General features: G+C 38.5%; 1 non-coding gene and 1 pseudogene across 1 annotated transcript; both read right to left on the minus strand.

The window, feature by feature from the left end:
• Positions 1-4,779: 4,779 nt before the first annotated feature.
• Positions 4,780-46,453, minus strand: LOC133242620 (progesterone receptor-like; annotated as a pseudogene).
• An 18,112-nt stretch (positions 46,454-64,565) lies between these two features.
• On the minus strand, positions 64,566-64,637 carry TRNAC-GCA (transfer RNA cysteine (anticodon GCA)). The gene has a single exon. It is a non-coding gene; the product is annotated as a tRNA-Cys (tRNA).
• Between the last annotated feature and the right edge of the window lie 7,452 nt (positions 64,638-72,089).

The raw sequence follows: 72,089 nt of genomic DNA on the forward strand, positions 1-72,089 counted from the left end.
TGAAACCACAGAAATCAAGCAATATTATCTTCATCAAAATCATTACATGGCTTAGTCTAGTGTGGATAAGCAATTTAGGACTTGGCAAACCTGTGAGACTTTCTAGCTATGTATTTCCTGCAAAATTTAAGAGCTGCAAAAATTCCCCATATCCAACTGGTAGTTACCCTTTCTTGGGTTGTCTGCTTATCCATTAACTTTATCAATGGAGACATGGTTGGTGAATTCTCAAGTATAAAAATAAAATAGCTTTAAAATTGAAAAAATATGTTCTTTTGAGTACTTATACACCATGGTCTGGAGATTATATGAATATTTAAAAGAATTGATATTCTGTTCCGAAATCTGGTATGTAAAGAGTACATGTACATGAGAGAAATTGCTCAGGTATTCACAGTAAAAACTCTAGAAATTTAATAGCTTTCTTACCAAAACAATGCAAGATCAAAGCAGACATGAAGATCTCTTCTGAGAATTTTATAACATAGCCTTAAGGACAGGAATGATTTTTAGGGAGCTGATGACTTCATTATGATTTCCAGATCCTTTATTCTTTTATGCAGAATTATTACCACAGTAAAAATAATCTGAGTATGAACTATATAGCATAGATTTTTGGAATGGCTGTGTTTTAGTCAACCTCTCTATATTTTAAAGAAGTACTTTTTTAAAAAGGTCAATATCAGTACCTTTATTCTTTGTATTATAATGAATGGAACCGGCTCTTTAGATTTTTGATAAAGCAGGCCATAAACTCAAAAGACTATATTTTTTTCAGAGGAAGAAATTAACTGAATACTTTGAACTCTAATTGCAAATCAAATATTTTAAATACTCATATGCACACAGAGGTAGCAATAAAGCAACTTCATTTTCTAGATTCCTTGGTTTCACTATAGAATATACCAGATTAATCTGATAAAATCATAACTAGAACTATGGCTTAAAGAAAACATAAAAATAGCAGTTTTTTTTACTGCTTGTCATTTCTTGTGTCATGTCACTTGTGTATTTCTTTTCATTTTCATTTCTATTAATCACAAAACAATTGGCACAGGCAATTTTAATCAGACTTGCTCAGCCAGGTATTAAACAGAAGAGAAAGGGAGAGCGGGTCTAGATCAGCTCTCTACACAGTACTCGCTATCCACTGTAGCTGTTTAGAATTTACAGGCTGACAGGGTATGGCTATTGGAGAAAACATACTACCTACCATATTTGCATATTATCTGCCCAGCAACTAATTATTTTAATGTGAAATATGAAAAATGATAGTACTGCCTAATTTAAAAGTGCCATTTTAAAAATAAAAATGCAATTGTTATATAACAACTGACACTGGAGGTATAATTGCTTCAGACCCAAAGGGCTTCTCAAACCTTTTTCAGGGAAATATTTTTATTAACTCAATAATCTATTTCAGTGTCCTTCAAGTACTGTCTGATATATAACCTTCTTCGTGTGATTTAATTTCACTTTAGAGCCTCCAGAAAGCACATGGCCTATAAAATTAAGATAAAAGTTATGTGACTACATCGGAACAGAGACATTAATAAGCAAAAATTTGTAGAGGAAAAGATTTAGAGGCTACATATCTTCCATTTGGTTATGTCATGTTCTTTTTCAAAAGCTTTAACTTTTTTAAACCTTAGCTTGAAATATTAAATCCTAGGATTTAGACACCTTCATTTTCTTGTGCTATAACAGGCACTCAATAAATATTTATTGAATGAAATCAGAGATGAGAAAATTTTGTATACTGAGGTTTTTAATACAAACCTCAATTGTATTTAGAATACAATTTAGAGCTACTTATATTTTCTTAAGAAACAATTATATTTGTGGAATTTTTCTTAGGGAGGGAAATAGTACTCCATTCTGTTTTAAAATTTAGAACAGGGAGCATAAAGTGTGTTCTTACTAAATGAAAAATGTACTTATATTTTCTATGTTATAGTCAGTACAAGGAGAAAACTCACAAAGCAGGAAAAGAAAAGGTGGAATATTTAAAGAGATGATGTTAGGGGCCATGGGAAGAGAAAGTGATCAAGTCATGCACACGGAAACACATCCTGATGCAACAAACCCACATGGGATTCATTGTAATACCAAACCCAGAGAGCATGTCATTCAACTCCCCGACAAGGAACATGACTGTCCTATATCAAAGTGGCTCTCAGACTAGTAGTAGAGTAAGAATATAGAATAATGCATTATTGTAATCCAGATCTGCACAAAATCTGTGGAACCTTAGGAGAAAAAAAAAGTCACTCTCTGGAAGATGCAGGGAAGATACGACAGAAGTGATGTTTTGCTGAGCCTTGAGCTGAGACAGGACTGGTATCAAAAGGGAGAAATAAAGGCAGAAGACTGACCCTAAAGATTTATGTGGTTGGAATAAAAGGTGAATGTATGACAGGGGAGGATAAAGAGAGTCAAGTTACAGGAACCGATGTTTGAACATCATTTCAGAGTGACTCCTATGTCACTGCATTGATAAGAAGAGTGAACCAATTAAAATACAATTTTTGAAGATGGAGCCCAGGAAAGGATATTTGTAACAAGCTCTCCTAGAGATTGTAGTGAGCTTCCTTGGTAGATCAGACAGTAAAGAATCTGCCTGCATTGTGGGAGACCTGGGTTTGATCCCTGGGGTGGAAAGATCCCCTGGAGAAGGGAATGGCTACCCACTTTGGTATTCGTGCCTGGAGAATTCCATGGACAGAGGAGCCTGGTGGGCTACAGTCCAGGGGTCACAAAGAGTCAGACAGTTGAGCGATTAACTCTTTCAGACTGTAATGTGCAGCTATATATATATTTGAGAAACACTGCAGTGGGTGACTGGAAGTCAATGAATATTTTCCAGTGAGGAAATGGCAAAATTAGGTCCATTTTAGGAAAATAACTTTGGCCTGGAGAATGGAGAGAGAATGAGTCTGTGTGTTTAAGACTTTGAAAGACTAGATAGCAGTCAGCATTGTATTGGAACACATTTGTATTCACTGAAAAAGACATGTAGACAGACACACTAAGGAAGAGACCTTTTTTTTAACTAAGGTTAAGACTATTTGAAATTCTTTATTTAAACTCTTATTGAACGTTATAACCAAGCATTATGAAATTTGTTTATTACCTGTTTGGGACACGGACCTAAAGAATTCAAGCCATGGGTCCCGGTTAGAAATTGTTTTAATCCCTATTTCAAATGCCTTATGAAGATTCACTGTTTACAGTTGCTCTATATCTAATTCATTCTGAAAATGGAAGAAGTTATTGGCAAGAAACAGTTATGGTAACATTATGATCTGCCAGGTTTTTTTGGTCAGATGAAATCACTTTATCTTGTTTTGGGGGTTGTATTATTATTCATTAATTGATGATTCTATGTTATTGCCCCTTGGTAAACTTTAAGTATCTATCGGTTTAAGGGAATGGGTAATTTAAAAATGCATTAAGAAATCAGATGCTTTAGTAAATGTTTCCTATATTGTTTTCAAAGTTTTTTTTTTCTCATTAATAACTATTAATCTGCATAAAGTAATATGCTGTATTTATAAAGGAATGTCCAATTTTAAAGAAATTTCAAAAAAGAATTAGGTCTACTAGTTTCTCTGAACTGTTAAAAATTATATATACGCCTAAAATTGGTACAAATTATTTTATTTAGAAAAAAAAATGATTGGTTTTTGTTTTTACCAGTGTTTCTTCCTGTTTTATATGTGTGTGTGTATTTTTTTTTAAATAGGTCTATTTAAAAAAACGGTGACACCTATTTTTTTTTTTTTTTTTTTACATAGACCTGTTTAAAATAGTGACATCTAGGTGTCCAGTGATACCTCAGAAAAAAACTTGTGTGTCTCCAAAGGGATATTTTCAGCTCATATAACAATGTGAATTGTGTGTTTTCTAGTTATGGTTATATTATTTTAAGTCAGTATTTAATGTTTCCTAAAATATCTCTTAGACTGGATCAGAGACACTGAAAACATTTTAACTGTGATTTGTCCACTATACCCACTCAGTAGAGAGAGTAATACTTATCTCTTTTTTCCCCCCTCCCTTCTTTATTTTCCCCCCCACCTACCCTCCATCCCTTTCTTCTTTGATGTGAAAAGTGAGTAACAAGCTCTGACCAAAAGGAACATTCTACAGGAAAGTTATTATTACAGGAAAGTTATTATTAAAGATGAGGAAACATAATAGAGACTTGGTAAGGATAAGTGACTGTCCACATGCCCTAGATGTAGCAGGTAGAGTTAGACCACAGACTTTCTGGCTTCCTATTTCAATTCAGAATGCCTTGTTAAAGGACAATTCCCCTCGCAAAAGGCTAGGAGAAAACTGCAAAACTCGTGATATACTTGTCATAACACTATGGCTCTCCTTCCTTAATAACCTCCTTAGAGATCTGTGTTTCAGATCTGGGAAACAGTCTTAACATATAAGCTGGTTTTATTAGTTTGAGGAGCATCAATCTATTTCAAGAATTTTAAACTATTTTTCTATATATTTTTTGCATTAAAAACCCTTTGGAAAATATGGTTAAGGTTATAAATTACCTTCTCACAAAAAAGTATATACACTCATATAGCTACAATTTTGCATACCAATTTGTTTCATTTTTGTAAATATAATCAGGGAGACAAAAGGAGCTATATAGAAAGAACATAGAACAGCTTTTTGTTTTTACCTGTAAGATTCTTCTTTTCTCTAAAGTAGCTTTGTTATATGTGAAAGATAAAAATGTCACCTGAATGATATGAAATGATACAGATAAGATTAACATTAACAATCACTTTAGTACTGTTTCAACCTTGCAAACTCTTAAGGAAAATATGGGTTCACAAAAACACTAAAAATCTGAATTATGCTTTATAAAGGAAAACAATTAAACCTCACAACTTTTCTTTGAAATTTACACAGTATGACACGTTATAAATGTAAGGCTTTGAGAAAAACAGTAAAAACTCGTGATCTCATAATCATCACCCCCCAAAAAAACAGACATAGTACAAAATTTAATTTTTTAAAGATAAAAATGGCATTCACTTTTTATGAAAGAGAAGAGATTTCACCATCCCTGCCAAGATCTTGGGTAATTGTGCAGCAATAACCTCAGACATCATTTCTGGAAATTCAACACTCAGTGCCCAGGACTGGATAAATGTATTCAAGCAATACAGATGAAGTTGTTTGACAAGCTGTTGTTTTAACAAATGGATAAGAAACATGTAAGGAAAATAATAAATTTCTAAACTATGTAAACATCAAAGCTTATTTTTCTAATAATAGAAATGCTTCAGATGTTGTTTTTTACCAAAATGAAAAAACTCTCTCCATTTCCAGAATAATATATAAAATATTACATACATATGATGAAACATACTAATATATAGAAAGATTTAAAGAAATGAAAGTATTCTGTAATCCTATTGGATAAGCAGTGTGAACATTTGGTATATTTCAAGTTTTTCTGTTTACACATACTCAAGTATATGCATAATATATATATGCATAATAATAATAATATATATGCATATGTATTTCCATAAATGAAATTACTTTATAGTCTATTTCTTAATCCAGCTTTTCCCACATAACAATAGGCAAACTCTTCTATGTCAATACAAACAACCCAACCTGATTCATTTTAATCTAACTTTTTTTTGGCCACACCATACTGCATGTGGGATCTTAGGTTCCCCGACCAGGGATCAATCCCACACTCCCTGCACTGGCAGCACAGAGTCTTAACCACTGCGCTGCCAGGAAAGCATCATTTTAATTTAATTTTAATTCTGTCAAAATAATATTTTGCACATGTTTTTGAAAGTCAGATAGTACTGCAAGACCTACAGGAGCAAAAACACAGATGCAACCACTTTGAATTACTTTAGTTTGGGTCATTTGATATTTACCTCTGTATTTCTAATAAATTATATTTCCCAAAGTTTACATTATTAAGATCCTATTAAATAAGGATTTAGCTTTCTTGTATTATACACCCATCTCCTCAACTACACATACTTTCTCTTCTTCCTATTCTCTATATAGATATATCTCAGTGTTGGACTAAATCAATATCTAGCATTTATATTATAAAAATTTTTATTGTTTCTTGCTGGATTACATTTCCTTTCCTATATGAGTTACTTTAATTTTGCTAGTGCTAATCACCTCATGTTTCTCTGCTTTTTTTATTTGTTTTTTTCTATATTTATCACAAAGCCATAGTCAAATTCTCTGACAGAATTGTAAAAACTTACTTCAGTATGTTCATACAATTAGTAATATCTCAAATCTAACTTTTTTTTTCTTGGTGCTAGTACCCTGAAACCCTGTGCATTAGTTACTGTGCTGGGACACCCCTTTGCATCTCTCCTGGGTTGAATCTCATACTCCTTTGGCTTACGCCAGGGTTCTGTTGTAAGAAATCCTGCAGATGCCCTTGAGAAAGGCTCTATTTGACGTAAGGTCTAGGAGACCTTGAAAGTCTGAAAATACTTTCATGATGCCATCATATTTGTTTGATGATTTGGCTGGTACAAAATTCTTTGAAGATTTTTCTTTCCTTCAAAATTCTCCATTATTTTCTGGGTTCCAGTATTTTTGTTGAGAAGTTCTACAACATTCCGAATTCTGATGATTTGATGTGACTTGCTTCTTTTTTCACTGGTATATTTTAGGATACCCTCTTTATTCTGGGTATGCTGAAATTTTACAATAATGTGCCTTGGTTCAATTGGGTTGAGTCTGTATACTGGGCCCTTATGCTCAGAAAATTCATATCCTTCAGTTCTAGCAACGTTTCTTTTAAGATTACTTATGCAATTTCCTCTCCTTGATTTTCTCCACCCTTTCTTTTGGAGATAACTACGAACTGGAAAATGAAGCCCTGTGGATTCATCCCCTAAATTTGCTATCTCTCTAAATTTTCATATCTTTTTCTTTTTTGTTACTTTTATCTGAGTTTTCCTGAGATTTATATTTTCTGAGTTTTATATTTATACTGAATTTTTAATTTATGCCCTCCTTTAATTATCCAAAGGTATTTTCTCACTAAATGTTCTTTTTAAAATGTTTGCTAGTCTCTTTTCATGGATGCACCATCATTCTTATTTCTGTGAGTATTTTAATTTTTGATGCTTTCTTCTCTTATCTGCACTGGAGCTTTTTCCTTCAAGTTACATTTTTTTTTCTGTTTATTTTGTTCTCTGCCTTACATTTGAGAGACTTTATCTAAATGGCTAATAATTCTTGGCTGTTCACATTCAGCAGTGAGGCCTCATATTTGATCTAATGAGCAGAGAGATTTTTATGCCTTTATTATTTTAGTGTTTCTGAACACAGTAATGATAAAAGTTTGTATGCAATACATCTTGACTAAGATGTATTGCTGGATTAATTTCCAGAATTGTATTGTAATTGTAATTTCCAGAACCCTATATATTTATCCAGTTTGGTGTTAGGCATTTCTAAGGTGTTTTGTTTTTTTTTTTTTTCCTTCATGTATAAGCAGTGAGGCATACATATCTTAAATACTTGCCTAATTATTTAAGATAAACCCTAAAAAGTGGGAATATGAAAAGAATGCAACCTTTAACTATTGCCACACACTGGTAGAGTGTCCATTAGCATTGTTGCTGACTTATAACTCCACCCAAAATGGTATGAGAGTCTTATTCTCCACATCCATATCTTTGCTTTTCCAGTTTACATAAAATATTTTCTAACTTAAGACAAAAACATTTTGGAGCATTCTCAAGAATATGTATCACAATTCCTATCAACCATTACATTACTCTCAAATTTCACAAATACTAGTAAAAGGATATTTCAGTGATTTATACTGAAAATGAAAAAAGCACAATATAAATTGTGAACAGTATGATGCAAGTACTGTTTTAAAGTGTAAGTACAAACATAAATTTGACGAACACACATGAAGTAAAACTTGTACTTCACACTAAAGTAATATATAGAATTCAGAAAATAATCACTGATATTCTAAAAACCAAAATACTTATATCATGCAAGTTATCAAGAAGTTTTGTAAGCTGATAGAAACGCTGTGAGCTAGGGACAACTCCTTTTTGCCTCAAACCAATTGCCTTGATGAGCTCTCTAATGTAACTTGATCTCATCTCTTCAAACTGGTTTTGACTTCTTAGTCCTTCTAAAGGACCTGTAAGAAGATAATTATAAATGGCAGTTATGTTTAAAAAGATGACACTAGCACTTTATAATATAAATTTCTGAACTGTACAGTGATTTCTTTTGATACGCAACTCTAGAAACAAATATCTAAATAGAAAAGAGTGCTACTAACAGTTTTAGGACATGTAAAACTTCTAGTTCTTTTGAAGAATATGGTAACAACAACTAGGTAAGTTAAAGAACATCTCAGCTTATTTTAGAGCCATATTAATGGATTATGCATTTGACTTAGCATCTGCTCAAAAGAGCATCTGACATTATTGTACATTCTTGCCTCAAATATTTAGTTTGTTTACAACTACACATATGCTGCATCTTTTTTGTTTGTTTTTTTTTTTTTTGTCTCCTGACTATTGATACAAGAGAAAGTCATTGATGTTTGAATTTTCTCTTATATTCAGCCACTTGGCTATACTCTATTTTATTTATGTATTCATTTATTAATATTGTTAAATCTAACAGTTTGTGTTGGATTATCTTTTTTTTTTTTTTGTATACGACAATACCATACTCAGATAATATCCTTATTTTTTTCCTTTCCAACAGTTGTAGCTGTCATTTCTCCTTCATGGTTCAATACATTGGTTAAGTCTTCCAGAACAATATTAAATAATAACAGTAATGGTAAATACTTAAATTTTGTTGCTGATTTTATTGATAAGTGTCTCTCATTTCCATTATGATGTTAACTGGTAATTCACACTTCTACCTCAGAAACCTTTAATTCGTACATCCAAATCTTAGGCACAACGTCTTACTATAGCCCATTCTCTTGTTTCCACTATGTAGTCAATAAACCTATAGCCTTTCTCCTAAGTCTTTCTGGTTCTTCTGTTGTGACCTGTCTGAGATGTCCTGGTTGGTTTCTTTAGCAACTGTATTACCAGAACTCCCAGCTCCTTTATTCCCTCTTACTTTAGTCACAACTGTCCCACAAACAAATCTTCAACCATAAGTGAAGTTTCTGCAACTATATCCAGATTACTGAAAGAAAAATCACATAATCTATGGATTTATGCATCTAGATATTTATGATCTTCACCTTTAGCAATATTTCTAGAGAGAAGTGTACTTCATTTGAGCAAAGTCAACTCTGTCTCCAGCAAAGGTAGATAAATAAAGCTTTTAAAAAACCTCTTTCTTTATTCCCTGTATCCCAACAGACCTTGACTTCTACTTCCCTTGGAAAAAGAAGGCCAGAGATGATAAGCCAATAGAAACTAAGAGTTAACTCTGGTTTAGAGTCTTCAAGAGCTCAGATCCTCAGTATAAAAGGGACTTAAGTAATTTGGGCAATAGGACACTTTTGCGCCAACTGAAATCTTAACTGTATGTATATCATGTTGAAGCCTGTCTTGACATCAATGACTTTCTCTTGTGTCAATAGTCAGGAGACAAAAAACAAAAAAGATGCAGCATATGTATAGTTGTAAACTTAAACTAAATATTTGAGACAGGAATGTACAATAATGTCAGATGCTCTTTTGAGCAGATGCTAAGTCAAATGCATAATCCATTAATATGGCTCTAAAATAAGCTGAGATGTTCTTTAATTTACCTAGTAAACTTAACTGTATGTGTATCATAACATATAGTGTTATAACATATAGCATCATAACCTATTCCCTTTACTTCATATAGCAACTATTTTAAACATCCATAACTCTTTTTAACAATCCCAACCAATTTTCACATCTCCCTCACTCTTCACCATGACTATAAAATTATTTTTTCTTCTGATTACTGAAGTATTGTTTTCTCATTGGGCTTTAAAGAGCTGGAAAACTAGTAACCCAAAGCCTTCGACACTATCCATCTACCTGTTGAGGACCAGACTTGAAGCAATTATCCTTACTTCAGGAAAATCAGGCCTAATCTCATCCTGCCTCATGCTATTAGTATCAACCACTAACAACATGCTCCCAGGATATAATCTAATCACTAGGCTCTCATCCTATGCTCCTGGGATATCTCTGAAAATTATTCTCCTTTCTACTCTCTTCCTTAGATTTCAGATCTATGATGAACCAGCTGTAAAAAAGTTATTTCTATTTTATTTGAGCTCTTTATATTAATTCATTGTTTTCTTAATTATTACTCAGCATTACATGACTGGAGAATTTTCTCTGAGATTCTTATTGATTCCATATGTGGGTTTTCAGCATTTCTTGTAAATATATTGGTGGCAAGTGGGAGAGAGTGAGTCAAGGGCAGTTAGCAATATGCTTGCTATTTTAGATGAGAATACTTTAAAAAATACTTATTTTTGATTTAGTTATTTAAAAATAGTGTGTATCAATTAGAAAATTTTTGAAAAATACTGAAAATACAAAGAAAATTATAAGTCACCTGAGATCCTACAATCCAATAGTTTGGGATATTTAATAATATTATATTGAGAATATTTACATAATTAAATCATTCAAAGTTGTTCATATATGAATATTTTAATTCTCATGTAAAATTCAATATCACAGAAATGTGTAGTAAATGCAAGTTATTTAATTATTTTATCATTCAACACTTGCATCATGCAACATCATGCAATATTTTACTAATATAAACAATACTTGCACTCATCTCACATGCTAGTAAAGTAATGCTCAAAATAAGACAGGCTTCAGCAATATGTGAAATGTGAACTTCCAGATGTTCAAGCTGGATTTAGAAAATGCAGAGAAACCAGAGATCAAATTGCCAACCTCAGCTGGATCATCAAAAAAGCAAGAGAGTTCCAGAAAAGCATCTACTTCTGCTTTATGGACTATGCCAAAGCCTTTGACTATGTGGACCACAAGAAACTGGAAAATTCTTGAAGAGATGGGAATACAAGACCACCTGACCTGCCTCTTGAGAAACCTGTATGCAGGTCAGGAAGCACCAGTTAGAACGGGACATGGAACAACAGACTGGTTCCATGAAAAGGAGTATGTCAAGGCTGTATATTGTCATCCTGCTTATTTAACTTCTATGCAGAGTACATCATGAGAAACTCTGGGCTGGAGGAAGCACAAGTTGGAATCAAGATTTCCGGGAGAAATATCAATAACCTCAGATATGCTGATGAAACCACTGTTATGGCAGAAAGAAAAGAAGAACTAAAGAGCCTTCTGATGAAAGTGAAAGAGGGGAGCGAAACAATTGGCTTAAAGCTCAACATTCAGAAAACTAAGATCATGGCATCCGGTCCCATCACTTCATGGCAAATAGATGGGGAAACAGGGGAAACAGTGAAAACAGTGACAGACTTTATTTTTTGGGACTCCAAAATCACTGCAGATGGCGACTGCAACCATGAAATTAAAAGACATTTGCCCCTTGGAAGAAAAGCTATGACCAACCTAGACAGCATATTAAAAAGCAGAGACATTATTTTGCCAACAAAGGTCCATCTAGTCAAAGCTATGGTTTTTCCAGTAGTCATGTATGGATGTGAGAGTTGGACTATAAAGAAAGCTGAGTGCTGAAGAATTAATGCTTTTGAACTGTGGTGTTGGAGAAGACTCTTGAGAGTCCCTTGGACTGCAAGGAGAACCAACCAGTCCTTCCTAAAGGAAATCAGTCCTGAATATTCATTGGAAGGACTGATGCTGAAGCTGAAACTCCAATACTTTGGCCACCTGATGGGAAGAACTGACTCATTGGAAAAGACCCTGATGCTGAGAATGATTGAGGGCAGGAGGAGACGGGGACAACAGAGGATAAGACGGTTGGATGGCATCACCAAATCAATGGACATGAGTTTGAGTAAGCTCCGGGAGTTGGTGATGGACAGAGAAGCCTAGCATGCTGCAGTCCATGGGGTCGCAAAGAGTCGGACACTATGATGAATGTCATTTTTGATATTTAAAGGATATATTCTTATAAGTGGAATTATTAGAGTAAAAGATATTAACTTTCTTAACCCTCAAAATATATATTTCTAAATTATCAACACTTCTTACTATTTATGTTGGGTGGTTGGTTCTGAGCAATTTTCATTTAGGGTAATCTTTTTTTAGAGAGAAAAATAAAATATCATATCATTTTCATTTCTCCAGTTGTTAGTGAGGTTGAATAATTTTTTAATGCTTATTAGTGATTTGGTTTTATTTAAATTTTTTTTCTGTTTTGTACTCATTTTTTTTTTTGCACTAAGATATATTTTCTAAGTTTGTGGTTTAAAGCCCAGTTTTAAAATATTTAATCAGTGCTGTAACTTTATTAAGGCAAAGAGTCCTACCTAGGCAACCCCAATTTTCCCATGCTCAGAAAGCCAATGCTTTCCATTTTTTCAACTATTTATTTTGGTCTTTCCTTCTTAAGTGACACCCTTATATTGCTGTTATTTGAATTCTTAACAGTATGGAAAATAGGGCTAAAGCTCTATTTCCATATTCCAGATCATCACCCCTATGCTGCTGCTAAGTCGCTTCAGTCATGTCCAACTCTGTGCAACCCCATAGATGGAAACCCACCAGGCTCCCCCATCCCTGGGATTCTCCAGGCAAGAACACTGGAGTGGGTTGCCATTTCCTTCTCCAATGTATGAAAGTGAAAAATGAAAGTGAAGTCGCTCAGTCATGTCCGACTCTTCACGACCCCATGGACTGCAGCCCACCAGTCTCCTCTGTCCATGGGATTTTCCAGGCAAGAGTACTGGAGTGGGGTGCCATTGCCTTCTCTGATCACCCCTATGCCACAATCATATACTCACATGTGAAGAACTTCCTTTTCCTCATCTTCCTAATATAATTTTCATAATATTTCTTAGATGAATATTTAGAGTTTATTATTTTAGCTATGTAAAATGTTACCACAGTCAAGTCATATAGAATTAACTAGGACTTCTTTCCAAGTATAATTTTTTTTGTTTTACTGACAGTAAGTAACCATACCGATGGGTGTGAAGTGGTATCCGCCTGTGGCTTTTGTGCTTCTCTAACGATTAGTGATGCTGAGCATCTTTTCATGTGCTTAATGGCTATTTGTAAATCTTTTGAGAAATGTCTATTAAGGCCTTTATTTTTAAATTGGTTTCTTTTTTGTTGTTGTTGGATTGCAGAGATTCTTTATGTCATCTGGATATTAATACTCTTACTTTAGCATATATCTTTTTCAATGTTTTCACCAAATCAATGGATTAACCTTTCTTTGTGTTGGGTCCTTTGATGCACCGAAGTTCTAAATTTTGCCAACATCTATTTAGGGCATCCAAAGTGGCTCAGTGGAAAAGAATCTGCCTGTAGGAGATGCAAGTTCAATCCCTGGGTTGGAAGATCCCCTGGAGAAGGAAATGGCAACTCATTCCAGTATTCTTACCTGGGAATTCCAAGGACTGAGGAGCCTGGTGGGCTACAATCAATAGGGTCACAAAGAGTTGGACATGACTAAATGATCGAGCATGCACACAAGCACACTTCCTTCTGAACAGTGATGATTTTTCCTCTGCTTTTGAGAGGTTTTCCAACTTTCAAAGTCTCTAGGCACTTTAAAATTTTATATATATATATATATATATTTCCAATAATTCTTTTCTTTGTGTTATTCCTTTTTCATATATTCAGTATTATTTCATGAATAGAATATGTTCTTTTATCTTTCTAAAGAAGAGAAGTGAAAGGCAAAGAAGAAAAGAAAAGATATATCCATCTGAAGGCAGATTCCAAACAATAGCAAGGAGAGATAAGAAAGTCTTCCTAAGTAAACGCTGCAAACAAACAGAGGAAAACAATAGAATGGGAAACACTAGAGATCTCTTCAAGAAAATTAGAGATACCAAGGGAATATTTCATGCAAAAATGGGCTCAATAAAGGACAGAAATGATATAGACCTTACAGAAGCAGAAGATATTAACAAGAGGTGGCAAGAAGACACAGAAGAACTATACAAAAAAGATCTTCATGACCCAGATAATCACAATGGTGTGATCACTCACCAAGAGCCATATATTCTGGAGTGCGAAGTCAAGTGGGCCTTAGAAAGCATCACTACAAACAAAGCTAGTGGAGGTGATGGAATTCCAGCTCAGCTATTTCAAATCTTAAAAGATGATGCTGTGAAAGTGCTGCACTCAATATGCCAGCAAATTTGGAAAGCTCAGCAGTGGCCACAAGACTGGAAAAGGTCAGTTTTCATTCCAATCCCAAAGAAAGGCAATGCCACAGAATATTCAAACTACTGCACAATTGCACTCATCTCACACACTATCAAAGGAATACTCAAAATTCTCCATGTGAGGCTTCAACAGTACATGAACCAAGAACTTCCACATGTTCAACTGGATTTAGAAAAGGCAGAGGAACAACAGATCAGATTGCCAGAATCTGCTGGATCTTAGAAAAAGCAAGACAATTCCAGAAAATCCTCTACTTCTGTTTCACTGACTATGCTAAAGCCTTTGACTGGAAAATTCTTAAAGGGATGGGAATACCAGACCAACTTCCTTCCTTCCTGCAAAAACTGTATGCAGGACAAGAAGCAACAGTTAGAACCAGACATGGAATAATGGGCTGGTTCCAAATTGGGAAAGGAGTATGTCAAGGTTGTATGCTGTCACCTTGCTTGTTTAACTTTCATGCAGAGTACATCATGCAAAATGCTGGGCTGGATAAAGCACAAGCTAGAATCAAGACTGCCAGGAGAAATATAAATAACCTCAGATATGGAGATAGGGCTTTCCTGGTGGCTCAGATGGTAAAGAATCCCCCTGCACTGTGGGAGACCTGGGTTCGATCCCTGGGTTAGGAAGATCCCCTGGAGAAGGGAATGGCAAATCAGTCCAGTATTCTTAACTAGAGAATTCCATGGACAGTGGAGCCTGGCAGGCTACAGACCATGGGGTCACAAAGAATCAGACACGACTGAGCAACTTTCACTTCCAGTAGTCACATATGGATGTGAGAGTTGGACCATGAAAAGGCTGAGTGCTGAAGAATTGATGCTTTTGAACTGTGGGGTTGGAGAAGACTCTTGAGAGTCCCTTGTACAGCAAGGAGATCCAACCAGTCCATCCTAAAGGAAATCAGTCCCGAATATTCATTGGAAAGACTGATGCTGAAGATGAAACTCCAATACTTTGGCCACCTGATGCGAAGACCTGACTCACTGGAAAAGACCCTGATGCTGGGAAAGATTGAAGGCAGGAGGAGAAGGGGACGACAGAGGATGAGATGGTTGGATGGCATCACTGACTCAATGGACATGAGTTTGAACAAGCTCTGGGAGATGGTGAAGGACAGGGAAGCCTGGTGTGCTGCAGTCCATGGGGTCGCAAAGAGCCGGACATGACTGGGTGACTCAATAACAACAAAGGATAGCTTTTAAATTTCTCCATGGTCTCTCTTTCCTCTAAATTATTTTTCTATTTTGTCTTTATGTTTGATATCAAAGACCTTCCTCAGATGCCCTGGTTGTTTATTTATATTCAAGCATGGAAACTATAAAGCTGATTGCTAGTTCTGTTTGAATGAGTAGTTATTATTGACTATAAGCTTTAGTGTAGGGTATTCTGGTTGAGCTATTTCAAAGAGAAAGCCTTGCTATTAGCATATTTAGTTCTTTTTTTTCTAGCTTAATAAATTCTTTATACAAGAATCTTTCATTTTCGTATCTGGAGAATATAAACCTGGATGACAGTGTTCCAGAGGACTGGTGATTTTGGAGGGTGTTGTCTCAGCATTTGGTATATAATCTTAATCTGTTCACACTATCCCCCTTCACCCTCATCAGTGCCTGCAGTCCACCAACCCAACTGCCTTCTGTTACATCCTCTTCAGGGAATAAACCTACAATCTCTGCCTTAGTTGCAGAACAACTGCACCATTGGTGGATATTTAGAAACACATTTTCAAGAGAACTTGGTGTTTCTAATTCTACTTTCACTCTCATTTAAAAAAAAAGATCACTGTTGTCACTAACTGCAAAACATGTTAGAGGTTCAGCGATACAAATCAAGGTACTTGCTTTTTGACTTTTCTTACTTCTGGCTTAGAAAGCACTTTCTCATTCAGTCACATCTGACTCTTTGAGACCACGTGAACTGTGGCCTGCCAGGCTCCTCTGTCCATGGGTTCTGCCAGGCAAGAATACTGGAGCGGGTTGCCATTTCCTCCTCCAGAGGATCTTCTTGACCCAAAGACAGAACCTTGCATCTTCTGCGTCTCCTGCACTGGCAGGCAGGTTCTTTACCACTGAACCACCCAGGAAGCCCTCTACTTTCTCAGGTACACTAAATTAGTTTCTGCTTGTTGGCTTGTGGGATTTTACTGCTACTGATATTTCTTTCATTTTATTTACTTTATTTTATTTTTAAAGAAATCCCTTGACTAACAGTTTTATGTAGTTTAAAAGGAACAATGATTAAAGTGTGTATTCAACCTGCCATATTTTCCTGGATATCTGTATTTTAATTTTAAATGGCAAATGGGTGGTTTAAATTCTTATCAAGTCATTGAACTTTTTTTTGGCCAACTTTTTTTTGCATATATTTTTTAAAAGTATTCTTTGAGATTTCTCATTTTTATTCCTTTTAGCTTATTTTTAACAAGCTAAAGTGCTTACAACGATGAGCCACTTATTTTAGGATACAATTTGAGCTAAATATTCAAACTAAGTTTTCCTCAAACATAAAGCTTCTTTTCTCAACAATATTTATTTGTTCCATACTCAAAGACTTCTAGTGTTTCCATTATAGGACATAAAGTTCTAGTATATATAGTCTGATTTGACAAAGAATTCAGAGTATGTATTTTCCACATTATTAATTATTCTAACTTTCTAATTCTCTCCCCATCCCCATATTTTTGTAATACTTACCTATTTTTTAAGATTTAAAGATGAATTTCAATAGCTGTGCCAAGTGTCTCCTCAAAATCCCATTAAAATTTGTGTAGATTTTATTACACAAATTATTACATATAATACTAAATAATTTATATATGTTTATATACATAGTACTATTCACTAAGTACATTATTTTCCCTTTTCTTAAAGTTGAAAATGGCTGAAAACCTTGCCTTCCATGGTATGTGAGTGGAAGTCATGTGTATCTCCCTTCCTTTCCTTACAACTGTCTTCCCTTAGCACTGCTCTAGTGATTATGGAAGCAGGTGTCAAGATGCTGCCTCCATCTGCCTGAACACCTGAGTGATAACAATGAGTCTCCCTGTAGATCTGCAGTGAAAATATGCAGGGAAAGATTGAAGGCAGAAGGAGAAGGGGACGACAGAGGATGAGATGGTTGGATGGCATCACCAACATGATGGACATGGGTTTGAGTAAGCTCCGGGAGTTCATGATGGACAAGGAAGCCTGGGGTGGCAAAGAGTCGGACATGACTGATGACTGAACTGAACTGAACTACTACCTTCATCCATTTTTTGATTCGATTTATTCAGGCTCTTTGAGAGACTCACACACCTGTCTCTATGCCTAGAAAGTCAGTCTGATGACCAGAGTCGTGGGAGGGAGGAACCTTGACATTCACAGCCATTCCGTCCTCTTGTGCCAGTCCACCTTATCATCTCCCAAGGAGACTTTCGAATTGACTCTGTCAAAAGAAAATGCTCCAATAGGAAATGAATGCGTGGAAATATCCCTTACAAGACTTCGACTTTTTAAATAAATTTTGTATGTCATTCAAGAGCTAATGGAATAACAACAAAGTATACCAATCAGCTAAGTCCAAACTTCAGACTAAACGTACTACGTCAACTGCTGTTTGCATGGGACTGAGGAACATCACTCTTTAACTGGAGAGCTGAGAAAGGTAACAGTTCCCACAGACATCTGATTCAGAAGAGACGGTGCTCTCCCTTTTAATTTCATTATGTATATAATATGTATGCTAAGTCACTTCAGTCGTGTCTGACTCTGTGCGACCCCATAGACGGCATCCCACCAGGCTCCTCCATCACTGGGATTCTCCAGGCAAGAACACTGGAGTGGGTTGCCATTTCCTTCTTCAATTCATGAAAGTGAAAAGTGAAAGTGAAGTCGCTCAGTCGTGTCTGACTTTTCACGACCCCATGGACTGTAGCCTACCAGGCTCCTCCGTCCATGGGATTTTCCAGGCAAGAGTACTGGAGTGGGGTGCCATTGCCTTCTCCGATATAATATGTGTATATATATATATATATACACACACATATATATATATTAATAACTTCATACACATACATACGGGCTTCCCAGGTGGCGCTAGTGGTAAAGAATCTGTCTGCCAAAGAAGGAAATGCAAGAGATGCAGGTTCAATCCCTGGATCAGGAAGACTGAGTGACTGAACACGCACACACGAGTATAGTTTCAGCAAGACTGAAAATAGATTGAGGCAATGAAAGAAGATGATCATGAGCATAGGACCCATAATGAAAGTTAATATTAATACAAGGGAAATAATAACAGTTAGCAGGAAACTTGTGTGTGCAAGATAGGAGGAAACACTTATAAAAATAAGGAGAGAGCAAAGACAGAGAAAACATGGAACATGGAAACATCATAAATGTGCATGTGAGAGAGAGACTCGGAGAAACAGACCCAGTGAATGAGATGCATAAGAGCGTGAGCTTGATCTGCAGAGGCAACTTTTTCCTAGAGGTTTATCTGAGTGAAGCAATGAAGCAATTTTCCAGCCCTACTCCTGGAGAACAGGTCTGGAATCTGAGAGGACAGAATATACCAGTGAAAATACACCAGCTAAACTAACAAACTAGAGACTGGGGGTGGGAGGAAAGTCTCAGGGGAATTTGGGCACACATGGAGCAGAGGAAATTCCCTCAGGTCAAGGCACAGTGGACGTTATGGTGACTGACATTAGATCTGAAGAAGACAGATGACCTGAGCTTCCAATTAGGCCATTTTCTTCTCAATTGACTGTGGACACACTTGGCTTGATTCCATGCTCAGCCCAGATATTTCCCTGTTGCTGGTAGTTTTAAGTTTTGGCTCTACATGAGGAAATGATTGGGAGACACAGTGGTTCTATCAATTTAGGCAGCTGGACCATATTGACCTGGTAATCTCATGGGCCCAAGCCACATAAACTGCTCCCTGACACCATGTGGGTATTTGCTCCACACTCAATCACATTTCTGAGTTGTCCCTACAGTAAATGGGGCCATGACAGTGTCTGGTGATGACACACAACCTCAGAGTGCCAGAGGATGGTTTGGAGAACGAATTCAAGCTGCAGCCATATCCAGGCGCATAAAGCAAAGAGCAGTACTTGATAAGGAGCTCAAGAGAAACCTGAGACAATTCATTGTCAAAGAGAAGATGAAAGAGGGAAAAGAAATGGAGAACTTTTCTCAGCAGGTTCTTCCGTTACCACTTCACTATCTTCTCAACAGTTACCACAAATTTTTAATTCATAGCTGTGTTTCCTTAAAATATTCCTTATGAGACTTGTGAATTTGCTTTGAATTTAAATTGCTTGCTGTTTCTCCTCGTTGGCTTATGTACCTGGGTTTTGCTGTCCTTTGTTGCATGTCTTTCTTACCTGAGTACTTCACTGCCACCAGAGGACTTTGCCATTTGCTCCTCTCATGGGCAACTTGTTAAAAAAAATATATAGCAACCAATACTAAGCCCTAAAAAAAAAAAAAAGAAAGAAAAGAAAATATAGTAAGAAGAATAAGTACTTAAAATTTTTGAAAGCTACTGAGGTTTAGGGCTTGTTTGGTTCCCTGCATAATGTAGCCTACCCATAAATATAGTATTATGTTAATGCTATCAACTAATTTGGGAGACCTAGGACCATCTATGATATAACTACTATTGAATTCATTACGACCAAGAAAAGAATTGACAGGAGTTGACTGCTGTATTATTAAAGTTCTTTCAGTTGATTGTTGGCCAGTCCCATATCAATTCCTTTCTCTACTTTGTGCTTTTTTAATCAAATTATGCTTGAAGGTCTGTGCTCCAGATAGACTTCCCAAGGGTTGGGTAAAGGGCTATGGTTCCCTGCTGCTGCTGCTGCTAAGTCGCTTCAGTTGCGTCCGACTCTGTGCGACCCCATAGACGGCAGCCCACCAGGCTCCCCTGTCCCTGGGATTCTCCAGGCAAGAACACTGGAGTGGGTTGCCATTTCCTTCTCCAATGTATGAAAGCGATCTGTGTCTGAGCACAGACTTCATGAGGTAAACTGCCTTCTTAAGAGTTCAGCTTTTCTGCCTTTCCTCTTGATATGCTCCCCCAGCCCTACCATGTAAGATCCATGCCTCTAGAAGGAAATTCTTGCAGAAATCTTTTCTGAGAAAGACTCCTGTATCACTTTCTACCTCAGGTCTTAGCTCTCTGTGGTTTCCTTTCAAATCACAATGACTGAAGGAGGAACCAATTCAAACAGTCAAGGTTGAGTCTACCTGTGTGTGGGAAGGGCACAGGAAATGGTAAAAGGTGGAAGCAATTTAAAAAGTGTTCCACTCAGACCCTGGGAAATCTATGGAAGCAGAGGGGCACATGTTCTTTGTGTGTGAGAATGAATGAATGGACGTCTGCCCACTCTTGTGGTGACCAGCGCTATTTCTTCTGGGTACACAGCTAGGGGGTGTTCCTGAGCTCTCCCACAATTAGGGTGCAGTACTCTTGCCTGGAAAATCCCATGGACAGAGGAGCCTGTTAGGCTGCAGTCCATGGGGTTGCTAAGAGTCGGACACGACTGAGCGACTTCACTTTCACTTTTCACTTTCATGCATTGGAGCAGGAAATGGCAGCCCACTCCAGTGTTCTTGCCTGGAGAATCCCAGGGACGGGGAGCCTGGTGGGCTGCTGTCTATGGGGTCACACAGAGTTGGACACGACTGAAGTGACTTAGCATAGCATAGCATAGAACGTGGGTGGAAGATAGTTCCAGATCTAGTCTTCAAACCTTCTCTTACTCAGTGCTCATCTTCTAGTCAGATAAAATGGAAGACTCCAAGCTGATACAAAGGGTAGAGCCTCTGGATGAAAGGAGCCTGGGTTTTCTTGGCCAACCCACTGGACTGACTGTGAGTGGTCCATAAACTGTTATTATATTATGCTACTGATTCTTGCAGTTATGTGTTATAACTGTTAGACATATATAACTATCCTGACATAAAGGGAACAGTTACAAATAAAACTGTGTGTTTTATAGAGTAAATCCTTTGTAGGGTGGGGGTGAAGGGAAGCATAGTCTGTGTTTATGCAGTATTAACGAGATTATAATAGTTAATTGGATGAATATGAAAAAAGTTATTTAATCATGTTTTACCCAAAAAAAGAATAGAAACTGGCTTACTTGATGGGCTATTTTAGTATTAGGTGATAGATAATATCTGAGAAATATGAGGTAACTTTATTATATAGATGCTTCTCTTTTGCAGTTTCCAACTCATTAAGATTCATAACTCATCTATAATTATACAATAATACTGTTGTTTGAGATTTCCTTAATGAATTAAAAATTTAAAAAGTAAGTCTCTTGCATTCAGTTACTTATACTCACTCACTTGTATTAAGAAGTAGCAATACTTTCATACAGAGGAACTCTTCTTGGCTGACTTGAAGCTTCACAAACTCCTGTGGGATCTGCCACATGGTTAGGCATAATGAATAGAATGATGACTCCTTCATCCGCTGTCTTGCATCACACACAACACACAAAAGAAAAACCAACAGTTGAAAAAAAAATAAACACACATGGTCTTAGCTAGTTTAAGTAATTTATGAACGGTTATGAGTTTTATTTATTATCTGATTTATTGAACATGGCTTTTTATAAACAAACTCAATATTTGGATATTTAAACGTCTTCTAAATTTACTCACACTAATGGATTTTGAGGTTAAAAATTTTTGAAGTTGAAAGTTTATTTTAAATACACATTAACTAAGATTAATGTTGCTATTCACTTTTACTATCACATTTTAAAAACCTAACCCAAGAAAGGAGAGCAAAGTTGTAGCAGTTAAAAATGTGGTGCTGAGAAACACTCAGAAAATATTTATTTACTGATTTTTTTTCCTTGTGGATAAAATACGTAAAATTTTGTGTGCAATCCAATGTGAGAGTGAATTCACAGAAATTGAATAGTGTAGAATACTTCGGTGCATTCAGTTTAGAATATTCATGTAAAATGGCTACACTGTGAATGATTTTAGAGGAAATATATGGTGATATAGAAAAGAGAACATTAGCGGCATTAAATAATTGACAAGACAAACATGAATTCTGAAATACCAAGGGCATTTACTTAAGGTATTTTCTCAGCTATGTACTGTTTTGTAGTATCTGCACTAGTCAAAGAAGTGATCAGGAATGGTGGGAAAAACAAGACAAAACTAGATTTGACTCAGGAGAGATAAAATTACTCTCTTGGATTCTTTGGCAAATTACAAAGTCTCCTCTGCTTTAGTTTTCTGAACTGTGAAATAAAGGGTGCTGATTCCTTACAAATTTCAAGGGACTGTGGGATAAAATAGAATAACATATATGAAAGTTACCTGCGATCTCTAAAGTTTAGTAAAGTTTGGTAAGTTTAGTAAAGTTTAGTAAGTTTAGTAAAGTTTAGTATAACTTATCATTTTATATAATTCTGAGTCAACAGACTCAATTAGGACAGTACAAATACTTTCATGAAAAGATTCTTATTCAGTTTAAAGTTATATGTAGAAAGTTAATTATAGTAATTCCAATATAATCAAGCAAATTGGATTCGATTTTATTATCTTTCAATGTTTTAAATAAATTACCAGTCTAATTTATCCTCTAGGAAGACAAATACTATTTTTACTTTTTGAAGGTAAGTCAATACCTTTAAGCAAAATTATTCCTCGTTTACTTCATTATCTTCATTACTGCCAATGTAAAAATTTTAACTTGATAAACTAAACATTTATTTGGTCTTTAAGAAGACCAAATGTATTTCTTGATACATTTCTGAAGTTTAAGAAATTTTTATTTGTGACAACTACTATATATTGAAATAAAAGAAAAAGCTCTAAATAGCAAATCACGGATAATACATTTTTACTAATATTGTCAGTTCAAGTTATATTTTGAGGTAGTTCCAAGAAACATTTCAGGAAATTTTTATTATTTAGGACACTGGGTGTATGATCATCTACTGAAATGTAGTTTTCAAGATTATCCTACACATACACTTTTGATAATAATAACAACAAAAGTCAAATTATTACTTACTCATTTAGTATTAGATCAGGCGCAAAATATAGCATCTGTCCACTGACATGTTATAAGATCTCCATCCGAGTCCAAATACCATTAAACTCATCCAAGAATACTGGATGAGAGTTATTTGGTCATCAATATGTAAGTTCCGAAAACCTACAAAACAAATTTAAAAATAGAATGATCCCTGTGTCAAAAATCACTATGTCAAAACCTGAAAAATAAACATTTGAAAACAGATGTAAGTAGGGTATGCTCCAATACCTTGGCCACCTGATACAAAGAGCTGACTTGCTGCAAAAGACCCTGATGCTGGGAAAGATTGAGAGCAGGAGGAGAAGAGGGTGACAGAAGATGAGATGGTTGGATGGCATCATCGACTCAATGGACACGAGTTTGAGCAAAACTCTGGGAGATAGTGAAGGACAGGGAAGCGTGGTGTGCTACAGTCCATGGGGTTGCAACGGGTTGGACATGACTTAGCAACGGAACAACAACAACAAGGGTAATATTTTCAGTCAAAATATTTATATACAAAAAAAATCAGGAAATAATAATAAAATCAGAAAAAATTAAAAAGGATAAGAGATTGGAATTCATTAAAATTAGTCATTGTGATTTAGCATTTCTGGGAACTCGCTAATTAAATCAAACATATATCATTCATTCATGCAACATTTATTTATGGAGAGTCAATTATGGACCAGGCACTGTGTTAAAATGCTGCGTTACAAAGATGAGTAAGACAAAACCCTTGCCCTAAAAAGAATCTTAAAGGATAGAGAAGGTAAGAAGGAATCCACCAGGCAGTAGAGAGAGTAGGAAAACTGCCCCAGACAGAGATAATGCCTGAGCAGAAGAAAGTCAGACTGCTGAGGAATCTCAACTCTTTGGGATTTAAACATAAATTGGTTTATTTTGTAAAACCCCTGTTTTCAGTTTTGCTACCTCTAATTTTCTTTAACAACTCTTAATTAAAGTTTGAGTGGATTCCACAGGTTTCTGACCACTTTTGCTTTCTGAAACTTAATCCAGTTTCATTTTAAACTCCCCTATGGCTTAAAAGCTTTAAAGTCTGTATGTATATGGGTGTGTGTGTGGGTGTGTGTGTGTGGTGTGAGTGTCCTGGTCTTTCACACCTTCACAACCTCTCCCTTTTAGATCTTTCTCTGGTTTTGGTGGCAGAGGAAGAATGGCAGGAAAAGGGCAAATGCATCGTGACTTACATAGTCAGCGTTTTTTCCCAGCTCTTTCCAATTCTCTTTTTGCCTGCTTGGGGAAAGATAACCAGTTTAGCACTGATAATGTAAAGGAGGGTAAGGCAAAGAGGTGTTTGGAGGCGTGGGCTGGTGTTGGATCATGGGTGGTCTTGCATGCCTATGAAGCAGCAAGGGGAGTGATATAGCCTGATTTACACTATGCAGGGCTCACTGGCAGCCATGTGGAGGATGTGTTCAAGGGAAAAGGTCTGAAGTTAGGGGGAGAAATTGGGAGCTATTGCCAAAGGCCAGGAGAGAGATGATAAAAGCTCGAAATAAGTCAACAGGTAGGAGTAGAGAAGATAGAGCACATAGGAGACAGTTTTAAAGAGTAAAATGAAAGAAATTGGCAACTGAATATATACAGATTGGAAAAAGAGGAAGTCAAATAGATGTTTCAGTTTTTACTTGGATGGTGCATGATGATGATAACAGCATTACTGAGACAAAATAAAGGAGAAAAACAGGCGAGAGAGAAAATAAGTAAGCTTTGGACCTGTTTGAGGGACCAATGGAAGATCCGTTTGCATAGGAATTAGAGGTATGGGGACATATGGAGCAAAAGATATAAAACTCTAAATTATTTGTACTTGAGTACTTGAAACAGTAAAAGTGGGTGAAATATTCCATTAAAGGTATAAAGAAAACAAACATTTTGGTAGGATCATCAACCACGTTCTATAAAACTTTTTAAATAACATCTATTCCTTCTAGGACTCTGCTGAAGTCCACTTACAAAGGACCTATTTCAAGAGTCAAACTTAATTCTTTAGATCTCAAGTGTAAAAGAACTTTATTTCCTGATTTGGTTAATTATCTCAAAGTAAACAGAAAAGGCTATCTTTCCTTCATGTACTTCCTGCTATTCCCATCTTCGTATGAATAGCGGGAAGACTACTCTTTTCTTCCTGGAAATTCTTAGTCTCAGAGAGACTGAAAACAACCTTAGCACATATTCATAATCAGCGGTACCACAGCAGGTATTTGCCCCTTTAGAGGCAGCGGGACTTCCCTCCCACTCCCTGTCTCTTTTTCCCTCTATGCAAATAGCTTCCCATCGTTTGCAGTTTGGTCAACCAAACTACAAAAGCAAGTACCCTACGTTCCCACAAGGAAGCTGGCCAAGGCCTCTGGTTCCCTGGGTTTGTGATCTAGGTTTGATCCGTAGAATACCTACTATCTGGACTTTGAAGCAAAAAATAGTAAAACAAAGATCAAGATATGGGTAGGCTTTACTTATGATGGTGGTGGTGCCTAACGACAGTGGGATCCAATGGGGTCATTTGTGATGCTTGTCTTGGCCCTCCAGAGAGGCCTTGGTTTCTGTCTCCTCTTCAGACTTGTCCTTCTATTCAGTGAAGCCCTGATGTCTTTTCAGAAAATTATGTTTTTCTTTTTTGTTTGGTTTTTGATAGCAGGATGTTTTTGGTTTTTAAAACTTAGTAGAGTTGGTGTTTATTGCTTACTTCCTGACTGACTCAGGTACAGAAAGACTCTCTAAAAATAACTAGTCAAGAAAAACTTGGCATGCAATTTTCATAATTCTCTCTTTATTTTCATGTCATACATGCATCTTGAAGTTCATGTTTATATATTACCTGTTTTTTTTTTAAATTATGAGTCACTCAATACATCTAGTACAGAAATGCCACTTGTAAACTACATACTTTATAGGCTTTAAAAAATGGGTAATTACTTCTTCCATTAAGTTTAGGATCATTTGATAAGAGATAAATAATAAAGTTTCCTAATTCCTGAAAAGCAAGACTCCCTCAAGGGAGGCACATATAGACTTGGCTTATTTTGGGTATGTTATAATATAAAAGGCAAATCTTGGTGAAATAAAATATAAAATTACCAATATTTATAGCAGAAAGTATATTCTTTCTATGTAACAGAATGAAAAAAAAATCAGAAAAATAGCTTTATTTACTCTCCCTTTAAGTGAGTTTATCTGAGATAAGTGTACAATGTTAAATTGACTTTAACGTGCTTAGTACAGAAGTGCAATTTTTTGAAGCCATTAACTGTAATATCATTCATTACTTTATACTGAAACAAAGACGGGAACACTGAGATCAAATTCCCATTGATGATAATGATCAGGTAAACTCCGTACTTTTGAGATGAGGATCAAAATGAAAACCTTCACACAGAGAGGTGATGGATGACCTGTAATTGTGTTCAACAAGTAGTAAAGAAAAATGCTCTTTCCTTTTAAGTGACTTGACCTGATAATTTCTGTCACAAACTGTCTAAGCCTTAATGCCTAAAACAAATTGAAAAGAAAGTGTACGGTAACACCTGGCCTACATGACCTTCTAGGTTCTCCTGGCTTAATCCCAAAGATTTGATAAAATATACCGGTTGTGCTCCTGTAAAAACTGTCATGTACTGAAACAGTTAATCTATAACAAGGGAAGAGCATCAACTATCTCAGCACCTTCGCACACAAGCACAAAGAAGCTTCAGCACAGCAAGTGTAATCACTACCATACATTTGATGAACTTATGCACAAATGCGAACTTGAGTATAAAGATTTAAGGCAGCATAGTTCTCAAAAAGCTAAGGGACCTTCAACTCAATCTGGGGAGGCTTGGGGAAATCTGCCTAGGGCAAGCTGATTAGCATCCTGAAGACTAGTTAGGGACTAGCTAGGGGAAAATGTGGGAGAAGCGAAGGGCCACCAGGTAGGGAAAACAAAGTGGATGAAGAAAGGCTGGAAATTGAGCAAAGAGTTTTGTGGGAACCAAGCCTCAGAGGTGCTTGAAGTGGGAGAGTGAGAGAGAATGTAAATTCAGGAGCCGGAAGGACCTGAAATAGTAAGGCTAAGAAGTTTGACGTTGTTCTGGAAAGGGATGGGAATAATATAACAGATGATAATTGCTTTTGAAAAGATGATCCTAGTGGCAGAATTGAGGACTATCTGCGGGCAGTGTGAAACTGTGATAATAGTGTCAGTCAGGGGCTGTGACTGAAACCTAGGGGAAAATGATAAGGACTTAAAATAGCTCAAGGTAGTAGCAGTGTAAATAGCATGTATAATAAATCATACATATAATAAGCAGAGTTGACAGAGGTGAAAGAGAAAAGTGAGCAAAGGATTATAACCAAGATTCTGTCTGCAGTGCCATTTCAAGATACAGAGAAAGGTCTTAGGCTTATGGAGTAGAAGGTCATGCTGGCTTGGAAGCTCATGTAGGTAGAAATGTGTAATAAGCACAATAAATATATGGTCCAATACTTTTGTAGAGGATCTAGGTTGTCACCATGTAAGTAGGAATCATGAGAATATAATGGGAGCTGAAGACAAGGCCGTAAGTGAGCAAATCCAGCCTTGCAGACTGAGAAACTACTGGAATAGAAGATGGAACCAGGAAATGCCAAATTCATGGGAGAACAAGTCCACAAAGGAAACAGATGTGTAAATCGAGAGAAACATATCTGCCTGGAAGGGAATGAACGCTACAGGAAGAGTTTCAGCAAGACACAGCTCCTCCATCGTGGCTTCAGAGGTACGCGAAACATGGTAAGGGCTGAAAGTACTCATTTGATTTGACAAAAGATTTTGGTGACATTGACAATAGTAGTTTCAGTGAAATAGAATATTAGAAAATCATTTTTTAGTGTCTTCATGAAAATACTATCAAACCCTGACTTTACTCCAAGAGGGCTAATCTCATTTCTTTTCCATCACTTTTTTTTGGGAGAAGTAGTTTAATTTATTCATTTGATTTGGGGAGAGAGACAAAAATATTTTGTCATGCATGCAATGGCTCAAAAGATATTTTGACTCAAAAGATATTTTGTCATGCTTCAAAGGCAAAAAAAAACAAAACAAAAACAAAAAACAGGCAAAGGACTGTTCTAGTCTTCTGATACTGATGAATGCAAGTAGTCTGGCTGAAAAGTAAAATATGTTTACAAATGTCAAAGCATTGGCCTGAATATTTTTTCCAGCAAATAAATAGAAGAATCAAGGCAAAATTTATGCAAAGGAAATATTTCTCCTGAACCTCTCTCTCACATCAATTCTGCTACGATGTATTCTGCTATAATACACAGAATAAAGAATAAGGATGAAGTTGGATTGGGAATGAGTACTTAAACATTTAATATCCAAAGTCTACCCTGACTCAGCCTACAATGTACACCTCTAAATTTACTTTCTGTGATTCTCTCCAATATAATTTTCTCAGTGGTTTCTTAATTCTTGGATGATGAAAACCCCAGAACGCCAGTGGTGTTTGAGAAACCATATGCAAGTTGTATTCTCTCAATCAGCAGCTATTAACAATTTTAATTACTATACTGTGGGAGGAAGGTATGATAACATTTTTACGTTACTAAGGGACCTTCACTCTTCTAGAACCATTCTTATGCTGGTCTATCATTATTCACCAAACACACCTCATGATTCCCTTATTTTACACCATCAGCCACACTATTTCTTCTATCCAGAATGCTTTCTCTTCTTAACACTATTTAATAGTTTCACTTCTCCTTCATGGTGTACTTTAACTGATACCTTGTCTCTGAATCCTTCTCTTGTCCCTAAAGACAAAAATGTTCTTCTGTCTCCAGTTTTTAAAGTCCGTACCTTATGTCACTTTCACATACTACTACAGTTGATCTTTGAATAACACAGATTTGAACATGGGTCCACTCACCCAAGATTTTTTTCAGTGCTATAGTACTATATGATCCATGGTTGGTTGAATCTGTGGGTACCGACCTGGTCTAATTTATTACTCACCAAACATACCTCTTGATTTCCTCATTTTACAGTATTAGCCACACTATTCCTTCTATTCAGAATGCTTTCTCTTACCTATATGTGGATTCTTGGCTGCTTGGACAGTCAGTGCCCCTAACTCCCTTGCTGTACTAGGGTCAATTGTATAGCTGTTTGAGGCTTCCCTGGTGGCTCAGATGGTAAAGAACCTTCCTGCAATGCAGGAAACCTGGGTTCAATCCCTGGGTCAGGAAGATCCCTTGGATAAGGGACTGCTACCCACCCCAGTATTCTTGCCTGGAGAATTCCATGGACAGAGGAGACTTGTGGGCTATAGCCCATGGGGTCACAAAGAGTCAGACACGACTGATCGACACTTTCACTTTTTTGAATATCTTTCATTACACTGTTTTGAATGTTCCTTAACAGAGGGAATACATCTTGCTCATTTTTAAAATTTTGCAAATATTATGCTACTTCAAGTTTCAAAAAGGAAAACATTACCCACTGAAGTTGGAGCTAAGTGTCAATGTAAAATCATTCATATAATAGATACAATATGTCAGAGACAATGCAACCTCAGAGATCACTTGTAAATGTACTGTCATGAGGCATATTTTGTGAGTCTCCATTAAATAGAAAAAGAAAGGTATTTCTGAAATAGTATGGTAAAGATGTCAGATATGCTGTGATCACTGTGACCCGTCGAAGACAAAGGAGAGCACAGACAAAGATGCAACGGGAGTTCCTGAGCAGGCAGCACAAGTCCTCTTGGGGGCTTGCAGCCACTCGCCCTGTGGCTCTCATGCGTGCTGACACCTTGGTGATGATCATCAGCCTGCATCTGATCTTTTCCTCTCCCAGAGAAGTGTTTAAAATTATCTTTTTTTTCTTTGCAAAGTTAAAGGGCATTGGTTTGTTTGGATAAACATATATACCCAAGGAATTTTAGGTCTTGAACAAACACTTATTACATATGCTGTTTTCACTTCAAATCCCTACAGGTCTACTATTGTCTGAGCCTAATCAGACAACAAAGGATATTGTGAATAAGTGCTATCCCTGTTTAGTTTAGGGCCATGATTCCTTTCTCCAGAGCTTCGGGGCAGATTCTCTTCTCTGATGCCTCAGAAGGCCTGAAATCTTATCTTAAGCTGACTCCCAAAATACACTTCGTGTTTGTGAAAGAACTGCCTGATCTACCTACATGTTTTCCGAGCAATATCTTTTTTTTTTCCACTTTAAATAAGTAAACTATCAATAAGCTTAATTTAACTAAGTCCATCTTTCACGGACCAATAACCCTGTGAGTGGATAGATAAAAGAAGTTTCCCTTATGGACAAAACTGATGACCAGGTGCAAGGATGCACTGCACGACAATGCAGTGCCATCACGAGCCCAGCCTGCTGGCTCCTCTACCACCACCGAGTAAGGGTTATGTCTTGCACAAAGGAAACGTGCAACAGACATTTCTTGAGTGACTGATATGAATAAAGCTGGAAGTTTTTGAGCAGCGAGTAGTTTTGAGAACAAATTGTTATACACATGTCCTTCTGAGTCCTCCCACAGAGGTCAATATGGTCACTCTGTTTCACTGACTGCTTTCATCATTCATTCAAGTTACTCTCAGCATTCAGACCATGAAAATATGGTTTGAAAGACCATGGCCCACTCAGTACTTTGATAATTTTAATGCTTCCCTTATTATACAGTTAATGAAAAAAACATGTGTAATACTGGTGATGCCATCATTCTTCTTTACTTATACACAAATAACATTTTGCAACATTAAAAAAGTCGTCACCAAATGCAATGTGAAAATTTTCTCTCACCCTTTTGGAGAATATGTGGGGATCAAAAATCTAGACAGATAGTTGTATTTCAACTTAGGAGACTCAATTAGTTTTTTTCCAAAATGAATAAATTATCTTTGTAATTATAATTGGTTATTTTCTAACTTTGCCAAATGATAATAGAGTCTTTTTTTAACAGTAGAGAATCCACAAAATGAAAACAAAAGAAATAGGAGCTATGTCAACAAAAATCAAAGAAAGAACCTTTCCAAATAATAGAAAAACATAAATGTTTAAATACATAAACACTAATATTTTAAAACTGAAAAAGTTCGCCAATGTTATTGTAATATTTTAATAAATATCTATTAAGTTTGATAACCACTTTACAGTAAACTTTAAAAAAAATTCAGAACTTTTCTAATAAAAAAAATTACCTGTCAAAAGCCTTTCAACAAGAGTGAAGCTAATAAGAACCTGGGCATTTTGATTTTTGATGTTACTTTATCTTCACTAGAATAGTGAGTTTAATTAACTTTCTCAACATATATTTTTTTAAAGAGTCAACAAATAGGAATCTATTTTTCTTTCTGTCTCATGTAAACTTGACTTTTCAGTAACAATTCATCTATTATATTTCAAACCTTTCAGGTAGAATAACTGAGAAATAGTATTAAGACAAATTGGGAAATGAATTCTTTTTTTAAAAAAAGGCTATTAAATTTACTTGGAGACTAAAATGTATAATATGTTTAATTCTTGATCAGATAAACTAGTCTAAAGGAGTATAAGGTTACTATCAGTGTGAAGAGAAAATAACTTTAAAAAAGGTTTTATTTCTAATTATGGGATTAATGCCTCCACAAGTAACTGTACATGTGTGTGAAATTGCTTCAGTCATGTCTGACTCTTTGTGACTCTAAGGACCGTAGCTTGTCCAGCTCCTCTGTCCACGGGATTATCCAGGCAATAAACTGGAGTGGGTTGCCATGCCCTCCTCCAGGGGATCTTCCCAACCCAGGGATCAAAGCAGTGTCTCTTATATCTCCTGCACTGGCAGGCAGGTTCTTTACCACTAGCACCATTTGACAAGTAATTACTTGTATGTATTATTCTCTTAGCTCTGCAGTCCAAGGTTTAGCAGGTGAGAACTACATCCCTGTAATTCTTTCAGTCTCTTGGCTCCTATGGAACTGTGCTGAGAGAGCAGAAGTAACTAATAAAGTGACTAAAATCCTTTCATGATGACATAATTCAAATTCTCACTGTCTGAGTATAAATTCACAAAAATAGTGACTGGAGGTTTCTCTGTGTCCAAATTATTTGTTTTAGGTTTAGCAATTTTATTTCTTAATTGACTTTACTCTGCTACACTCTGAATTCTATTTTGACTTGTTATATGAATAGATACATTCAGTCTTATTTTCAACCACATGAGGTTGGTTAAATTTGGATTTGGAATGAAATAGACATTTCTGAGAAGATGGTCAGTTTATCTTCTGTGAACTATAATACTATCTAGTAGATAATACAGAGTTATGCTATTCCTTAACTGCTTCATATATGTATTCTTGATTCATCAACAAGACTCAAAATGTTATCTATGTCTTTTTTATTTCCATAGCACATAATAGGGTCCTAGACAAACAGTATATAATATAGGGGCCTAGATAAATATTTTGCACTGCTGAAACACACACGACAACCCCCTGTTTATACTCCATTTAATTTATTGCATGGCCTGTTTTATTTAGCCACCCACTAGTATGAAGCCATAGTAAAAATTTTTATTACATGCTATTATATAGAAATTATTATTACCTGGCAGTGACTTAGACCACTTGACCACTGAAAGAAGTTGTCTGTCGCCAAGCTGATTCAGACTTGTCAGCAGAGAGCTGGAGGTATCAGGTTTGGTGTTGTCATGTCCTGCATAGACCACATCTGGTTCAATGCTCATGAGCAAGTTGATTAGTGGGGGGATCAACTGCAAGTCTTGACTTGGTGAAAAAGTGATTCTCTGGCTTAGGGCTTGGCTTTCGTTTGGAATACCCACCGGCTGTGGGAGGGCAACAGCATCTAGTGTTCTCATAACTCTAACTTTATTGAACTTTTTAAACTTTCGGCCTACAGAGAAGAAAAAAAGAAGAAACAAAGATCATGTAAATACACAGAAACTAAATATTCCAGCAGAAAATTATTTCTAATGTCTTAAAATTACAGCATTATAGCGTTATAGGTTTTGGTTATCAGTCTAATACAATGAGACCTAGTAAGTAAAAAGGTTAGGTCTCATACATGGATTAAAGAATTAATTACAGCAGCTTGGGGAATTACACTAGTATCCAAGGCAAGGTTATGGAGCTTTGCAGTAAAAAAAAAAAAAAAAAAAAAAGGCTCTTAGTAGAGACTAAGCTCAGTTTTGGGGGCTTCCCAGGTGGCGCTAGTGGTTAAGATCCCGTATGCCAATACAGGAAACATAAGAGATGCAATCCCTGGGTCTGGAGAATCCCCTGGAGGAGAGTACAGCAACCCACTCCAGTATTCTTGCCTGGAGAACCCCATGGACAGAAGAGCCTGGTGGGGTACAGTCCATAGGGTTGCAAAGAGTCAGACATGACTGAAGTGAACTTAGCACACACTCACGCAAGTTCAGTGTTGGCCAATATTCTGATAGGAGTATTCGAATAGTTATTACTATTCTGACCAAATTGCCCCAAAATTATTGCTAAAAACTACATTAATTAAAACACAACCTTTAGTAGATGTTGAGTATTATTTTGAATTTTATTCTTTTAAGAATCTGTTAAAGGATATGCATATACACATGCAAACCCCACAAAATCTTGTACACAATTTCAGTGAGTTCATGATCAGTTGAAGTTCCCTGAAATCAATACATGGAGTAGTATGAGATCTAAGGACCCAAAATAAAGAACCTCATTTCTAAATTAAGTGGGGAGAGAGTCCGCATCTTGTGCTGGTCAGACCACATTTGTATTTCTAGACCATTTGTAGAATTTCTATTTCTAGAATTCTTTCCACTGCTGAATTGTGATGTGTTAGGAAGAAAAACGGGCTGACAGGAAGATGAGTAGAAAATCCACCACGTGAGGAGTGGTTGAAGGGGACCAAGATACACAACTGGGCCACTGCTAGTTCCCAGAGGCCCTGGGGTGATCAGGGGGCAGGCCAGACTCCAGCCCCTGCCGACTCTATGCCAGGCATGGGCTGCTTAATGGTATCAAGTGTCTGTGCTGTTCCGCCTGGAAAAAAAAAAAAAAGGCTAAGGGAGGCTTGATAACGCTTTGCAATCATCTAAGCAGAGGTTGCAGTCGGCTGTCTTCAAACGCTTGTTCTGGCTCACAGACGTGTTTTCTTTGGCTCACACGATTCTTCCCAGAGTTATAAAAACATTTCTGAATTAGCTGGGTGGCAACAATCTGTTAAAGCCACGCTGCAGCTGTTGCTTTGGACAGGGCACAGACAGCCCGCAAACTGGTGGTAGGCCTTTGGTCATTTTTCTTAAATCAGATCACTCTGCCCACTTAAATAACCTGCCTGGACTCGTCAAGCACTTGCCCTGGTGATTTCTCAGCTCAGGTATTGTTATTAAGAAAAAGGATTCTATTTATTCTATGGAGTCCCCCCAAACTGTGCTAGAACCTGCAGGGGACAGATAAGCAAATGCCAGTCAAAACACAGAAAGGATCCAGAACTGTTTAAGGAGATGAAGCAGGTTTCTTTGCGAAGGAATGAGCTCTTTGAGGGGAAGGAATTAACGTTTGTGGAGTATCTGCTTTATATATGTATCACGTTGCCTCACAGAAAGTGGGAATTATTAATCCCATTTGTAAATTAGGAAGAAGAAGAGTAGAGAAGATGGCATGCCCAATATTAGAGTGATAGAACTTGGATGATGTGGACTCTGAGTTCAAACTCTTTCTCACACAATCTCCCTGGGTTTTCAGGCAAGGACTTCATGGTCATCTGGGGGGATTCTGAAAAAGAAGTTTAGATGAGAGATGCTGGAAAAAAGCACAAAGGTTTGATTCCTTTCAATCCTAAAATATTGTGATTAACAGAAAATAAGACTTAACACCCTTACCAGCCTCTTCTCTCCCCAACAACTCCAAGATGGTTTTCTTTTTAATTTGCATTAACCGCCTTTCTCTTTTTTTCATTTAAAAAAATAATTAATTTTAATTGGAGGATAATTACTTTACAATATTGTGATGGTTTTTGGCATACACTGACATGAAACAGCCACGGGTGCACATGTGTCCCCCATCCTGAACCCCCTCCTACCTCCTTCCCCACCCCATCCCTCTGGGTTGTCCCAGAGCACCAGCTTTGAGTGCCCTGCTTCATGCATCAAACTTGCACTGGTCATCTGTTTTACACATGGTAATATACACGCTTCAGTGCTATTCTCTCAAATCATCCCACCCTCACCTTCTCCCACATAGTCCAAAAGTCTGTTCTTTATATCTGTGTCTCTTTGCTGCCTTGCATATAGGATCATCATTACCGTCTTTATAAATTCCATATATATGTGTTAATATACTGTATTGGTGTTGCACTTTGTAACTTACTTCACTCTGTATAACAGGCTCCAGTTTCATCCACCTCATTATAACTGACTCAAATGCATTCCTTTCCATAGCTGAGTTCAATTCTGGTTTTATCAGGATTTGATTACACTATGAAACTATGTAATTTTACTGAAAACCAAAGCAAATATTTTACACTTTGATTAGTGTAATGAGTCTTATACACAAAATAAATTCCAAGACAATTTCCTAACATGTTGATTATACAAAGTGCAATTTGAATTAATATAGAAATGTTCACATTTCTGTTTGTGATCCAGTCTTTCCATGAATCCCAGTGAAAAAGAATGGGGGACATGCAATAAAAGCAAAATTGAAAGGTGAACTAACATTAAACTAGATTATTTACATATCTATCTTATATAATTTAACTTGATGCTCAACCATTTGAAATAAACACTAGCATTTCCATTTTTTAAGATGAGGAATAGGTTTACAGAGGCTAAGTAATTGGCTAAGTTTATAGAGATAATAAATGCCAGAGCAGAGATATTAATCAAGGGTTAATTTCTTTTAGTCTTTCTTTTACTTACTCATAAAACATTTATTGAGTGGTTTTATGTGCTAGGCATCATTTAAGGTTCCGAAACTGCAGCACTGAATAATCAGACGAAGTATCTGTTTTTGTGGGGCTTATATTCTGAGGGGAAGATGGAGAGGACCTGTAAACAAATAAAGAGCAAGATAATACCAAACAATAGTGTGCACTATGAGTGAAATGGATAACAGTAATAGAAAGTAACCTGATGGAACAGGACAGAGTTAAAAATGGTCAGGAAAAGACTACGGTCTTTCCACCAGACCACACTGCTGCCCCTTCATATAGCCTTTATTTCTCTAAATCTGTAGGCTAATGACTCAGAGCAGATCAAACAGTATATGTTAAAGGAGAACTTTGCACACCAGGAGAATTAACAAGAATTGAATAAATGTACAGTATTATTAAAAGATGCTTTCCTGAAGCACTCAGTTCAGTTCAGCTCAGTCGCTCAGTCATGTCTGACTCTTTGCAACCCCATGGACTGCAGCACACTAGGCCTCCTTGTCCATCACCAACTCCTGGAGCTTGCTAAAACTCATGTCCATCAAGTCAGTGATGCCATCCAACCATTTCATCCTCTGTCATCCCCTTCTGCTCCTGCCTTCAATCTTTCCCAGCATCAGGGTCTTTCCCAGTGAGTCAGTTCTTCACATCAGCTGGCCAAAGTACTGGAGCTTCAGCTTTATCATCAGTGCTTCCAATGACTAGTCACGACTGATTTCCTTTGGGATTGACTGGTTGTATCTCCTTGCAGTCCAAGGGACTCTCAAGAGTCTTCTCCAACACCACAGTTCAAAAGCATCAATTCTTTGGCACTTAGCTTTCTTTAAAGTCCAACTCTCACATCCATACCATGACTACTAGAAAAACCATAGATTTGACAAGATGGACCTTGGTTGGTAAAATAATGTTTATGCTTTTTAATATGCTGTCTAGGTTGGTCATAGCTTTTCTTTCAAGGAGCAAGTGCCTTTTAATTTCATGGCTGCGGTCATCATCTGCAGTGATTTTGGAGCCTAAAAATATAAAGTCTGTCACTGTTTCCCTTGTCTCCCCCATCTATTTGCCATGAAGTGATGGGACCAGATGACATGATTTTAGTTTTCTCACTGTTGAGTTTTAAGCCCACTTTTCCACTCTCCTCTTTCACTTTCATTAAGAGGCTCCTTTAGTTCTTCTTCATTTTCTGCCATAAGGGTGGTGTCATCTGCATATCTGAGGTTATTGATATTTCTCCTGGCAATCTTGATTCCAGCTTGTGTTTCTTTCAGTCCAGCGTTTCTCATGGTGTACTCTGGATATAAGTTAAATAAGCAGGGTGACAATATACAGCCTTGACGTACTCTTTTCCCAATCTGGAACCAATCTGCGGTTCCATGTCCAGCTCTAACTGTTGCTTCTTGACCTGCATACAGATTTCTCAGGAGGCAGGTCAGTTAGCCTGGTATTCCCATCTCTTTAAGAATTTTCCACAGTTTGTTGTGATCCATACAGTCAAAGGCTTTGGCGTAGTCAATAAAGTAAAAGTAGATGTTTTTCTGGAACTCTCTTGCATTTTTGTTGATCCAACAGATGTTGGCAATTTGATCTCTGATTCCTCTGGCTTTCCTTGAAGCACTTTTCCTGAAGCTCTAAATTGTTACAATCTTGCCACCTCTATACTCCACCCCCTACAAGACATGTTTGTTCTCCCCAAAACACATCTTAAGAGATGTAATAACTCATCTTTCTACAGTTCATGAACGTGTGGCATGTGGGAAAAATGGACCTTGGGTTGGCCATATCTGTGTATGAATCCTATCATTTAAAAACATTATATGGGGGGTAGATTATTTTATTTATCCAAGTACCAGTTTATTCAGCTTTTAAATAGGGAATTTACCTCTCAATACTGTCATCAGTCTAGGTAAGATAATGTGTAAGGTATGTGGTCAAGTGCCTGGTATAGCGGACACTCACTAACATTAGCTCTGACTTTTGAAACATGATTAGAAAGAATTGAGAGAGGAAGTGAAAACTATAACTTTGTTTGTTTGAATTTTCTGATATTAAAACATGTTCCTAATCACGTATATTCCTCTTCCTCCAAAACCCAAGGAAACAAACAAACAACACAGGCTTCTATGGGCATATATGTTTAAGCAATGCTGTGTTAATAAAGTTAAAGTGATATCCTTACCTTACTTAGTCCTGTATCTGAGAACCTTCAATACATTGTTTGGATTATGGATCTCTAAGAGAAAAATGTTAATATACCGTGCTTTCCAAGTCTATCTGGCCTTTTTACTTGATGAAAGATCTGTTAGTATCTCAGGGAATTAACAGTTTGGAAAACACTACTTCAGAATATTTTTCTCTATGAGGTTTGCACTTGAAATCAAGCCTATAGTTCATACGGTAAAGAATCAGCTTGTAATGCGGGAGACCTGGGTTCAGTCCCTGGATTGGGAAGATCCTCTGGAGAAGGGAACGGCTACCCACTCCAGTATTCTTGCCTGGAGAATCCCATGGACAGAGGAGCCTGGTGTGCTACAGTCCATGGAGTCACTAAGAGTCAGATATGACTGAGTGACTAACACTGTTACTTTTTCACTATGAGTTGGACCTCATTAGTTCCATTGTCCAGCATCCAGTCTCTGACTTTTCTCTTAGCAAGTTAAATAAAACAATCAGCTGTTATTAAAAATACAGTTAACCTTAACTCCTTTTGACATTATATAAAGTGTGAACTGTAAAAACACAGGTACATCTGCACCAAACTTTTAAATTGCCTTTGTTTCATCATACAGCAAAATATAGAAGGGAGTGGTGTTCTTTATTTCTGCCACAAATGGCAATTTTAAGTTAAGGTCCAGAGCCCCGCAGAGGACAACATTAGATTAAAATTTGGATAGATATTTAAATTTAGATATACAATTATTGTAACCACATACAGTGTTGTAGATACAAATCAGAGTCCCCAAGGGAAGATAATGTTAAGAGAAGAAAAGGGTTAAAGAGAAAGTCCCCTTGTTCTTTACAGTGATCTTCAAAGAAGAGATCGCCTCTTTGTCAGCTTTGTATATTCACTCAGTGTCTGGTACTGCCTCAGTAAACCTCTGCTGAATGGATGAAAGAATATAGGATTATGTCTTTCTGTAGTTCTTCTCCATTGCTGTATCTGCTTCCTTCCGAGTACACAGCCGCCACCTCCACCAGGCCCCATGAGGACAAGGGCCAGGTCTCCTGCAGTTAACGCAGACCTGAAGTCTTCCAAACTGCCTACCGCACAGTGGGCCACCAGGGAATGTTTCTTGAGCTACTGAAGTTATTATTTTGGCTTAACATAGAGCTTGAAAAAGGAATATCCCAGAAAAAATACAAAGAAGAGAATGGGAACAGCAATGTGATTTTTTTTCTGATTTGCTGAATTTCATATAAGGTGGTCTTTCAAAGAAGTGATTCCTAACCTTCATGTACAAAAATTACTGTTAATATAATGAATAAATCTATATAACTTCATATGATGGTTGACCAAGAAAAAAGATAATGGTAAAAATACCCAGAATTCAGTAAAAATACATAATAACTCTGTATAATATGTAACATTATGTACACTGAAAAACAACAGTACCTGGTGGTTTGGTAACCTAAGTAGAGACTAGGTGTGTGAGCCCAGTAGCCACCCTCAACTCACCCCCCGGCATCTATCTTCAGGAGTTTTCAATGTTTTGCTGGAAGGAGGGAAGATAGGCTCAGATGCTAAGGGATGGGCATGGAGGTGTTAGAAATAATGTGGAGAGAAAGACTTGATAGCTGTTCCTCATTCCACCTAATGGACATCATTTTGAGGATGGAAACAGAAGCAGAGAAGCTAATTTTTTGAGGCTTAGGGAAAGAGGAGATCCATCTAGAGAGTGTTTTCTTTGTAATCAATGTGCACTAGTGGTAGCCTGATACTCTGCCTCCTTCCTGTTGCAATGCATGGACTGCCTGTGCCTCTATCACTTCAGCACTAAATCTTATTTTTCTTCATCTACTCAAGGACTTTTCTCTGCAACTGTCTGCCCTTGTGCCTGCATCCCCTAATCCTCTCATGCACAGTCCATCCACTGAAGTGAGATTACTCTCTCCTCCCATTCTCCCTGGAACCCATTCCAGTCAGATTTTTCTCCCTACTCCAATAGAACTGCTCTTGGCAAGCACACCAGTGATTTCCACCAGTCAAAAAACAATGGTCACTGCTCACTACTTATCTTAATCAAACCATCAGTGGTGCTCGACACAGTTGATCATTTCCTTCTACTTGTAACACTCTAGTCTCTTGGCTTCCACATACCTCTTGTGGCCACTCCTTTAGTCTCTCTGGCTTGTTCTTTACATCTTCCTAACTTCTAAATTGTGGAGTTCCAAACTCAGTCCTCAGACTTCTCCTACACAGCTATACTCTCTTTATATGTGTCTGCATCTACTCATATCTTTATGTCATGTATTTATGGAACAGTCGCAAATGTATAACTCCTGCTTCAACTTTCTCAGGGAATTTGAGACTCAACTATCTTACTTACTATTCAGCATTTTTGCTTGTATAACTAATAACACCCTCCCCAAGACTTAATGTTTTTAAAGCAAACTTTGATACACCTGTCTCCAAATTGAAGCTTCCATTTTTCAACTCCATTTACATTATTGCTCTGGAAAAACTCTGGTGTCATCCTTGCTACCTCACTTCTTCTCTCACTTCATATCTAATTCATCAGCAGATCCTGGTGCATTACTATGAAATAATAATTCAAATCCAATCATTTCTCCCCATTTCCACTTCTTCCATCATTTAAGCCACCATCATCAGAGCTGTACTACTGCAACATGTGCTGGCTGATTTCCCAGCTTTCATCCTTGTACCTCCACAGCCTATTCTCTACTCAGCTGAATGGGCCTTTCAAAACTTCAATCATGTACACACTGCTATAATTAAAATAAAATGCTTTTCCATGGGGGGGGGGGAAACTTCATTTGGATTATTTCACTCCTTGCTCAATACGCTCAGTGACTACTCATCCTACTTAGAATGAAATCCAAATTCTTTATCAAACTCTACAAAGCCCAATATCATTCTGCAAAGAGTCTGCAAAGACTCTTACAGTGTCCCCAGCTCCATCCACCTGATGCCCATGTTCTTGGAACTTGCTGAGTTCTGAGGAACTTGCTTCTGTTCCTGCCTCAGGCCTTTATTCTGTTTCCCTTACCTGAAATGGTCTTTCACCTAAATATGTACAAGAGTCACTTCTCATTTCATTTAGATTTATGCCCAACTACCACTTGACCAAAATTCCTTGGTGACTCAGTGGTAAAGAATCCATTTGCCAATGTAAGAGATGCAGGTTCAAAAAAAAAAAAAAAAAAGAGATGCAGGTTCAATACTGGGCTCAGAAGAGTTCCTGGAGAAGCAAATGGCAACCCACTCTAGTTTTCTTGGCTGGGAAATCTCATGGACAGAGGAGCCTGGAGCACTACAGTCCATGGGGTTGCAAAGAGTCAGACACGACTTAGTGACTAAACAACAACCATAACCACTTTATCAGATAGGCTCTTCTTTCTCATTCTTTAATTAGATATTTGTAACATATATATCCATAGTATACAAAAGTGTCAGTAGCTCAATCGTGTCTGACTCTTTGTGACCCCACAGATTGCAGCCAGGGTCCTCGGTCCATGGAATTCTCCAGGCAAGAATACTGGAGTGGGTTGCCATTTTCCTTCTCCAGGCAGTATACAAAGAATCCCTTAAATCAGAGAGAAAGACTAAACAGACATTTTACAGAGGAAGAAAAAATAAAAACAGGGAACAAAAATACAATTGATCTCATTAGTAACTACAGCAATGCAAATTACAGTCACCATGAAATACAACCTATCCAGCATGGCAAAGACACATAAATAAGAACTTTCATACAGAGCTGATATGGGATGTGAATTGGTATAACTATTTTGAAAACAGTTTGGCACTATCTAGTACAACCAAGATGAACACATATTATAATCAGGTGCATACCTTACCTATAGAAACTTGCATATGAGCACTAGAAGACTCAAGAATGTTCACAGCTGCACTGTATGCAATAGCCTTAAAGTCAAAACACACATAAGAATATATTGTTAAGGGACACATAGATAATCAGAAAGCCTACAGAATTATACAACAGAACGAAAAACCTAAAATTAAAGCTAGAAGTTTCCTGGGAAAACAGAAAGGACCAGGAGGAAATACACAGTCAGTTTCAAGAGCATTGGTAATAAACTTTCCTAAGCCAGATGAATTCATATGTGGATTTTCATTACATTGTTTCATATAGGTCATATGCATTATATGCATCAGTTCAGTTCAGTTCGGTCGCTCAGTCGTGTCTGACTCTGCGACCCCATGAATCGCAGCACACGAGGCCTCCCTGTCCATCACCAACTCCCGGAGTTCACCTAGACTCACGTCCATCGAGTCAGTGATGCCATCCAGCCATCTCAACCTGTCGTCCCCTTCTCCTCCTGCCCCCAATCCCTCCCAGCATCAGAGTCTTTTCCAATGAGTCAACTTTTCACATGAGGTGCCAAAGTACTGTAGTTTCAGCTTTAGCATCATTCCTTGCAAAGAATTCCCAGGGCTGATCTTCAGAATGGACTGGTTGGATCTCCTTGCAGTCCAAGGGACTCTCAAGAGTCTTCAACACCACAGTTTAAAAGCATCAATTCTTCAGCACTCAGCTTTCTTCACAGTCTAACACTCACATCCATAAATGACCACAGGAAAAACTATAGCCTTGACTAGATGAACCTTGGTTGGCAAAGTAATGTATCTGCTTTTGAATATGCTATCTAGGTTGGTCATAATTTTCTTTCCAAGAAGTAAGCATCTTTTAATTTCATGGCTGCAGTCACCATCTGCAGTGATTTTGGAGCCCAGAAAAATAAAGTCTGATACTGTTTCCCCATCTATTTCCTATGAAGTGATGGGACCAGATGCCATGATCTTCGTTTTCTGAATGTTGAGCTTTAAGCCAACTTTTTCACTCTCCACTTTCACTTTCATCAAGAGGCTTTTTAGTTCCTCTTCACTTTCTGCCATAAGGGTGGTGTCATCTGCATATCTGAGGTTATTGATATTTCTTCCGGCAATCTTGATTCCAGCTTGTGTTTCTTCCAGTCCAGCGTTTCTGATGATATACTCTGCATATAAGTTAAATAAGCAGGGTGACAATATACAGCCTTGACGTACTCCTTTTCCTATTTCATAAATATCTGTGAAAAGAAGAGAAGCAGAAAGCAAAGGAGAAAAGGAAAGATATAAGCATTTGAATGCAGAGTTCCAAAGAATAGCAAGAAGAGATAAGAAAGCCTTCCTCAGTGATCAATGCAAAGAAATAGAGGAAAACAACAGAATGGGAAAGACTCTTCAAGAAAATTAGAGATACCAAGGGAACATTTCATGCAAAGATGGGCTCAATAAAGGACAGAAATGGTATGGGCCTAACAGAAGCAGAAGATATTAAGAAGAGGTGGCAAGAATACACAAAAGAACTGTACAAAAAAGATCTTCATGACCCAGATTATCACGATGGTGTGATCACTCACCTGGAGCCAGACATCCTGGAATGTGGAGTCAAGTGGGCCTTAGGAAGCATCACTATGACCAAGGCTAGTGGAGGTGATGGAATTCCAGCTGAGCTATTTCAAATCCTGAAAGATGATGCTGTGAAAGTGCTGCACTCAATATGCCAGCAAATTTGTAAGACTCAGCAGTGGCCACAGGACTGGAAAAGGTCAGTTTTCATTCCAATGCCAAAGAAAGGCAATGCCAAAGAATGCTCAAACTACCACACAATTGCACTCATCTCACATGCTAGTAAAGTAATGCTCAACATTCTCCAAGCCAGGCTTCAGCAATACGTAAACCGTGAACTTCCAGATGTTCAAGCTGGTTTTAGAAAAGGCAGAGGAACCAGAGTTCATATTGCCAACATCTACTGGATCATGGAAAAAGCAAGAGAGTTCCAGAAAAACATCTATTTCTACTTTATTGACTATGCCAAAACCTTTGACTGTGTGGATCACAATAAACTGTGGAAAATTCTGAAAGAGATGGGAATACCAGACCACCTGACCTGCCTCTTGAGAAACCCATATGCAGGTCAGGAAGCAACAGTTAGCATTGGACATGGAGCAACAGACTGGTTCCAAATAGGAAAAGGAGTACGTCAAGGCTGTATATTGTCACCCTGCTTATTTAACTTATATGCAGATTACATCATGAGAAACACTGGGCTGGATCAAGCACAAACTGGAACTAAAATTGCCGAGAGAAATATCAATAACCTCAGATATGCAGATGACACCACCCTTATGGCAGAAAATGAAGAACTAAAGAGCCTCTTGATGAAAGTGAAAAAGGAGAGTGAGAAAGTTGGCTTAAAGCTCAACATTCAGAAAACTAAGATCATGGCATCCAGTCCCATCAATTCATGGCAAATAGATGGGGAAACAGTGGCTGACTTTTTTTAGGGGGGGCGTCCAAAATCACTGCAGACGGTGATTGCAGAAACATGAAATTAAAAGAAGCTTCCTCCTTGGAAGGAAAGTTATGACCAAGATAGACAGCATATTAAAAAGCAGAGACATTACTTTGTCAACAAAGGTCCATCATGTCAAGGCTATGGTTTTTCCGGTAATCATGTATGGATGTGAGAATTGGACTATAAAGAAAGCTGAGCGCAGAAGAATTGAGGTTTTTGAACTGTGGTGTTGGAGAAGACTCTTGAGAGTCCCTTGGAATGCAAGGAAATCCGACCCGTCCATCCTAAAGGAGATCAGTCCTGGGTGTTCACTTGAAGGACTGATGTTGAAGCTTAAACTCCAATATTTTGGCCACCTGATGCAAAGAGCTGACTCATTTGAAAAGACCCTCATGTTGGGAAAGATTGAAGGCAGGAGGAGAAGGGGACGACAGAGGATGAGATGGCTGGATAGCATCACTGACTCAATGGACATGAGTTTGGGTAAACTCCGGGAGTTGGTGATGGACAGGGAGGCCTGGTGTGCTGCGGTTCATGGGGTCACAAAGAGTTGGACATGAAGGAGTGACTGAACTGAACTGAACTAGGTTTGTCACAGCTTTCCTTCCAAGGACCGAGCATCTTTTACTTTCATGGCTGCAGTCACTGTCTGTAGTCATTTTGGAGCCCAAGAAAAGAAAATCTGTCACTGCTTTCACCTTTCCCCCTTCTATTCGCCATGATATGATAGAACTGCATGCCATGATCTTAGTTTTTTTGAATGAGTTTTTTTTTTTTTTTTTTTTTTTTGAGGTTTAAGTCAGCTTTACACTCTCCCCTTTCACTTTCATCAGGAGGCTCTTCAGTTCCTCTTCACTTTCTGCTATTAAGAGTAGTATTATCTTCATATCTGAGGTTGTTGACATAGGTGACTGGTTTTTTCTCTGGGATTTCTATTGTTATCCCATGGTCTGTATTTCTGTTTTGGTGCCAGTACCATACTGTTTTGGTTACTGTAGCTTTGTAGTGTATTGTGAAGTCAGGAAGCCTGATTCCTCTAGCTCCATTTTTCTTTCTCAAGATGGCTTTGACTGTTCCGGGTCTTTTGTTTTCATCCAAACAATTTGTAAACATTTTTGTTCTATTTCCATGAAAAATATCATTGTAATTTGGTAGAGATGGCATCGAATCTGTTAGTCAGTTTGGGTAGTGTAGTCATTTTCCCAATATTGATTAATCCACTCCAAGAACATGGTATATCTCTCCACCTTTTTGTGTCATCTTTGATTTCATTTATCAATCCTTATAGATTTCTGAGTACAGGTCTTTTGCCTCCTTAGGTATGTTTTCTTCTTAGGTATTTTTATTATATTTTTAATGTGATGTAAAGTGGGATCGTTTCCGTAATTTCTCTTTCTGATCATTCATCATTAGTGTATAAGAATGCAAGAAATTTTGGTGTATTCATTTTATATCTGGCAGATTTACCAAATTCAGTGATAAACTCTGGTAGTGTTCTGGTAGCATCTTTATGATTTTCCATACTTAATATCATCTCATTTACAAACAATGACAATTTCACATTTTCCGCCGTTTTTGATTCCTTTTATTGCTTTCTCTTCTCTGATTGCCATGGCTAGACCTCAAAACTGGTTTGAGTGGCGGTGGCGAGTGTGACCATCTCTGTCTTGTTCCTGGTCTTAGACAAAATGCTTTCAGTTTTTTGCCATTGAGACTGATGTTTGCTGTGGGTTTGTCTTTTATGTCCTTTATTATGTTGAGGTAGGTTCCCTCTGTGCTCACTTTCTGGAGAGTTTTTAATCATAAATGGTGTTGAATTTTGTTGAACATTTTTCTGTATCTGTTGAGGTGATCATATGGTATTTGTTCTTCTATTTGTTAATGTGGTGTATCACATTGATTGATTTCCATATATTGAAGAATCTGCGCATCCCTGGGATAAATCCCACTTGATCATGGTGTATAATTCTTTTAATGTGTTGTTGATATATGTTCTAGAGAGGCTTTTTATCATAAATGGATGTTGAATTTTGTCCAAAGCTTTTTCTGCAGATACTGAGATGATCATAGGGCTCTTACTCTTCATTTTGTTACTGGGGTGGTATATCACAGTGATTTTTTTTTTTTTTTTTTTTGTGGATAATGAAAATGCCTGGCACCCCTAGGACAAATCCTAATTGATCATGATTTATGATCTAATGCATTATTGAATTTGCTTGACTAGTATTTTGTTGAGAATATCTTCCTCTGCAGTTTTTTGGAATGGTTTCAGATGGATCAATATCAAGTCTTCTCTAAATGCTTGGTAGAATTCACCTTTGAAGCCTGGGTCCTTGTTTTGTGAGAGTTTTAAATTTCTGATTCAATTTTAGTATTGGTAACAGGTGTGTTTTTATTTTCTATTTCTTCGTGGTTCAGTCTTAGGAGATAGTACCTTTCTAAGACTTTGTCTTCCTCTTCTATGTTGTCCATTTTAATGGTGTATAGTTGCTCATTGTAGTGTCTTATCATCCTTTGTATTTTGTAGTCTTGGTTGTAGCTTCTTTTCTATTTCTGATTTTATTGATGTGGGCCCTCCCCTTTTTTTCTTCATGTGTCTGGCTCAACATTTATCGATTTTATTTATGTTTTCAAAGAACCAGCTTTTAGTGATAACACTAGTGACCTTTTCTACTGGCTTCTTTTTAGCTTCTAGATCATTTATGTCTGCTCTGATCTTTATGATTTCTTTCTTTCTACTATCTTTGGGTTTTTTTTGCTCTTCTTTCTCTAGTTGGTTTAGCTGTAAGGTTTGGCGGTTTATATTGGATTTTTTTTTTTTTTTTTTGTCTCCTGAGGTAAGTTTGTGTCACTAAAAACTTCCATAATAGAACTGTTTCTGCTATGTCCCATACATTTTGGATCGCCATGTTTTCATTTTCAGTTGTCTCTAGATATGTTTTAGTTTCCTCTTTAATCTCTTCAATGATCCATTGGGTGTTTTGTAACAGAATGTTTTAGCCTTCATGTGATTCTGTTGTATTTTCTCCAGTTTTTCTGTTTGTTTGTTTTGGTAGTTGATTTCTAGTCTCAGAGCTCTGTGGTAAGAAAAGATGTTTGTACGATTAAATTTTTCTTAAATTTACTGAGGCTTCCTTGTGGCCTAGCTTGTGATCTCTTATAGAGAATGGTTCATATTCATATAAAAAAGAATGTGTAATCTCTTGCTTTCAGATGGAATGTGGGCGCTCTCTCTCTATGTGTGTGTGTGTGTGTGTATGTGTGTGTATATATACACACATACAGAGAAAGCAATGGCACCCCACTCCAGTACTCTTGCCTGGAGAATCCCATGGATGGAGGAGCCTGGTAGGCTGTAGTCCATGGGGTCGCTAAGAGTCAGACAGGACTGAGGGGCTTCACTTTCACTTTTCATTTTCATGCATGGGAGAAGGAAGTGGCAACCCACTCCAGTGGTCTTGCCTGGAGAATCCCAGGGACGGGGGAGCCGGATGGGCTGCCATCTATGGGGTTGCACAGAGTCGGACATGACTGAAGCGACTTAGCAGCATATATATATATATATATATATATATATATATATATGTATATATGTGTATATATATATATATATATATATGATAAGATAAAATTAAGAGCATTTAATATGTAATGTGTTAATTCAGGCCTGTGTTTTCTTATTCATTTTCTGTCTGGATGATGTGGGGTTGATGTAAGTGGGGTGTTAGAGTGTCTTAGCATTATTGTGTTAGCATTGATTTTTCCTTTTATTTCTGTTAGTGTTTGTGTCATATATCCAGGTGCTCCTTTTTGGGTGTATATATTTGCAATTGTTATATCTTCTTGTTGGATTCATGCTTTGAACATTATGTAGTGTCCTTCTTTGCCTCTTGTAGCAGTCTAAAGTACATATTGCCTGATATAAGTATGGCTTCTCCAATTAATTTAAAAAAATTTTTCCATTTGTTGGAATACCTTTTTCAATCACCTCACTTTCAGCCTGTATGTGTCTCTAGATCTGAAGTAAGTTTCTTGTAGGCAGTATATATCCAGGTCTTGTTTCTGATCTAGTCAGCCATTCTGTCTTTGGTTGGAGCATTTAATCCGTTTATATCTAAGGTAATTATAGATAAATGTGTTTTTCTCACCATTTTGTTAATTGTTTGGCATTTGTTTTCCTTTTTTGTCTTTTGTTCACTTCTCTTTTGGTTTGATGACTATAGTTAGTGTTATGTTTCTATTATTTTTGTGTTTATATCTATTATACATTTTTGGCTTCCAGTTATCATGAGGCTTTTTTATATCAGTCCATATACATACATGATTGTTTTAATTTGCTGATCTCTTAATTTTAAACACAGTTTAGAAACCCTGCATTTGTACTCTCCTCCCCTCACCATGACTGTTTTTGAAGTCATATTTTGCATCCAACTGTTTTGTGGATACCTTAACTGCTTACTGGGGAGACAGTAGATTTTACTCTTTTTTTTTTTCTTTTCTAATTCCTTTTAACCTTCCTACCAACTTTGTGTGGATAATTGCTTACCTTTACAGTATGTTTGTCTTTATCAGTGAGCTTTTTCATTTCCTCATTGTTTCCAGTTGTGGCCTTTTCTTTTTTCTTAGAGATGTTCCTTTACCATTTGTTGTAAATCTGGTTTAGTGGCAGTGAATTCTTTTAGGTTTTGCTTGTCTATAAAGCTTTTGATTTCTCCATCAAATCTGAACAAGAGCCTTGCTCAGGAGAGTAATTCTCGATTGTATTCTAGGTGGTGGTTTTCTCTTTCCTCAGTTTAAATGTATAGGGCCACTCTTGTCTGGCTTGCAGAGTTTCAGCTGAAAAATCAGGTGATAGCCTTATGGGAGATTCCTTGGTTCTTATTTCTTGCATTCCACTGGCATCTTTTAACATTTTCTCTTTATCTTTAATGTTTTTCATTTTGATTACAATTTGTCTTGGTGTGATTTATTCTCTTTGGGATAATCCTCTAAGGGACTTCCTGCAACTCCTGGACTTGGGTGACTTTTTGCTTCCTCATGTTATGAAAGTTTTCAGCTATTATCTCTTCAATTATTATCTCAGGCCCTTTGTCTCACTTTTCCTTGTGGGGCCTGCATAATGTGAATATTAGTGCACTATTCCAGAGGTCTACTCAAGTGCCCTCATTTCTTTTCGTTCTCTGTTGTTGTTGTCGTCATCCAGCGGTAGTGATTTTCAGTACTCTGTCTTCCAGCACACTGGTCCATTCTGCAACATTTAGTCTACTGTTGATTCCTACAGTAGGTATGAATCCTACTGTAAAAAATTCCTAAGTTATTTTTTATTTCACTTTTGTTCTTTATATTTTCTAACTTTTGTTAAAAACTTGTGACTTCTTATCCTTTGCATTCATTCTTCTGAATTCTTTTGTTATCTTATTATCATTACTATGAACTCTTTTTCATGTAGATTGCCTATCTCCATTAGTTCTTCTTCTGGGGTTTTATATTTTTCCTTCATCTGGAACATATTCTTCTGCTGCCTCACTTTGCCCAAGTTGCCATTTGTGTTTTCATACATGTGGTAAGTAGCTACATTTCTTGATCTTGGAGAAGTGGCCTTATGTAGGAGAAATCTTATGTGTCTCAGCCATGTACTCCCCTCTCAGCACTCGTGTCTTATGATCTAGGGGTTCCCCCTAATGGGGCTGCACATGTCCTTCTGTTGTCGCAGGCTGACTACATAGATGGTCTGGTAGGCTTGTTTGACCCCAAATCCTGTTGGTTATGATGGCCTGCTTTGTGCAGATGGTGCTGGTTGCTATTCATCAGAACTTGGTCACAAGTGCTTGGCTGTAGAGCCCAAGGTGGCTCTGGGGCCAGTGCTGACTCGCTGGTGAATGGAATCAGGATCCCAAAGACTTTAGGGTTGTTTGCACCCAAGGGCAAGTGAAGTCATATCCTGAGGACCATATTGGACTACTACTGGCAGGCAGGAGTCTGGTTATAGGCCCAGGGATCTCAGAACTCATTTCAAATCTTTGCTGGATGAGGGAGTCCTGACAGAGTGGGATTTGGGGTCCAGGAAGTCCTACACTTTGCGTTGGCCTGATAGTGGACAGAGCCAGGACCCAGCTGTCCCCAGGTTATGGTCTGGCCTACTATTGTCAGACTCAGTCTGCAGGATCGTAATTTTCTTGTTTCTGGTGTCTGCTCCTTTGTGGGTGTGGATGCTCTAGAGGCTAGTGCAGGCTTCCTGGAGCAAAGGGCCAATGCCTGTCCACTGATGAGTGGAACTAGGTCTTAGTCCTGTGGAGGACAAGGCCATGCTTTGGGGCATGTTTAGATGACACTATGGAAGTCTTTAGACATCCTCTCTGCTGATGAGGTATTGTGTCCCCATTCAGTTTGCTTTTTGGCCTGATGTGAGCCATGCTAAAGCTGCAACTCCAGTACTTTGGCCACCTCATGTGAAGAGTTGACTCATTGGAAAAGACTCTGATGCTGGGAGGGATTGGGGGCGGGAGGAGAAGGGGACAACAGAGGATGAGATGGCTGGATGGCATCACTGACTCGATGGACATCAGTCTGGGTGAACTCTGGGAGTTGGTGATGGACAGGGAGGCCTGGCGTGCTGTGATTCATGGGCTCGCAAAGAGTCGGACACGACTGAGCGACTGAACTGAACTGAACTGAACCATCACTGTTGCCTACAGGCTACCGGGTGGGACTAGGTCTTGGAGCTAATGAATCAAGGTGAAGGTGGAAGCCACCAGCAGCAGTGTTCAAGTAGTTTACTGTTCCTAAATATGTCTGTCACCAGTGTCCATGTCTGAAGTGTGAGCCATAACTGAACCCTGCCTCTCCAGGAGACTCTCCAAGAGAAGCAGGTAGTTCTGGCCTAGGCTCCTACCAAATTACTACTTTTGCCCTAGGTCCCTATGTGCATAATATTTTGTGTGCACCTTTTAAGAGTAAAGTCTTTATTTCTCCCAGTCCTGTGGGGTCCTGTAATTAAGCCCCACTGGCCTTCAAAGCCAGATTTTTTTTTTTTAATCTCATCTTTCCAATGATGAACCCCTGGGCTGGGGAGCCTGATGGGGGGCTCAGAACTCTCTGTCCTGTGGGGAAAACTCTGCAATATATTGTTGTTATTGTCCAGTTTGAGGGTTGCCCACCTGGGACATATGGGATTTGATTATATTGCCAGTTCACCCCTCCCATGCATCCCCTTGTGGTTACTTCTTTGTCTCCTGTTGTAGAAGATATTTTCTGGAAGGTTCCAGTTCATTTCATTAATTGTTGTTCTGCAGATAGTTGTGATTTTGGTGTGCTCATAAGAGGCAGTGAGCTCAGAGACTTTCTACACTGACGACATGGCTACCCTCTCCAATCATCTGTTGATGGGCCCCTGGATTGTACTGATTCCTTGGCTATTGTAAATAGTGCTGCTATGAACATTTGGGTACATGAACCTTTTCAAACGAGTATTTCACTTTTTTTTTCTTCCATATATACCCACAAGTGGATTTGCTAGATCATACAGTAGTTCTATTTTCAGTTTTTAGAGGAATCGCCACACTGTGTTCCAACAGTGACTGCACCAGTTTGCATTCCCATCAACTATGCTGAAGGATTCCCTTTCCTCCACACCCTCTGTAGGACTTATTGTTTGTAGATTTTTGGATGACAGCCATTCTGACCAGTGTGAGGTGATACTTTGTAGTTTTGATTTGCATTTCTCTAGTAATTAGTGATGTTGAGCACTTTTTCATGTGGTATTTTGCCATTTGTATATTTTCCTTCAAGAAAGGTCTATTTAGATCTTTCATCCATTTTTGGGGGGGCTGGGTTTTCAGTTGTAGGAGATGTTTGTATACTTTGAAGGTTAATCCATTTTCGGTAGCTTTGTGGCAAGGATTTTCTCCCATTCTGAGGGCCGTCTTTTCATTTTGCTTATGGTTTCCTTTGCTATGCAAAGGTTTTTGTAGGCTTAATCAGATATCACCAATCAAAATTTATTTTTATTTTCTTTATGATGTGGGTCAAAAAAGATCTTGCTGTAATTTATGTCAGAGTGTCGTGCCTACGTTTTTCTCTAAGAATTTTATAGTATCTGGTCATACATGTAAGTCTTTAATCCACTTTGACTTTATCCTTGTGTAGCATGTTAGGGAGTGTTCTTATTTCATTCTTTTACATGTAGGTGTCCAGATTCCCCACCACCATTTATTGAAGAGAGATTATGTTCTTCATTGTTAATTCCTGCTCCATTTGTCATAGATTAGGTGACCAGAGGTGAATGGGTTTATCTCTGGATTTTTTATCCTGTTCCATTGGTCTATACTTCTGTTTTGAGGCCAACATCATGCTGTTTTGATTAATGTAGCTTTGTCCTGGACTCTGAAGTTATGGGGCCTGATTTTTCCAGCTCCAATTTTCTTTCCTAAGATTCCTGTGTCTATTGAGGGTCTTTTGTGCTTCCATACACATTTCTAAAAAGTATTATAATTCTTAGAAAACTGCCATTGCTAATTTGATAAGGAATGCCTTGAATCTATAGATTGCTTTGGGTAGTATGGTCATTTCCCCAATATTGATTCATTCAATCCAAGGAGATGGTATATGTGCAAAGAAATAGAGAAAAGCAAGAGAATGAGAAAGATTAGAGATTCCTTCAAGAAAATTGGAGATATCAAAGGAACATTTCATGCAAGGATGGGCATGATAAAGGACAGAAACGGTAAGGACCTAAAAGAAGCAGAAGCGATTAGGAAGAGGTGGCAAGGAAACACAGACAAACTAAACAAAAGAAGGTCTTGATGACCCAGATATCCAAGACGGTGCGGTCACTAACCTAGAGCCAGACATCATGGAGTGTGAGGTCACTTAGTGTGGTGTGTGGGCCTTAGGAAGCATTACTATGAACAAAGCTAGTGGAAGTGATGGACTTCCAGCTGAGCTATTTAAAATTCTAAAAGATGATGCTGTTAAAGTGCTGGACTAAATATGTCAGTAAATTTGGAAAACTCAGCAGTGGCCACAGAATTGGAAAAGATGAGGTTCATTCCAATCCCAAAGAAGGGCAATGCCAAAGAATGTTCAAACTACTGTACAATTGTGCTCATTTCACTTGCTGGCAAGGTAACCCTCAAAATCCTTCAAGCTAGGTTTCAGCAGGATATTAACCCCAGAATGTCCAGACGTCCAAGCTGGATTTTGAAGAGGCAGAAGAACCAGAGATCACATTGCCAACATTTGTTGGATCATGGAAAAGGCAAGGGAGTTTGAGAAAGAAATATCTACTTCTACTTCATTGCCTGCACTAAAGATTTGACTGTGTGGATTACAACAAACTGTGGAAAATACTTAAAGAGATGGATCACAGCCTTGTGATGGAGATGTGTATAACTTAATGAAACTATGAGTCGTGCCATACAGGGGCACCCAAGATGGATGGGTCATAGTGGAGACTTAGTGGAGAGTTCTGATAAAATGTGGTCCACTGGAGGAGGGAACAGCAAATCACTCCAGTATTCTTGCTTTGAGAGCCCCCATGAAGAGTATGAAAAGGCAAAGCGATATGACACTGGAAGAAGAGCCCCCCAGGTTGGAAGGCATCCAGTATGTTCCTGGGGATGAGGGGAACAATAGCTCCAGAAAGAATGAAGAGACTGAGCCAAAGTGGAAATGACACTTAGCTGTAGATGTGTCTGGTGGTTAAAGTAAAAAAAATCTGATGGTGTAAAGAAAAATATTGCCTAGGAATTTAGAATATTAGGCCCATGAATCAAGGTAAATTGGAAGTGGTCAAGCAGGAGATGGCAAGAGTGAGCACTAAAATGGTTGGAAATGGGCGAATTTAATTCAGATAACCATTACATCTACTACTGTGGGCAAGAATCCCTTAGAAGAAACAGAGTAGCCTTCCTAATCAACAAAAGAGTCTGAAATGCCGTACTTGAGTGCAATCTCAAAACAACAGAATAATCTTGGTTCATTTCCATGGTAAACCATTCAACACCACAGTAATTCAATTCTATGCCCCGTCGACTAATGCTGAAGAAGCTGAAATTGCTCAGTTCTGTGGAGACCTGTAAGACCTTCTAGAACTAACACCCAAAAAAGATGTCCTATTTGTCCTATTCTGGGGGACTAGAATGCAAAAGTAGGAAGTCATGAGATACCATGAGTAACAGACAAGTTTGGCCTTGGAATACAAAATGAAGCAGGGCAAAGACTAACAGTTTTGTCAGAACACACTGGTAATAGCAAACACCCTCTTCCAACAACACAAGAGATGACTCTACGCATGGACATCACTAGATGATCAAAACCGAAATCAGATCGACTATATGCTTTGCAGTCAAAATTAGAGCAGCTGTATACAGTTAGCAAAAACAAGGCCTGGAGCTGACTGTGGCTCAGATCATGAGCTCCTTTTTGCAAAATTCAGGCTTAAATGGAAGAAAGTAGGGAAAACTGCAAAGCCATTCAGGTATGGCCTAAACCAAATCCTTCATGGTTATACAGTGGAGTTTACAAATAGATTTAAAAGATTAGATCTGGTAGACAGAGTGTCTGAAGAACTGTGGACGGAGGTTTGTAACACTGTAAAAGAGGAAGTGACCAAACTCATCCCAGGGAAAAAGAAATGTAAGAAGGCAGAGAAATTGTCTGAGGAAGCTTTACAAATAGTTGAGAAAAGAAGAGAAGCAAAAGGCAGGGGGGAAAAGTGAAAGATGCACCCAACTGAGTGCAAAGTTCCAGAGAATAGCAAGGAGAGATAAGAAAGCCTTCTTAAGTAAACGATGCAAAGAAATAGAGGTAAACAATAGCATGGGAAAGACTAGAGATCTCTCCGAGAAAATTAAAGATATGAAGGGAAAGTTTCATGCAATGACGAGCATGGTAAAAGACAGAAATGGTAAGGACCTAACAGAAGCAGGAGAGATTAAGGAGAGTTCCCAAGTACAAACAGAAGAACTATATAAAAAGCTCTTGATGATCCAGATAGTCATGATGGTGTGGTCACTCACCTAGAGCCAGACATCCAGGATTGTGAAGTCAAGTGATATCATATACTCTAGGTCCATCCACGTTGCCTATTGACTGTAGGAGTTTAACAGCATCATCTTTTAGGATTTGAAGTAGCTCAGCTGGAATTCCATCACCTCCACTACCTTTGTTGGTCATAATGCTTCCTAAGGCCCACCTGACTTCACAGTCCAGGGTATCTGGCTCTAGGTGAGTGACCACAACACCATGGGTCATTGACTGATATCCGGGTCATTGAATTTTTTTTTGTATAGTTTTTCTGTGTATTCTTTCCACCTCTTCTTAATATTTTCTGCTTCTGTTAATCCCATACCCAACTTCCAGATGTAGAAGCTAGATTCTGAAAATGCAGAGGAACCAGAGATCAAATTGCTGACATCCGATGGATCACAGAAAAAGCCAGTGAATTCCAGAAATGCATATACTTCTGCTTCATTGACTACATAAAGCCTTTGACTGTGTGGATCACAACAAACTGGGGAAAATTCTGAAAGAGATGGGAATACCAGACCACCTTACCTGTGTTGGGGATTTTCTCCCCAGGACTTGGAAGCAACGAACCTGAAAGAAAGACACTTGGACAGTCTCTTGCAAGGACTGACAAGTTTATTTCTGCAGTCAAGCTTTTTTATAGAAGTAGGAACAAAGAGCTTAAAGTATACGGTCAGCAGAGCGCATACGGAGTTAACACATAATCAGTAAAAACATTTCAAGGACAGCGTGCTCTAAATGACTCGTGGGCTTATCCCACAACCCGCTTTCACAAGTAACATCCCTATTAACTCTTGGCGCCGAGCATAACCAAAGGCAGGAGATGTTTTTCTGTCCACAGCGCAAAGCCGGGTATTTCTGGCCCTTCGCCATTTTCCCAAGGACTTTCTCCTTTTATGGCTATTTTGCACTACGCTTCCCAACATATCCTCCTTTTGTTTTTAAATTAAGCATGATGGCTTCTAGTTGGACTCCATTGTGGGAGGCATGGAGTCTTGAGTAGAGACTTCTGTATCCCATAATCAAGGACAAAAAGAGCAGGGTGATTAATACATATATAAAAATATTGCTTCCTGAAAGCCAAGCTCTAGGGTCTAGAGACGATAGGGTTTTGGTTAAAGTATCATAGAATTGAGTGCTATACAATTCTCTAGGTACCCTAACTTGAAAATTAGCAACTTGTTGTTTCAACAAATTGATGTCTAAACTTGAGTTATTTGTGAGATCCTGCAAATGCGTCTTAACCTTATTCCAAGGATATTCAGTGCTATTATAGGGCGTGTTAGTCAGACAAAAAGAAGTAAAATTCCAGTGACAATGTATACGTGTTTGGAAAGCCAGTTGCTGCACTTGATCTCCTAAGTGGATAACCACAGTTTGTAACTCATTAATTCGTGTTTGTAATTGCTGATCTATTTGAGCTTGTCAAGACCAAAGATCATGAGAGTCTTTGTGCCAAGCAGTGATAAAATCATGATTTTGTATAGAATTATGTAAAGCCATACCGGACAAAGTTCCTACAGTCACAATGGAGATAAGGCTTAAGATGCCTGCAATAATCCACCCAATGATGCGCTTAGATCGCCTAAGCCTAGTTTTCAACAATACGGAAAGAAATATAGAATCAGTCCAAGGCTCAATTAAGTTTATGGGAAGCCATAACTCAGATCTTTGTTTAACTAGTGCAATGCTAGCATTGTGATATGAAATGGTGTGATTAAGGCAGGTATACAGTGCACATGCAGTACAATTGACAATCTTGGCTGATAAGTCAATATCAAAATGCCCTACAATAAACAAGTATGGAAGGTGAACACACGATTGAATATAGCCAGTACTATTGTATAGGAAGGTATAATTAGAAGGACGAAACACACCCATAGTCTCATAAACACTAGCAAAGTGCTCTAAGGCTGCTGGAATTTTCCAAATGTGGCATTGCTCTGGCCCCACAATGGGGACGACAATCCTGGGTCATGGGGGTGATAAGCCCCCGTTATACCAATTCAGCAATACATCCTTATCAGTCCAGAAACTTGTCTTAGATTTATGAAAGCCTCCAATGCTTGATCTATTAAACCAGGAGCAGTTATAATGTTCCTCTTGCTCTTCAGTGTCTGCTCAGCCTGACGAGTCATGTTTTTTCACTTGAGCCCATGTTAGGTAAGGATTAAGATGATGGCGTTTCCTCATTGGCTCCTCCAGGGTCATTGATGAGACCCTTCGCGTCAACTTTGTCACTTCCCGAGGGAGTCCGGTCTTGGGGTCCTTCTCGGTAGCAGACATGGTGAAGGGGAACCCAGATTTCCTCTCCATCTGCAATGACAAGACCATAACCCTTGCCTAGGAGTCGTAAGATTCCTGGCAGCCACTGATTAAATTGCTTATACAATATTGGTGTATTGATTTCTAATTTGCTGCTTTTGTCTTCTGTAAAATGTCTATCTGCACGAGTGTCAGAATTATTTTTTGTTAAGTTTAAGTGAAAGTGAAGTTGCTCAGTCATGTCCGACTCTTAGTGACCCCATGGACTGCAGCCTACCAGGCTCCTCTAGTTAAAGATAATAGTAATTGAGGGTTCATGGGGTAAGAAGTGTATCTCCTCTTCCATATTCCCCCTTTCTGTTTTAATAAATGAGTTTTAAGGTGCGGTGGGCTCTTTCAATAATGGCTTGACCTTGAGGATTATAGGGTATTCCTGTAATGTGTGTTATGTTCCATTCTGATAAAAATGAACGAAATGAATGCCAGGTGAATGTAGGTCCATTGTCTGTTTTCAAGACAGAAGGAATCCCCATAACGGGGAAGGTGAGTAAGAGTGCGGAAATGGTGTGTTTGTTGGATTCTGAAGAGACAGGCACTGCCCAGATAAAGCCTGGAAATGTATCAAGTGAGACAAAAAGCAAAGAAAACTTTCTTAAGGAGCAGTGAGTGAAATCAGATTGCTAAAGGGAATTAGGTTGTTGCCCCCGGGGATTAACTCCTGAAATCGTAGTTCGTAAGCGCACAGGGGCGCAGACATCACAGGTTTTAATAATATGTCGTGTTTCAGTGAGAGGAATATGGTATTTAGAGTTCAATCTGTTAGCATTGGTATGAAGATTAGCATGTTCGTCATTGGCAGATGTAAAAATGGGAGCTATGAGCCTGTCAACAGCATCATTTTTTGTGACCAGGGGGCCAGGTAAACCTGAATGAGCATGTGTATGTGCAATAAAGAAAGTTCCGTAAGTGAACGAATTAAAGTTTAAGTCTGTGAAAAGAGAGTATATAATCCTTCATCTAGGTTGTATAAAAAGGTGGTAACAAAATCAGGAAAAGGGAAGCAAGGTATTTGGAATCAGTATATATGTTGACGGATAATGGTTGAAGCGACAAAAGAGCATATAAAGCATACAATTCAACTCTTTGTATTGAAGAATAGGTAGTGGGTAATTTCTCTTTGATATCAGGGCCGACAATCCCTGCTATGCCTTTCTTGTTACCATCAATGAAATAGGTGGGTGCATTGGAAATAGGCTGGGATGCAATGATATTAGTTATAATGAATATAGTACATTGTAGAAAGTCCCATAATTTTCTTTTTGGCAAATGAAATGAGATAACATTTTGAAAATCATTTAATGCCATTTGCATGGTCAGGTTATACTGTAAAGCAATTTGCAATTCCTTTTTTGTCAAGGGAACGTGTATTGCATATGGATCAAATCCAGTCAAAGTTTGTACATTGCTTCTTCCTGACACAATTAAGTGCCCTGTTTTCTCAATATGTGATACAATTTTTTTAGATTGTTTAGTGTGTAAATATACCCATTCTATTGGGCTATGCTGAGCTATAATTGTAGTGGGCGAATGCTCAGTAGGGAATATATATAAAAGAAACTGGTTGATCATAATCTAGCTGAGTTGAAAAAGATTGTTGAATGTGTTTCTCCATTAAGGCCAGTTCTTCTTTGGCCTCTTTTGTTAGTTGCCTAGGGCTATTAGGGTCAGGGGATCCCTCTAAAAATTTAAATAAATTTTGTAAGGCATAGGTGGGGATGCCAACAGATGGCCGTAGCCAATTAATATCTCCTAGCAATTTTTGAAAATCATTCAGCGTGCGTAGAGATTGCACAGAAATTTGAGTTTTTTGACATTTGATTTTAGATTCTTCCATAACATGTCTTAAATAATTAAAGGGTGCTTTCCATTGAATTTTATCTGGTGCTACAAGCAGGCCATGATTTTGAAAAGTCATAGTAACTTCATTATATAACTGTTGTAAACAGAGTTCAGATTCCATAGAGGGAAATATATCACCCATATAATGAATTATAAATGCAGTAGAATACTTGTCTCTAATGGGTTGCAATAAGACAGATATGAGATATTGGCAAATGGTAGGGGAGTTCATCATTCCCTGAGGTAGCACCTTCCATTGGAATCTTTTAACAGGAGCCGTGTGATTTATAGAAGGAACTGAAAAGGCAAAACGTTTTCTATCCTTAGGGTGCAAAGGTATAGTAAAAAAGCAGTCTTGTAAGTCAATAATAACTACAGACCATCCTTTCGGTACCATAGAAGGGGAGGGCAATCCGGGTTGTAAGGGCCCCATAGGTGACATGGTATTATTAACATTTCTTAAATCTATCAACATTAACCACTTTCCTGATTTCTTTTTATTACAAAAACAGGGGAATTCCACGGGGAAAATGAAGGTTCTATATGAGCTTTTTGTAATTGTTCATTTATTAATTGTGTAAGAGTTGCCAATTTTTCTTTAGTTAGGGGCCATTGAGGTGTCCATATTGGGGTATCAGATTCCCAATTGAGAGGCAGTGGTGTTAACTCAATGGCCCCCATTAAAAAGGTTCATTTAAAGAAATTGTGGCTTTCGTTTGTTCAAGAAAATTTCGTCCCCATAAATTGATAGGGATATTAGTAATATATGGTTTAAGATAAGCTACAATTTGATCAGGGTCATACAGTTGTAAATAGGATGCACTGATAAAAGTTTGTGTGGCATCAGTTTTATCCATTCCTAATAATCTAGAAGGAGCCACAACCTTACCCCAATCGAGGGGCCATTCTGCAGCTCTAATGATCGAAATGTTAGCTCCGGTATCTAACACGCCTGTGAAATTCTTTCCCCGTATGCGTAAAGTAAGCATGGGTTCCTGATGTTCCTTTAATAAGATGGATAGTGTAGCAGTAAGGTTGGTATTGCCAGAGCTTCCCTGCCGAAGTTTATCAGATGCCTTCATTGGTTTGACATATGGCAAGAGTAATAATTGTGCAAAATGTTCCCCTTTTTTGTAAGTATGCATTTCCCGTTTTCACAACATTTACCATAACATGTATTTTCCCTTCATAATCTTCATCCATAACACCAGTCAATACCACTAAACCTCTCATTGTGCAGCTACTACATCCCCAAATCAGTCCCATTGTCCCGGGTGGAATCGGGCCATAATATTCAGTGGGAATTGTGTGGGGGTTGTATAATTCTATTAGTTCCATATCATAAGGACTAGGTACGAGCACTCTTACATGTAGCTGCTTGTAGCGTCATAACATTAGGTCCTCCTTTTGTAGTGGGGCTAGAGGATGGCCCCTTTATTAGTTTCCTTGTTGTTTTTGTTGTGCACCAGGGTTCAAGGTGTTTCCATCCTTATCAAATTTAGAATGACATTCATTCAGCCAATGGAACCCCCTTTTACATCTTGGACATACTCCTGGGGGTCTCTTCTTATTAGAAGTAATATTATTTTTTCTGGCCTGTGTTGGCATGTGACATTGTTTTTTCATATGGCCGGGCTTCCCACAGTTAAAACATTTGGCATTAGCAGCTTTCTGTACATTAAAGGTTTCCAATGTTGCCAATTTTGCTCCATGGGACATAGATCCAACGTCCCTACATGCTTTCAAATATTCCATAAGAGAGCCAGTCTCTCGAATTGGTCTGAGCACGGATCGACATTCTCATTAGCATTTTCAAAAGCAAGTTGTTTTAAAATAATATTTTGTAAAGTCACATCCTTAATAGATTTCTCGATTGCATCCTTTAATTTTCCTATAAATTGAGGATATTCCTCTTCATGTCCTTGAATAATCTTAACAAATGAACCATCAGAGTTAGTGCTATCAACCTTTGCTTATGCCCTGCAGGCAGTTTCTTTAATGAAATGCAACATCTGAGGGGTAATATTAGCTAATTGTGCAATCATATCAGCCATGGCTCTTGTTCCAGTGAGTATATCATAGGTTAAATTGGCAGGGTTACCATGAGATTGCTGGTCAATCATCAGCTGTTGGGCCTCATCATTAATCCATATTTGCCATTGCAGTAATTGTTGAGGATTTAAAATCATCTTTGCTATTTGAAAAAAAAAATCATATGGCATCCAATGGCCAGCCCATCCTCTGAGAAATTCTATACAGTAAGGAGAGGTAGGTCCATACAGAGTGCATGCTTTCTTAAAGCTAGACAACATGCCAAAATCTAGATTAGCCCAAGTATTTTGGTCTTGGGCAGGTTGATTAAATTGCATTGGGAAAGCAAAAGTGCAAGCAGGCATCTCCCGAGGAGGAGTGAAATGATTAGTATGAGCAAAGTTAGCAATTGCTGTTACAGGCGGAGCAAAAGGAAAAACCTCAGATTTGGGTTGTCCGTTGAATGAAATGACTTCCGTTCTAAGTGGCTTCAGTTTTGACATATCCTGTATATATGTGTCTCTAAGTTGTTTTTCTAAGGATTGTATCTGATTGAGCATAACATTCTTATATTTCAAAGCACCTTGCATATCTTATTCCTTAAGCTCATATTCATGTAAAGATCGAATAGTTTTTACTTCCAAATCAACATTATGCCCTTCAATTTGTTGTATGATAGCCCGTATGAGTGACCATGTAACCCTTGCCGATATGCTGGCAAAATATTATTTTTAACCCTTTTCTATATGTCTAGATTGAGTGTCCCCTCTTCTGGGAACCATGAATTGTTCCAGTAAAATATGATAGCAGTCGTTCAACTGATCTCTTGAAACATTAACACCGTTTTGTTTCAAAAAATGATGCATTATAGAAATGAAAGGAATTTTACTGCTATGTTGTCCCATCCTGCCTATCTCTTTCTGCAGGGGCTTGTTGCTTTGTTCAGCCTTCCTCTCAAGTCCCTGTTCGTGGCGCCACTTGTTGGGGATTTTCTCCCTGGGACTTGGAAGCGACGAACCTGAAAGAGGGACACTTGGACAGTCTCTTGCAAGGACTGACAAGTTTATTTCTGCAGTCAAGCTTTTTTATTGAAGCAGGAACAAAGAGCTTAAAGTATATGGTCAGCAGAGTGCATACGGAGTTAACACATAATCAGTAAAAACATTTCACGGACAGCACACTCTAAATGACTCATGGGCTTATCCCACCACCCGCTTTCACAAGTAACATCCCTATTAACTCTTGGCGCCAAGCATAACCAAAGACAGGAGATGTTTTTCTGTCCGCAGTGCAAAGCCGGGTATTTCTGCCCCTTCGCCATTTTCCCAAGGACTTTCTCCTTTTACGGCTATTTTGCACTACGCTTCCCAACAACCTGCCTCTTGAGAAACCGGCTACAGCTGGGACCAGACACAGAACAACAGACTGGTTCAAAATTGGGAAAGGAGTATGTCAAGGTTATATACTGTCACCCAGCTTATTTAAACTCCATGCAGAGTACATTATGCAAAATGCTGGGTTGGATGAAGCTCAAGCCGGAATCAAGATTTCGGGGAGAAATAGCAATAACCTCAGATATGCAGATGACACCACCCTAATGGCAGTTTATTTTATGCAGGTCTTTTCCTTCTCGTGTTGCTCTTGCATAGAGAAAGAAGTTCCTTTAGCGTTTGTTGTAAATCTAGTTTGGTGGTGGTGAGTTCTCCTAACTTTTGCTTGTCTGTAAAGCTTTAGATTTCTCCATCAAATCTGAAGGAGAGTCTTGCTGGGTAGAGTATTCTTGCTTGTAGGTTCTTCCCTTTCATCACTTTAAATATATCATGCCAATCCCTTCTGGTTTGTACAATTTCTGTTGAGACATCAGCTGATAGCCTGATGGGAGTTTGCTTGTATGTTGTTTGTCATTTTTCCCTTGTTGCTTTTAATATTTTATCTTTGTCTTTAAATTCTGTCAGTTTGATTACTATGTGTCTTGTTGTGTTTCTCCTTGGGTTTGTCCTGCCTGGAACTCTCTGTGCTTCGTGGACTTGGTTGACTATTTCCTTTCCCATGCTAGGAAAGTTTTCAACTATTATCTCTTCAAATATTTTCTCAGGTCCTTTCCGTCTCTTCTCCATCTGAAACCCCTATATTATGAATATTGGTGCATTTAATGTTTTCCCAGAGGTCTCTTAGGCTGTCTTCATTTCTTCTCATTCGGTTTTCTTTACTCGGTTTTGCAGCAGTCATTTCCACCATTTTGTCTTCCAGGTCACTTCTCCATTCTGCCTCAGCTATTCTGCTGTTGATTTCTTCCAGTGTATGGTTCTTCTGCTATTTTGTTCTTTAGTTCTTTTAGGTCTTTGGTAAACATTTCTTGAAAGTGAAAAGTGAAAGTGAAGTTGCTCAGTCATGCCCGACTCTTTGCGACCCCATGGACTATAGCGTACCAGGCTCCTCCGTCCGTGGGATTCTCCAGGCAAGAGTACTGGAGTGGGTTGCCATTTCCTTCTCCAGGAGATCTTCCCCACCCAGGGATCGAACCTGGGTCTCCTGCATTGCAGGCAGACACTTTACCATCTGAGCCACCAGGGAAGCTCAGAGTGAAGTCGCTCAGTCGTGTCCGACTCTTTGCGACCCCATGGACTGTAGCCTATCAGGCCCCTCCGTCTATGGGATTTTCCAGGCAAGAGTGCTGAAGTGGATTGCCAGTTCCTTCTCCAGGGGATCTTCCCAACCCAGGAATCAAACCCGGGTCTCTCGCACTGCAGGCAGACGCTTTACTGTCTGAGCCACCAGGGAAGCCCACAAACACTTCTTGCATCTTCTCAATTCTTTTTCTGAGATCCTGGGTCATCCTCGCTAACATTATCCTGAATTCTTTTTCTGGAAGGTCGGCTATCTCCACTCCAGTTAGTTGTTTTTCTTGCAGTTTTGTCTTGTACCTTCACCTGGGATATAATTCTTTGCCTTTTCATTTTGATTAGCTTTCTGTGATTGCGGTTTTCCTTCATGAGCCTGTGGGACTGTAGTTCTTCTTGTTTCCTCTGTCTTCCCTCTGGTGCATGAGGCTAAATTGCTGTTGTGCAATCCCTCAGTCATGTCCAACTCTTTGCGACCCCATGGACTGCAGCATGCCAGGCTTCTGTCTTTCACTGTCTCCTGCAGTTTGCTCAAACTCATGTCCATTGAGTCGGTGATACCATCCAATCATCTCATCCTCTGTCGTCCCCTTCTCCTCCTGCCCTCAATCTCTCCCAGCATCAGGGTCTTTTCCAATGAGTTGGCTCTTCAGATCAGGTGGCCAAAGTATTGGAACTTCAGCTTCAGCATCAGTCCTTCCAATGAATACTCAGGGTTCATTTCCTTTAGGATTGACTGGTTTGATCTCCTTGCTCTCCAAAGTACTCTCAACTTCCTGATGGGAGCGACTTGCAATGGGAAAAAACAGGATGCTGCTCTAGTGGACAGGGCCGTACTCAGTAAAACTTTAATTCAGTTCTCTGTTGTGCTGATGGGTGGAGCTGTGCTCCCTCCCTTTTGGTTGTTTGTCCTGAGGTGACCCAGCCCTGGAGTCTACAGGCTCTATGGTAGGGCTGATGGTGACCTCCAAGGGGGCTTCTGTCAAGGGGCACTGCCAGGACTGCTGCTGCCAGGGCTTCAGTCCTGGTGGTGAGCCAATGCTGACCCATACCTCTGCAGGAGACCCTCCAACATTAGCAGGTAGGTCTGGTTCACTCTCCTCTGGGGTCACTGCTCTTTTCCTGGTCCTAGTGCACACAGAATTTTGTACGTGTGCTCCAAGAGTAGAGTCTGTTTTCCCCAGTCCTGTTGAAATACGGCAATCAAATCCTGCTGGCCTTCAGACTCAGATTCCCTGGGGATTCCTAGGCCCTTTGCAGGACCCCCAGGCTGGGAAGCTGGATGTGGGGCTCACAACTTTGACAACAGTGTGAGAATTTCTTTGGTATTACTGTTTTCCAGTTTGTGAGTCACCGACCGGGTGGGTATCAGATTTGCTTTTACTCAAGGTTGCACCCCTCCACCATCTTGGTGTGGCTTCTTCTTTGTCTTTGGATGCGGAGTATCTCTTCTGGTGGGTTCAGCATCCTCCTGTTGATGGTTGTTCTACAGCTAGTTGCAGTTGTGAGGTGCTCTCACAAGAAGAGATGTGTGTATGTCCATGTGTGCATGCATTGGTGCATATGTGTGATAGATTCAAGGGATTGGGTCTGGTAGGTAGAGTGCCTGAAGAACTAGGGACAGAAGTTTGTAACATTCATTGTATAGGAGGCAGTGACCAAAACCATCCCAAAGAAACAGAAAAATGGCAAGGTGGTTGTCTGAGGAGGCTTTACAAATAGCTGAGGAATGAAGAGAAGTGAACAGGAAGGGAGAAAGGGAAAGTTATACCTAACTGAATGCAGATTTCCAGAGAAGAGCAAAGAGAGAGATGAAGGCCTTCTTAAATGAACAATGCAATGACATAGGGGAAAACAAGATCAGGAAAAATGGAGATATCCAGGGACCATTTCAAACAAGGATGGGCACGATAAAAGACAGAAACGGTAAGGACCTAACAGAAGCAGAGGTGATTAAGAAGAGGAGGCAAGAATACACAGAAGAACTATACAGAAAAGGTCTTAATGACCTGGAAAACCACGATGGTGTGGGCACTCACCTAGAGCCGGACATCCTGGAATGTGCAGTCAAGTGGATTTTAGTCAAGTGGGCATTACTACGAACAAAGCTAGTGGAGGTGACAGAATTCCAGCTTGGAGCTATTTAAAATCCTAAAAGATGGTGCTGTTAAAGCACTGCACTCAATAGGTCAGCAACTTGGGAAAACTCCGTAGTGGCTACAAGACTGGAAAAGGTCACTTTCCATTCCAATCCCAAGGAAGGGGAATGCCAAAGCATGTTTAAACTGCCATACAGTTGAGCTCATTTCACTTTCTAGCAAGGTTATGCTCAAAATCCTTCAAACTTAGGCTTCCACCAAGAACTTCCACATGTACAAACTGGGTTTCGAAGAGGCAGAGGATCCAGAGATCAGATGGCCAACATTTGTTGGATCATGCAGAAAGCAAGGGAATTCCAGGAAAAAAAAAATCTACTTCTGCTTCATTGCATACCCTAAAGTGTATGGATCCACAACAAACTGTGGAAAATTCTTAAAGGGATGGAGTACCAGATCGTCTTACCTGTCTCCTGAGAAACCTGTATGTGGGGTCAAGGAGCAACAGTTAGAACTGAACATGGAGCAACTCACTGGTTCAAAATTAGGAGAGGAGTGTGAAAAGATTGTATATTGTCACTCTGCTTATTTAGCTTATATGTAGATTGCATCATGCAAAAAGCCAGGCTGGGTGAATCACAAGCTGGAATCAAGATTGCTGGGGGAAATATCAACAACCTCAGATATGCAGGTGATACAACTGTAATGGCAGAAAGTGAAGAGGAACTAAAGAGCCTCTTGATAGACATCTCATAGGTGTAACAATCAATTTTAAGTCTCTAGCAAGATAACTTCTATCACATACAAAAACACTATGCTTCAACTTCTCCCCCACACCCACCTCCCCCAGCCAACATTTTATGTTATTGATGTCACAGTTTACATCTTTCATATATGGTGGTGTAGTGTCAGACTTTATTTCCTGGGGCTCCAAAATCACTGCAGATGGTGACTGCAGCCATGAAATTAAAAGACGCTTACTCCTTGGAAGGAAAGTTATGACCAACCTAGACAGCATATTCAAAAGCAGAGACATTACTTTGCCAACAAAGGTCCGTCTAGTCAAGGCTATGGTTTTTCCTGTGGTCATGTATGGATGTGAGAGTTGGACTGTGAAGAAGGCTGAGCGCAGAAGAATTGATGCTTTTGAACTGTGGTGTTGGAGAAGACTCTTGAGAGTCCCTTGGACTGCAAGGAGATCCAACCAGTCCATTCTGAAGGAGATCAGCCCTGGGATTTCTTTGGAAGGAATGATGCTAAAGCTGAAACTCCAGTACTTTGGCCACCTCATGCAAAGTGTTGGCTCATCGGAAAAGACTCTGATGCTGGGAGGGATTGGGGGCAGGAGGAGAAGGGGACGACAGAGGATGAGATGGCTGGATGGCATCACTGACTCGATGGACGTGAGTCTGGGTGAACTCCGGGAGTTGGTGATGGACAGGGAGGCCTGGCATGCTGTGATTCATGGGGTCGCAAAGAGTCGGACACGACTGAGCGACTGAACTGAACTGGACTGAATCCATTGACAAATTATAGTAGATTTTCACATCTCTGATATGTTTGCCTTTTAACTTCTATACTAGAGTTTAGAGTGATTTGTGTACCAGTATTACAGTATTTGTTGGTGGTGGTGGTTAGTCACAAAGTCGTGTCCAGTGCTTTTGCAACCATATGGACTGCAGTCCACTAGACTCCTCTGTCCATGGGCTTTTCCAGGCAAGGATACTGGAGTGGGTTGCCATGTCCTTCTCCATGGGATCTTCCCGACCCAGAGATTGAACCCATATCTCCTGCATTAGTAAGCACATTCTTGTTTGCTGAGCCACCAGTGGAGCCCCATTACAGTATTAGGCTTCTGAATTTGACTATATTCTTACCTCTACAGTGAGTTTTATGCTTTTTCATAAGTTGTCATGTTACTAATTAGCATCCTGTTGTTTCAGATTGAAAAACTCCCTTTTGTGTTTCTTGCAGGGCAGGTCTAGTCGTGGGGTATACGCCTGCAGTTTTTGTCTGTCTGGGAAGGGCTTTATCTCTTCTTCATCTCTGAGGAATGACTTTTCTGGGTAGAGTATTCTTATGTGGCAGTGTTTTTCTTTAGCACTTTAAATATACCTTCCCAGTCTCTCCTGGCCTGCAAGTTTTCTGCTGAGAAACCCCAACTGCTAGCCTTATGGGCGTTCCCTTCATGGGAAGATTATTTTCCCTCTTTCTTCTTTCAAGATTTTTCTCTTGTCTTTGATTTCAGACATCCTTATTACAATATGTCTTGGAGAATATCTTTTCAGATTGCGTCTCTTGGGGGACTTATGAGATTCATAAACTTAGATGCCCAGATCTCTCCCCAGATTTGAGAAGTTCTCATCATTATTTCTTTAAATAAACTGTCTGCTCCTTTCTTCCTTTTCTCTCCTTCCAGGACTCCAGTCATGCATGGATTCTTTCTCTTAATGGTATCCAATAATTGACTTAGGCTATCTTTACCTGTTTCTTTCTCCTTTTTTCTCTTTGATTCCTCTGGCTTGATAATTTCAGATAACCTGTCTTTGAGATCACTGGCTTTTTCTTCTGCTTGGTCGAGTCTGCTGTTGATGTTCTCTATTGCATTCTTCAGTTCCATCATTGTACTCTTTAACTCTTGGACTTCTGTTTGGTGTTATTTTAATGGTTTTGATTTCTCTGTTGCACCTCTCATTTTGTTTATGTGTTATTTTCCTAATTTCATTCAGTTTTTAAAAAATCTGTGTTTTGTTTCAGTTCACTGAATTTCTGTAAGAGGATTATTGTGAATACTTTGTCAGACAGTTCATCGTTCTCCATTTCCTTAAGGTCAGATATTGGAGCTTTATTCATCTCCTGTCATGTTTCCCTGATTATTTGTGATCTTTGTGTCCTCGTGTTGGTGTCTGCTCATTTGGAGACGTTGGCATCTCTTCCAGTTTTTACATGCTGGCTTTGGCAGAGAAAGTCCTTCACCAGTCACCCTGTCCAGAGATTCAGATCACTCTCTTTCCATCAGTTTCTCTTTTTGCACATGTTAAAATAGATGATTTTAGAGATTTCTACATGCTAAAATAGAAGACTAAAGACTTTGGCTAGTAAGGCCAATGTCTGGGCTTCCTCAGTAATGGTTTCTATTGAGTGTGTCTTTTTCCTGTGTTTGGAATTTGTTTTCATATATTTTGTGTGTCTCCTGAGGTTCTTTTTTTCCCTTGAAAACTGCATATTTTATATAATATATTATGGCAACCATGAAAATCATATGTCTGATCCTCAGTCCCACCCCGGTTTTTGTCACTGTTATTGTTATAGTTCTATTTGTGTAACGATTTTCTGAAATAATTACGTAAAGTCTGTATTCTTTGTCATATGTGGCCACGAAAGGCTCTGCTTGGTTAGTCAGTGGTCTGTTAACAACTGGACAGACAGAGATGAGTTCCTTAAATACCTGGAATCAATAAGTTTCCCAGTGTGCCATGGGGCTCTGTGTACCTGTTAGGACTTACCTTCAACCCTTCAGTCACGACCCTTCATTGACAATCCTGCCTTAGCTTCCACTTTCTCCTTGCAAGGAGCTTCAAGGTCAGCCTGAATAAGACAGCTTACAGTCTTTTCATGTCTTTCCTGATCACAGGCACAATCTTATGCACAGCCTTCTACACCCCCGGGAATATATGGGAGCTTATCAAAGCTCTACATGGACATATCTATTCTCTAATTTTCCTTTTAACATTTTGGTTATCCTACTGTCTTCTCCACCTGTTTATCTACTTCTGGAGGCAGTTGTGGTCCTATTGCCTCTAACAGTTTTGGACAATTGTCCCTGGGGAAAATTTGTTTCCCATCGGGTGAGCTCTGAGTCAGACCAAATAAAGACAACCTTGTGAGTGATTGTCCACCGGGGCTTCCAGGGAATCACCAGACAGGTCAAATAATAACAATTTTCTGGGAATGGGTCTTTGATGGAATTCCAGTCCTGTTCTGTTCTCTCTGGCAGCTACCAGGCTGTTGGTGTTCACTGCAGTTTCAGGCTGTTGTTTCTCAAAGTTGCCATGAAGCTGGGGACGGAATGGAAACGGGACAAGTTAAAACACCAGAAAGCTTGCAGTTCTATCGCCAGTTTTCTCATTACTTTTAAGAAATAGATAATTTCCCAGAGGTTGTTACTCTTCTCTTTTAACCAATGTCATCTTCAATTTGGGCTTGAAAGAAGGGTAGAGGTTCTCCAGGAAAACAAGGGGGTTTGAGTACAATATTCTTTGCACAGGGACAGACTTTTCATGGGAAAATTTGTATGCAAGAAAACCTGAGGAAGGAAATAGAACGATGTGAATTCCAAGATAAATAAAATCTGAGTCTTCTCGGGATGTGCAACAGTGAACAGAGGGGACTTTTCCTGTTTCATGCCTCTTTTATGCTCTTCTTTCTAGGCACTTCCCCCTGTATTGTCTTGACCTCTTTATACATTTTCTATGTAAGAGGCACCAGCTGATACCCAGGCTTGCCTCTTTGGTGTTCAAGAGGGGTGAGAGACAAATGGATAGAAAAAGAAGTTGTCTCATCTTGGAGACAGTGTCTGCCACAAACTTCAAAATAACCTGTACCTTCTGGATCTCTAGAATAATAATGACTACAAAGACAGTGATGATGATAATATAAATAACAGCTAACACCTGCCTAAGTCTTCCTGCTTGCCAAGGACTGTTGAAAATGTTGATTGGTATGGAAATAATATATACCCACAAGGACACTGTGGGGTAGATACTGTATTTTACCCAATGTGAAATGAGGGCCAAATACCTTTATTCCTCTCCCTATTCACAAAATTCCTGTGAATTCCAAATCCTATCAAATCAGGTGTATTGTACTGGCTACTCCAGTACAACGCCACACGTTGCAGTTGCCTTTCAGAGATACGATTTTCTGAATGGGTACACAGTTATTGGTGAAACTGCGAAAGGAAAAACACAATACAATGTTTCCTTGATTTACATGATCATTTCATATATAATATAGAAATGTCAGTCCATATTGAAACTGTGTAAACTGTATGATTTGTGGTTATACACAAAATGGAGTTTGTTTCTACCTTGGGATGCTTTTAAATGGCTTTTTCACTTCAACTTGTATTCAGTAAGCTATTTGACGACCATGTTATCTTCCACTTAAGGGATGTTCAGCACATCCCTGATCTTGAACACCCAGTAATTCCCTCCCATCTTTTTTTTTTTTTTTCTTTCTTTTTTAGAGATTGGTTTGTGGTCTCGGACCTCCGCTCTCTCTCACTTTTTAATTTTTTTGGTTTTTGG

Source organism: Bos javanicus, chromosome X (assembly GCF_032452875.1).
Source record: "Bos javanicus breed banteng chromosome X, ARS-OSU_banteng_1.0, whole genome shotgun sequence".
In the NCBI taxonomy this organism is placed as follows: domain Eukaryota; kingdom Metazoa; phylum Chordata; class Mammalia; order Artiodactyla; family Bovidae; genus Bos; species Bos javanicus.